General features: G+C 35.4%; 1 protein-coding gene and 5 pseudogenes across 1 annotated transcript; 5 read left to right on the top strand and 1 right to left on the bottom strand.

Moving 5' to 3' along the window:
• Positions 1-8656: 8656 nt before the first annotated feature.
• Positions 8657-13946, top strand: LOC147392429 (cytochrome P450 CYP72A616-like). Its single transcript, XM_086459580.1, has 5 exons — positions 8657-9047; positions 10604-10824; positions 11062-11306; positions 12849-13236; positions 13344-13946. The coding sequence occupies exons 1-5, from the start codon at positions 8768-8770 to the stop codon at positions 13767-13769; spliced, it is 1560 nt and encodes a 519-aa protein (XP_086315706.1). The 5' UTR covers positions 8657-8767; the 3' UTR covers positions 13770-13946.
• A 16450-nt stretch (positions 13947-30396) lies between these two features.
• LOC147392428 (kunitz trypsin inhibitor 5 pseudogene) lies at positions 30397-31182 on the top strand (annotated as a pseudogene).
• A 3551-nt stretch (positions 31183-34733) lies between these two features.
• On the top strand, positions 34734-35585 carry LOC147392427 (kunitz trypsin inhibitor 5 pseudogene; annotated as a pseudogene).
• Positions 35586-41715: 6130 nt separating this feature from the next.
• LOC147392426 (kunitz trypsin inhibitor 5 pseudogene) lies at positions 41716-42483 on the top strand (annotated as a pseudogene).
• A 4538-nt stretch (positions 42484-47021) lies between these two features.
• Positions 47022-47773, bottom strand: LOC147392425 (kunitz trypsin inhibitor 5 pseudogene; annotated as a pseudogene).
• On the top strand, positions 47753-49319 carry LOC147392424 (kunitz trypsin inhibitor 5 pseudogene; annotated as a pseudogene).
• The last annotated feature ends 9586 nt before the right edge of the window (positions 49320-58905 follow it).

The following is a 58905-nucleotide window of genomic DNA, read 5'->3' as shown; positions in this document are numbered from 1 at the left end:
AACAAAAGTTATTTGACTTTTAACTCCTGCAAAGTTTGACCCATGATCAATCAAATTACTGCATAGTGCATTGCCAAATGCATTGCCAAGCTGTAGATTAGGCCGAGTTTTGGGCCCATTGATCAAATTACTAGTATTTCTTATCTAGACACCAATAATGGGAATCATCATTTATTTAGTTGTTGGATTTGATGATTTTGTATCTTGAGAACAGGAGTGATGGTGGGTTCCTAGTCCAGCATGAAAATATTTCGATCCAATGGTTAGAATGATTTGTTTGGTCTAGGCCCAAATAATTGATAATCTAGGATCGTCAGAATATTGTATGGATAATGATCAGTCAAATTTTGCAGACTTTTTACATGGGCTTATCTTAAGTCCGTGGTCGAAACTCGAAAGTCTACTTCATAACGTGCTTGTCATAATTTTTTTAGACTTTTCCTTGTACAAAATTGAATTTTTATCAAAATTTTCAAATTATTAAAAAAGACTAATGATTTTGTAATTTAACCTGACAGCGCGACTCAAAAACTCACCGATGTGTCATATGCAAAGAATCATAGATTCTTTTGTTCGGGATACACAACTTCACCCTCAGGATAAACAAATGTAGATGGCAGGTTGGTTGTGTATCCTGAGGGAAAAAATTTACGATTCTTTGTCGATGCCACACCGGTGAGTTTTTGAGTCACTCTGTCAAGTTGAGTTACAAAATCAGCACTCATTAAGAAATGGGAAATGTTGGAGTGCCTAAGTTTCACACTGCACGTCAAAGTGGTGCATGGATCTTTAGATGCTTTCCTAGAGATATGAGGAAAAAATAATCTAGGGTTGTGTTTGCACCTCCACGACAGTGCAGTGTGAAACGAAGTGTATGTACATTTGTCATTTCAAATGTACGAAAAATAAACAAAGAGTCGTCCTGGGGTGATACAAAGGTGACAAAATGATGTGGTGTCGTGCATGTTACCGTATATGCTTTTCCCCGAGATACGAGTAAAAAGCATCTACAGTAATGTGCGCACCACATCATCATTTTTTTTTTTCACCTTTGTGTCTCCGTCTGTGTCATTCCAGCATTTTCCAAAAACAAAAGTTATTTGACTTTTAACTCCTGCAAAGTTTGACCTATGATCAAATGAAACAATTTGGCTTCTTCAAACCAATATTATAAATAGGAGTGAGGTTCCATTCATTTTTTCTTCGTCACCAATATTATGAATGATTAAAAGCTTGTTTTTTGCCCTACTGTGTGTGACACCTGCAGATCCTTCTGCGGGTATATTGGTATTTATATTGAGAATGTTAAACTTTGAAAGAAAAAAAGCAAACTCTCAGCTACCCTATGATGAGTGTAATACACTACTAGTCAGGGAGAATCTTCTGTGTAAGTTTTATTTTATATAGTAATGACAATAAAGATGGTTGAGTATGTTAAACTTTGAAAGAAAAAAGATTGGAGGAACCATTGTTATTTGTGTTAAATAATCTATTTTTTGCCTACTTCTTTTTCAATGATAGAAAATGGAAAAATAAATAAAAATGCTGATTGTTTTATGAGATTGCGGGAACCATAATAGGGTTTAGGTAGGAAATAGTGAAAAGAAATTATAATCAGAAGAAAATCCTAATCAGATATTATGGAAACAATTCTATGATGGCTCAATGGAGTAATCAGAGCATTGTTTGATCTCCAACATGGGCATAGTAGGGATGCTAAAAGGTGGTGCTAAGGAAACTCAATCTCCAAATTAATAAGCCAATTGTGTAGAAGAACCATCAGAGGCGTAAGAGTGTGTAGAAGAGGCCACAAGAGCTTCAGGTAAGGAGAGAATCAAAGAACTATGGTGGAAGGTGGTTGGGTGCATGGCTGACGTGGCCAGTGCACAGAACCACACATCTTTTTCCTATGTATCCCGATGAAAATGATCTAAGATTTTGTGCCTTTGCCATGTCAGCCGTGTACCAATACCGTTTGCATTCATTGTGACTCAATTGCAAAAGAATAATATGAATGCACACGATTTTGGTACGTGTTGGACACACGGCTGACATGGCAATTGTACAGTGATCAGATCCCATAAGTCATTTTGAGACTATAATTACACAAAGATTACTCACTTGACTGTTATTTTTTCTCAAATATTTTAAATTATTGATAATTAAAGAAATTTTTATTGATTACATGTAAAAAAGCCAAATTCGGAGACAAATAGGATGAAAATAATTTTCATTACAATGCTTTAGCCAAGATGGGTCATCCACCCAAATCGCAGAGCAAAAATCCGTCACATCAGCACATCGCGGTGACCTTGTGGTGCAGCATGGTGATCCTAAAGAGATTGGTCTCGAGATTCATAATGAAGCTTCTAGACCTTTTGGTCTTTGCATTAATGGATCTTTCTCGAAGAAAATAGGGCGGATATGACCCGAAAATCCTAGAGAAACTCTATAAATAAGAAGAGTTGTTAGTTTGTTAGGGAGACCAAAAGGTGGGGGGAAACTCCAAGGCTTGGAGAATGAGGCTCTTCTTGTCCCTTCTCCTCTCTCTTCTTTGTTCTTTTTTTAGTTTTAGTTTAGTCTAGGTTTTTAATTTGAAGTTTTATAATAAAGGAGATTCAAGCTGATTTTTGGAATTAAAGAGCAACAAGGAACTCCCACTTTTTTTCTCTACTTTACTCTTTTTTATTTTACTTTATTGTAATTTGTTCTTCAGGATGGTCGACTAAACTTTCCATAGAAAGGTCAATGAAGCCGGAGCGAGTTTATCTTAATCATATCTAATCAATTTTATTGCCTCTGTTTTTATTGCATTCTTGTGAAAGCTTATGTGATTGGCATTATCAGACAACATATTTAATATTCTAAATCTGATGATTCATGTTTAGATGAGATCAAGCTTAGTCATATTTTACTCTGAACATTGAGTAAAAATTCGAAGGATTCACATGTATTTGATTTACACAAAGAATTTAATTGATTGACTTTCCGATCCACGAACAAGAGCTTTGTTGCGTGGATTGAGATAAAAATAGAATGGTGTAGACATTGAGATAACTTGCAATAGTGGATTTGGCCCCTTTAAGCTCTACATTGCATTTCAATCATTGTTTTAATTTCATTCATTCTTAGTTGTAATCTTTCCAAAAGCTATTTTAATTTAGTTATTAAAATCTGCATTAGTTTTAAGTTGATAGAAGTTTCAAATCAGTCGTTGCCCCTGTGGATCGACTTTTGCTTCCCAAAGTTTTAATTTGTCTAATTTTATATCTGTAATTTGCATCGAATATATAGAACCGCACATCTTTTTTCCTATGTATCCCCATGAAAAAGATCTATGGTTGTGTGCCCTTGTCATGTCAACCGCGTACAAAAAATCACGTGCATTCATCATGACTCATTGCAAAATAATAGTCCGGATAGTGAAAAAAAAATGAGCAATGATTTCTGGACCACAACGTAAAAAAAACCTATATTTAATGGCCTTGGGCCATCGAATTTCGAAAAATTCGACAGACCAAGGCATTGAATTTTTCATTGTCAAATTTATTTTTCGTTGGATCAAAACCATCAAATTAATGGAGGATGGGAGAAATTTGATGGCTCTAAGATGTTGAATTAGGGAACATAAAAAACTTCAACGGCCATGGCCCATCGAAATTCAATTTGTAAAATTTTGGGCTTTGACCCATCGAATTTTCTTATAAAATTTTTCAATTTTCACGTAGTGGACTCTCCATGATCTTTTTCCCTCATGATACACGATTACACATATGTATGCAAATGTGCATCCCGAGGCATAAAATCTACAGTTCTAGCACATGTCACGTTAGGAGAATATTTTGAGTATGCCACGTGGGGGAGTTAGATTATCACGACTCAAAATTTTTTTTTTAATAATGATAAACTGACACCCATGACGTGGTATACAGCCTTGACGTGGCATGTGGTAGAACCATAACTTTCCTCGGAATGCACAACTACACATATTTATGGGGATGTGCAATTATGCTTCTCGAAAAAAATCTATGGTTCTGGAACATAGCACGTTAGGGGTGTATGCTGGGGGGGGGGGGGGGGGGAGCATCAGAAAATCACGACTCAAAAAAATTTGCTCACAGAACTCACCAAAATCTGGATCCACTACTCACATGAAAACGCATGTATTGAATAGTATGCCTAATTTACAAAATACCCTTGTTGGTTACAAAACTATCTTTCATCTACTTTTAACGTGGCATGCACTGAAGAGTCTATGAGGAAAAAATATTCCCAAATCATATAAACTCAGGGTGGAGGATCGAAACCCTTTTCACACACCTCACACATGCTACATAAGCCACAATTCAAGGAAAGAGTCATGATAATATGACTCACCAGGTAGCATACTCAGATGACTCCATGACGTGAGCAGTTCATGTACCATAGATCTGAACACCTCGAGATACCCAATTGCACTTCCCTATAAAAAGTGTATCCCAAGGGAACTATGTGTCCTGAAGCGTATACATCTACGATTCTTGAACTTGTCCACATCATGGAGTCATTTGAGTATGCCACCTGGCTAGTCGTATTAATAGGACTATTTAAGGAGATTTTGAAAGGAGAGATTTTAGGCATTAATCCCTTCGATTGTGCCTTAGGTAGCATGTGTTTTGATGTGGGGGGAAGTTTTCAACCCTCTACCATGGGTGTATGCCTTCTGGATTCGCAAAATAAATTATATAAAAAAATGGAGAGTCCGGATCATATGTAACCATTGTGGAGGATTGAAACCCTCCTCTCACACATCAACATGTACCACTTAAGCAACAATCCAAGGAAAATTTGAAAAAGAGAGATTTTAGGCATAAATTCATTGGATTGTGACTTACTGGCATGTCTTTAGGTGTAGGATGTGATTTTCAATCATCCATACTCGTGCATACGATCTGGATTCTTCACAATATATCATACCTCTAATGAGTGAAAAAAAAAACTTGTAAAATTTCATAAAATTTGACGAACTGTGACATCAAAATTTTCATTGTCGAATTTTTTCTTCCGACGGGTCGAAACCGTCAAATTAATGGAGGATAGGAGAAATTCGACAGCTCCAAGTCATCCAATCTAAGGAACATCACAAATTACGATGGTCATAGAATGTCGAATTTTCTAGTTTTCACATAGTATGGCTCAAGAATAAGACACTTAAGGCAAAACTACCCCCCACCCCCACTAGAGAAGGCCCCAAAATGCCAAAACATTAAATAGAAGTTCTCAATTAAAAAAGAGATATTCTATTGTCACACTAACTTTTGCTAAAGCCACTCTAATTCAGCTTCGCTTCTTTCAGTCTCATGATCAACTTGCAAACTTATTTACAAAGCCATTTGTTGCAGAGGCCTTTCAAGGCGTCACTAGCAAGTTAGTTGTAGTTGACATCACCAACCTCACTCTAACTTGAGGGAGAGTATTAGGACTCTATAAAGCTCAATTGACTAGGTCAACTCAACTCTTACAATTTCTCCATTTAATTGAGAAACTTATTCCTTAATTTTTTTCCTTTTTTGATAAAATCCTAATTTTAGTTAGAAATCTATGGTTAGTTATTATCTTCCATAAGGAAAAGATTTATTCAGATCTTCCATTGTTGTTAACATTGTAAATATAAATAAGGTACTACTCATTCATCTTCGTAAGAGAAGAAGATTAAAATCTATGTGTGTTTCATTTTTTTTACAAAACATTATAACACTCATATGAACAATTTCAGTATATATAGTTGTTTACAATCATGATTAGGCTTATAAAAAACCTAAACCCAAAAAATAGAAATCTAGAAAGAATAATAAAAAAATTAAAAAAGAGCTTCTATTGGTACCCCAACTTTTACTTATTCTCAATCATTTAGTTATTTTCTTAATTGGGTGAATCTCCATTTCGTGTTGAATATGACGAAATTCCAAGTTCGGTACACTATTCATTTTTATTCCCAAAACATGCATTCATCAGTTTTATAACCTATGAACTTGAGTTCGTCACTTTTAATATCTACGAATTTGTAGATATACCCAAAAATTCATTGATTATAAAAGTGACAAATTCACTTGAAATGCATGTTTTGGGAACTAAAGTGTACCAAAACCGGAATTTGCACATAACTTGCAAATATTTTGAGAAAAATCCCTATTTTCTTTAATGTTAGTTAGGATGTGATAAATAAAAGTGGGATGCCAATAGCAGCTCTTAAAACAACAATACAAAACAAAGGATTTCTATAAATGAAAGATATCTTGAGCTAACAACTTCAGTTTTAATTTATAATCTAAAACTAGTCTTTCTTTAGTGTTTAATGTTTTTTTCAGTAAAAGAATTTCTTTTCTACTATTCTCTACATTTAACTTTTTTTTTTTTCTTGCAATATTTGTGGTATAATCTTTTCTTTTTAGGAGAATTTTAATATTTTCGCAGGGTATGGAACCTTTTCTCCAGAGACGTATCTTCATAGTAAATGCTGAGAATAAAACAATCTCAAGTTGCAAATTGTGGGAAGCCGTGAAGGGCTGGAAAGATGTATGTAGGCTTGAGCTTGACTGTTTTGGTCCAAACCCAACAACACTATCAAAGTTGATTGTATGATTGACCCTAGGATTCAACTTGGTAAATAATCTGTATGGACATTTTTCTAAATTATCGGTCAGACCCGGTTCAACCGTTGGTCCGGTTATAGACACTGATCCCAACCCCAAGTAATATCGCATTATACGTCATACCTTGGAGAACAAGTAAAACACAGAGGATGGAGGTTGTTTCCATGAAGATAAGAAGAGAGAGAGAGACTTACATCACTGCATACGTATCCCGTCTTTGTCAAGATAACGACCTCCCGTGACCTTTGTCTTTTGTTTATTTTAGGGTAATTTATAAATACCCCTGAGAAATTGGTGATATTAGGTTTTGCCCCTTCAAACTCCAAGATTAAACCAACCACTTACCTGTTTGCTATCAATTCACTAATAGAGACTCTGAGATCTACTTTGGGTTTGGGATGAGATGCACATTTACCACATTTTTATCTCATTAACTTTTTTTTAAACTCTTTTTTTTTTTATTATTTAATGTAGTCTCATTAAAATTTTAACTTTTTTTTTTTTTTTTCAATGTAGGGGTCTAAAACGGTGTCCCGTCCCTAACCAAGGTACGATGGCACCCCATTTTACAGCACATAGCGCTTTTGGTGACCCATTGATTGTATGAATTATATGTAGTCCATCCCTTGTGAATCTACACACAAGATCAATTGATGATGTGCATCCATTGATTATAGCATTATATTAAGAATGATTTCTAATTATTGATTTAAACTCTTTTTCAAGAGCTTGGAATTAGTGGATACAAGTTATTGAACACTATGATTTTTGGTATGTAGGTTCACCAAGGGATGGACCACATATCCACATGGTCAGTGGATCCCAAAAATGCCACGTGGCATAAAATGATGTATCACCTAAACTTAATTAAGGACATGACACCATTTTGGATACCTACTCTTTTTTATGATAGAAAAAAGATAGAATGAGAATAAAATAGTAAGAAAATAATCTTGAGGGATTGACTCAATGGAAATTTCGGACTACTAAGCGGCTAATACCCGTAGGACATGAGTTTGATACTCAGTATGGGCATTAATTCCTCAGGAGACATCCGTGAAGGTACACCTTCACTTACTGTTAAGTAAACATATGTAATAAAAATAAGAAAACGAATCGAAAAACAAACATAAGATACAATCACACATAACAAAAAAAATAATACAAAGATTTTACGTCTAAATTGAGATGCATCCATGGATCACACCAATTTCACTATAAAAAGAAAATTCACAATTACAAATTACATCTTTTCACCAAAAAATAAGAAATATAAATACCTCAGGAAACTTAACTAGGATTTTACATAATATAAATATCCCAAGAAACCTAATAACGTGAAGGTGTTGCTTCATTTACAGTACCTCCTTGTAGATCAGTACTATCAAACTCTACAAACCACAATACTTACCTGGTGTGTGATATGAGGGTATTGCACATATCTCGAGACTAGTCCTTGGACAAGGACTTGATCTCTAGATTGGGCTAACCCGAGATATGAACTAGAATCGCTATCTACAAGGACAGCCGGTAATTAAAAATAAATAAAATAAATAAATAAATAAATAAATAATAAAACGGCATTAATTAATTCAACACCGAGTCTTATTGGGGATGTAAGTGCGATTACAAGCACGTCGAAGTTTCTTCTTACATAAGTTTAGAATATTCAACATTTGAGGCTATATAGGTGGTGGTGATGTGTCTTTATCATTTAGAATAATCAACTTTGAGGGTGTAGGGCCATCGTGAAAGATGTCAGCACCAATAACTATGTAGCCACATTCAATAACTCAAAGTGCAACTCAATCCTATTTAGAAAACTCCGTCCTATTAACGTTTGAGATGGAAGGCATTCCCTCGAGATCCGAAATTAATTTATAACTTTTGTTTTCTTCCATCTGAGTCATTAGTTGGACACATGCGTTTGACCTTATCAAAACGATTTTCGGTACAAATTTCGTTGATCCACGTGTCACCTCTTTGGTCCATTTAAGGAGTGTAATTCCATTGCAAATTCCCCCTAAATTGCATCACCACCCAGTGGGCTTATCTTCTCTCTCTCTTACTCTCGTGCTTCTGTTTGTCTGTACGGAGCTGTTTCTCTGTTTCTCCTACAAAATAGAGGAGAAAAAATGGGAAAGTATTCGGTGGTTTCGGTAGCAGTTTTTACTGTTGTAGTTATATTGATTATATGGGCTTGGAGAGCGTTGTGTTGGATATGGTGGAAGCCCATGAAGTTGGAGAGAGAACTAAGGCAGCAAGGCATCAGAGGACCTACTTACAGGTTGTTCAATGGGAACCTGAAAGAGGAAGTAAGCATGATGAAGGAAGCACAATCCAAGCCCATCAGCCTTTCTCACAATATAACACCACGTGTCCTCCCTTTCATGCGCCAAACTGTCAAGAATTATGGTATCTTTTATGAAACGAAAATCCTGGAATGACACAGGGCATTTACTGTGATTCTTACAATGCTGACGTGGGATGCTCACATAACCATAGATGTGTTTCCTTGCAATACGAATAAAAATCATCTATGGTTATGTATGCATCTCCACGTCAGAATTGTGAGAATCACAGTAAATTCTGTGTCACTGAAATTTTTGGATTTAATTTATTACTTTTATTAATTAATTAATTTCTTTTATAAACTTCTTTAAAGAAAATTATAACTTGTCTTTTAGTAAAAAATTACGACTTTTACATAAATATGTTGAAAAGATCTAGCCTTACTGTATTGGTCAGACTAGAATTTTTACTACGAGCCAGTTTTCCCTCCCACAGCTCTAACTTTTGATAAGGTTATATCCTGATCATGTTAGTTAGGTTTAGTGGTAAGAGCTTGAGGTCCCAAATGGCCGTGCATTTAAAACTTAGCGGCCGGCTTCTTACTTAAAAGGTGGTAGGGCTGGTGGGTCTCCTACACATACCTCATGGATTTCGTCTTGATGGATGTGATCCATGGGCCTATGGACTGGATGAAAGACTTAGATACCGCCCCAGGGCCCTCTGCCAATAGGGATACCGCTGTAGCAAAAAAAAAAAAAAAAACTATGGTTGCACAATAACACTAATAACCTTAGGTTCTGTCTTTTAATGATAATTAAGGTAGGGATATTTTGGTGTTTGGATATTTAATGTATTTAAATAATTCTAAAAAAAATATTGGCATCCTTTTAATAAGTATAATTATAATCCGACACTGTTTTTCAGACGCCCCCTTACGCTCCCTGACATGGCAATTACATAATCATGACCCTTTTAGTAAACACAATATTTAATTTCTAAAAGAATCAAAATACCTTACCTTTATTCGTAAAACACAAAACAAATAATGGTATTGTTGGAAGAGAAATATTGGAGGTTTTTAATGTCCCGATGAAGCATTGGTTGTTAGCATTTCATATACGTATATATATATGTGTGTGTGTTTGTACAGTTTAAGGTTAGTGTTGATTAAGATAATTAATCAAATTTGGTTAGTTATTTACTATCCATGGAAAACTAATGATTTCTTTATGAGTTAGGATCCCAAAAGATGTCCTATTCCTATGATAAAGATAAGGTGTTTACATGACACAATTTTTGTTGGGGTTTAAAACACCTAGGGCTCTTAGCCATGCATGCATCCCAATGTGTTTGAATTCCAATAAAAATGTGTCATGTAGACACCTAATGTTGTTGTAGGAACGGGACACTGTTCTAGATTGCGATTCTTTCTTTATATCCAGTGGCAGATTTAGAGTGGGGGCACTTGCCCCCACAAGAATTTTCAAAGTCTATGAATTAGTGAGCTATTGCAACGAATTTTAGTGGCAGATAATAAAAAATGGATCATTATTGCCCTCACAATTTTATTTTTTCCAATTATTATTTTTCACTCTTAGTTGCCCCAACATGGGCAAAATCCTGGCTCCGCCCCGGTTTATACCATCCCCATAACACGTAAGTTTTGTTGTTAAATGCAGGTAAGATATGTGTAACTTGGTTTGGAGCAATTCCCAATGTGAATATAATGGACCCAGATCTCATAAGGGATATTCTGTCTAACAAGTTTGGTCACTTCATCCAGCCTGAATCGAACCCGCTTGTAGACTTGTTAGCAACTGGGCTATTTAATTACGAGGGCGAGAAATGGGCCAAACATAGACGGATTATCAATCCAGCTTTCCGCCTAGAGAAGTTGAAGGTTGGCCTCGTTTATAATCTTTCTCTCAAATATATTGATGCAAGAAACCTTTAATTTTTTTTTCCCAAATGTGACCTATATTTTTCATGAAGAAAAATGAAATAGATAAAGAAGGTATCGCTCAGTATACAAACATAATTGAATTAAAAGTATGAGGTTGACAATGACATAATAATATTGTAATTTTAATTGTTAGCATGACCCGTATTATAATTTTTGTTGTTGTTGTTGTTATAGAGGATGTTACCTGCATTTGAAATGAGTTGTAGCGAGTTGGTCAGTAGATGGAAGAAGTTGGTTACATCAGAGGGATCCTATGAACTGGATGTGTGGACGGAACTCCAATACTTAACTGGGGATGTCATATCCCGAGCAGCATTTGGTAGCAGTTATGAAGAAGGGAGACAAATATTCCAACTCCAAAATGAACAATCAAAGCTTGCTATGCAGGTTATCGAGTCCGTATACATCCCTGGTTTCAGGTATGCTTGTAGATTTTTAATTGTATTTAGACTTCTTTTTTTATGTGGCGTGGGGGCAACTTATTCCATGACTTATAGATGAATTAGAGTGCTGATAATACGACTTTTGGTGGACGGAGTAGACGCACTTGGAAGCACATAACTTAATAAAATAAAATAGAGAAAAAGAGAATTTCTCTCTCCGGCCGATAGTGAAAAAAACCGAAACTTTTAGATCTGATCACCTTGTGTCATTCAAAATTATGATAACTTAATAAAATAAAATAAAATAGAGAAAAAGAGAATTTCTCTCTGGCAGATAGTTAAAAAAACCAAAACTTTCAGATCTGATCACCTTGTGTCATTCAAAATTATGATATGATGGAATGGGGTTGTAGAGGAAAAAATTATATGAAATTTAAAAATAAATAAATAAAAATAATAAATAAAAAACAGTTATTTTTCACCGTTGAATTTTATTTTTAAATGTGGGTGCTCGATAGTTATCCGTTTTATACACCATGGATCAAGCTTGAAAAACAATTGTTTTTAATTTTTTTTTAATTTTTAATTTCTTTTAATATGAATACTTGCATGAAATTTAGATGTCTATCTTGTTGGATTGTCAATGTGATAATCAATGTGGGCCCAACGGTCCTTTTTAAGATTTGAAATCTAAAAAAATAAATATGTGGGCAGAGAACGGGCAAGAGAGAAATTTTCTCTGTTTTTTTTTTTTTAAAATAAATTATGTACTTACACATCAGCGTGCATCAAGTTCGTTATATGATCAGCACTCAATGAATTAACTTATATATATAGGAACGGATCAAGGGACATGAAAGAACATATGCAAAATCAATGTAACATTAATAAATTTTCAAAATATGAGTTAGAAGTTTGGGATTGAGCTGACTTTTTGTGAGGATGATCTCTATGATGGGAAGATCATCCGGAAAAAAATCAGTCCAATCTGAAACTTCTAACCCCATTAAAAGTGATTTAGAATGTGGATAGACGATTTTTTACTAATTTTTGCCAATCACTTTTGATGGATTTAGAAGTTTCAGGTTCAACTGATTTTTTGTGAAGATGATCTTCTCATCATAGTGACCATCATCGCAAAAAATCAGTTCAATCCAAAACCTCTAACCCATATTTTGAAAAACCATTGTTTTACATATGTTTTTACATATGGCCCATGTTAACAAATTGAGCATAACAGAAATGAGGATGTTCGATGAGGATGTTGGAATTCACTGATGATGAGTACAAAAACTTAGAAATATAAAATTAGAAATGAATAAGTTCAAGAAAATAAAAGAGTAGCTCTAATGTATAGGTGATACATTAAGACAAAGATGGAGGGTTATGTCAAAATTTCAGCGAAGACTGAAGTTTGAAAACAAAGGGGTATCTCTATATTTGCAATAAAAATGGAGGTATATGTCAAAATTTCTAATACTTCAGTGGGAGCTATAGCCCTCACTTGCCCTTACGTAGCTCCGCCAATCATACTTCCTTTGGCTTCTTACTTTTTCATCAAAATTATTACATGTGCAGGTTTCTTCCCACAAAGAGAAACAATAAAATGAAGGAAAACTACAGAGAAGTGCAAGCTCTCTTGAGGGGTATGATCAATGAGAGGGAGAAAGCAATAAAAAACGGAATGGCAAATAATGATGATTTATTGGGTTTGCTAATGGAATCTAATAGTAAAGAGATTCAAGAACATGGAAAATCTAAGAATGTTGGAATGAGTATCGATGACGTTATAGAGGAATGCAAGCTATTTTACATAGCAGGGCAAGAGACGACTTCAACTTTGCTTGTGTGGACAATGGTGGTGTTGAGTATGCATTCTGATTGGCAAACACGTGCAAGGGAGGAGATCTTGAAAATCTTTGGGAAAAGAAAACCAGATTTTGAAGGGTTGAACAACTTAAAAATTGTGAGTATTGGGTTATAATACTTCGCATTGTTATATTGTTTGCGTAAAATCATGATATTTGATGTAGATCGAAAAATTCTCATATATTCCTAAAAAATTCATTGTAGGTAACGATGATTTTGAATGAGGTTCTTCGATTATATCCACCGGTGGTTATGGTCAGACGACGTACTTACAAGCCAATGAAACTAGGAGAGGTAACTTTGCCATCAGGAGTGATGATAACAATGCCAACACTCCTCGTTCATCACGATCGTGAGCTTTGGGGCGAGGATGCAGAAGAATTCAATCCACAGAGATTCTCCGAAGGGATTTCAAAAGCAACAAAGAATCAAATCTCATTCTTCCCATTTGGTTGGGGTCCACGAATTTGTATCGGGCAGAACTTTGCAATGGTAGAGGCAAAGATGGCTCTGGCCATGATTCTACAGCATTTCTCATTCGAGCTCTCGGCCACTTATGCCCATGCTCCTCACTCTTTTATAACTCTTCGACCTCAATATGGTGCTCAAATCATACTACATAAACTCTGATGGCTCTTTCACAATCACTTCTATGAATAATGGAAGGGATGCCATATTTAATGTTGGAATCATCCACTAAGGAACTTTATATGTGCAACTATTATTTCTCGTTTTAGAACTTATTTTCCTTGTCTTGAACAAATATTTTGATGAACAAAGATCAGCCATAAGTGAAAGATATCCTAAGCTAATAACTTTAGTCAAACTAAGAGTAAAATCTTATACTAAAGATTAGCCATTTTTATGAATGCAATATTGTTCTTATTTTTACTTATATAATACCTCTCTAAAAATATATTTTTAAATTTAAATGAAACCCTGAAAATTGTGAAACAAACCCAAGCTTCTCACTCATCATGCTTTTAAAATTATCATTTTTTTTTAAATTTTCTATCTAATTTATTAATCCTGATCCTATTAAAGTTGTATATTATGTTTGTGCCTTGTATTCTGGATGATGATATTGCAGTAATCTTTTTCAGAATTTTGTGACTTTTGTCCTAAAGGAAATTTCGTATTTGCATAGGTTATATGTTTATAGCAAACTCCTTTTAGGGATTTTTAGTTTTTTTTTAGAGAAAGTGATATTGACTTCAGAGGATAGGGACGTCTACTTGTCGATGCTTTGATGTCCTAAGGGACTCCAAAATTAGTCTTTTGAGAAATTAAACTGATTCTTCTATAGCTGATGTTATCGATATTTATTGAATATTTAGAGCCATCAAATTTCTCCCATCCTCCATTAGAAATTAGTCTTGTGTCTCGAGTCCTCTTTCCAAATTGGTATGATCCATCAGAAATCGTTTTAATTTGAGTTAGATGGTTTTTCGATTGGGTACCAATCGAATATATCCACATTGTAAATAGTTAGGCGAGTACAGTTGAGGTGGTCTTGTCAAGTAAGTTGGGCGAACTGAATCCTTGAGAGTTACTGGACTTCATTTCAATCCCCGGCCTCAAGGTCATTGTTTGGGCCATAGACCATGGGCCAACTCACAGGTCCCAAAATCCTAGGTGTGACATTTCTAGTCTATTCATTCATCGGTCTCAACATTTTCATCTCCGCTACATCCAATCTATTGGAAGGCCAGATGACCATTGGCTCCACGATTTCACCATGGTAGACAAAAGTGAGCAGAAATGGGTTTCTTCTTGGGCCAAATGGTCATGGATCCAAATTCATGGGGTTCAGCAATTGGGTTGGCCCAAATCTTTAGAACACATGTCCATGGGCTGAACAATTCAGAAACAACACAATAGTATTTTCTTATGCCTACCCCCAAATTGATCACCTACTAAAAATTCTAGAATCTTTTCTTTAAACTCACCAATCAGATATATTTTTCTTGTGTGGATCCACACTTGCACATTAAAAATAAAAACGAAGTTATGTTTCAAAACATCAAATCAAATAGAAAATTAACTTGAATGTTTAAGATTCAAGAATGAGAAAGCATTCAATATTTCGCGAGAGGTCAAGTTGAGTTAACTCAATGGCTTATAAGTTAGCTTGGATGAACCATATTATATTAATAATTAAATATTTTTAATTATTTAAAATTAAAATTGGAGACTTACCTACTTTGCTAAGATAGGATAAGATCTATTTCCACTCTAATTTTATAAGATAAGATAAGATACAATGTCCGAGAATCTAAGTTCGTTGATTTTTTCAAATTTGTGATCAAATTTTGGTATAGGCTTGTCAATGCACCTCATCAGACCTGCAATCTGATGTATTCCAATCAAATAATTTCAAGAGGACGTAAAAAATGGTTCTTGTTTAAGAGCCAAAGCCAACTCTTAGTCCCCTCATTATATGTATCTCTTTATGGGTAACACGCTAGTGTGAATCTTCTATATTACTTTGTATGAATGTTATTATATGTATCAATGGTAATGAAGATGCTTGTACTATCTCTTTTTTCTTGTTTTATTGGTAAGCTGGGTTTTTAGAGGACCCCCCCCCCCCCCCCCCCTCCCCCCCCCCTCTCAATCATCCACGGAATATAATTGCATGTTACATCGTCAAGAATGATTCTCATGAACTCTTGAGGCATGGCACCTTCAATGATAGAAAATGAAAAATTTGGTGATTCTTGTTTGATATTTACAAGAACTCATATAGAGTTAATGCAAAGAACAATAGAATAATTTTAACTATAAGGAAATCCTATCCTAACTAGTAAAAGTCTTTATATTAGTCTTATAGAGAACATGATCCTGTGTATAAATATCATTATTCTTATTACAATGTACCTTAACCAATAGATTAATATGAAAAGTTCTAACTTGACTATGTTAGTCAGGTCAGAAGCCTTACTAGACTTATATTGGCAGGAAATTAAATTGATTATAGCGGACTAACTATAGTTGGTTTTCTCTTTGAATGGTGATAATATGACTACCCCACGTGGCATACTCAATTGACTCCCTGACGTGAAAAGTTTGTGAACTGTGGATCCATGCTCCTCAGTATGGACAACTGCACTTCCCCATTAAATAGTTTATCCAGAGGGAACCGTGAGCCTAAAGAGTACAGATCTATGGTTCTCAAACTTGTCACATCAGGAGAGTCAATTGAGTATGCCACATGGGGTAGTTAAATTATCACAACCCTTTCCCTTCCCGTGGTTTTCTCAGGAATAAAAGTGAACATTTATCAAAATTAACCACTCAATTTACGAAAAATGACAACATCGTCCTTATACAATAAAAATACAAAATAACACAAAAAAAAATTCACAAATATATGGTCATAACCGAGTGATGTTTTGCTCACAGCCCAACACCCATTTGACATATGGCACAAGTGGTAGAAGAAATAAGAGAGAAAATTTCTCTATTGCCCACGGTGGGAAAACAAAATTTCTTAATTAGATCACCTTGTGGCATTCAAAAACATGATCTAATACCAAAATTTGTAGGGGACAAAATTCTATGAATTTTAGAAAAAATTTATTTTAAAAAAATAGTTATTTTTCACCGTTGAATTTTAATATTTGGGTGCTCACTAGCCATCCATTTTCAACACCTTGGAACAAGCTCAAAAAACTTTGTTCTTTTGAATTGTTTTTTTTTTTTACCATGAGTTTTTTAATGAAATCTAGAAGGCTAAGGTGGTGTTTGTTTCCGCTTTCAAACGCAGATTTCAGTGCGTTTGCGCTGAAAATCTGCGGTTCGGTCTAAAATCACCGTTTGTTACAAGAAGCTGCGTCTAAAAACTGCGTTTTTAAACGCAAATACGAGAAGCCGTTAAAACCCGCTTTTTTTTTCGCGTTTGCGGGTGAAGCTAAACACCGAAAAACGGTTCAATTGAAATGTCCGTTTTACCCCTGTCTCTTCGTCTCTATTCTCTCCATCGACAGAACAGAACTCTCTCTCGCACACCTCTCTCTCTCTCTCCCTCACAGATCTCTCTCTCTCTCTCTCTCTCTCTCCGCTTCTCTATCGACACAAATAGCACACAGATGCGCACAGCTGTTCGTCTCTATTGTGCTTGGAAATTCATCTCTCGTCTCCCTCTCTTCTTCTCTCCATCTTTCTATGTTCTGCACCATATCTCATTATCTCTCTCTCATCTCCACTTGAGTTCATCCATCTCTCTCTCTATATATATCTTTCCATCTCATGAACTAAATCTTTCTCACCTCAATCCTTTCTTATCTCTCTCTCTCGCGCGCCATGGATCTGGATCTGTGGATTTCAGAGGTTTAAGAAGGTCAGTATTTGATGGAAGATGAGCTTCAACTTCTTTGCGAATAGGTAAGATTTCGAGCTCTGATAATTTTCATACCTCCATTCTTCCGTGATTTCGGGTTCACCTACAACTGCGATGGTCACAGTTTCAATGATCTTGTTGAAAATAGTTTTAGTAAGTTTTTCTACAGATTTTGATTTGTTTTCTTTGTCAGATTCATGGATTTGGTTGTTTTTTATCACGATTTCGGTATTTTATCAAGATTCGGCAGATGATGCTAAATTGGGTTGGAAAGAATTGGGTTTCAATTTTATAATTTCGATTCATGGTGAGGGTCTTGCTGAATTTTCTTTGATAGAGTAGAATTTAGGTTTTTGGGTTCATTCTAGATTCTTGGTGGTGTTGATGTTTGAAGTCACAATTGTTCTAACACAATATTGTTGTAGTTGTAGTTGGTTTTTTAAAAATAAAAATAAATATATCAATCATGTTCTTTGTTTGGCAATAATTCTGTTCGTAGTGAAGGTTTTGTTAAATTTGTGTTGAATTTTATTTGATGGAGTAAAATTTGAGTTTGGGTTCAATTCAAATTCTAGGTGGTTCTGGTGTTTTAAATAAAATAAACAATTTTTTTTTATTCAATCGTGTTCTTTGTTTGGGAATAATTATGTTCATAGTGAAGATCATTTTAGATTTTCTTTGATAGAGTAAAATTTGGGTTTGAGTTCAATCCAAATTCTTGGTAGCGCTGTTGTTTTGAATAAAAGAAACAATTTTTTTTTTAACACAACTTTGTGGATACACGGGCAAGTAAGATACGAGGTATGCTTGTAAGGGGGGCTGCTTGTGTTGCTTTTATTCAAGGAAGATTTTGTCTCTCTTTTGCTTAGTGTCAAGGCATAGTAAAGGGTGATCACATAGCATATTATTTTTATTAGTTGTGTTCTTTAACTTTTTATGTCATTCCCAACGAAATCGTTAAAATCAAATGCGTTGAGTGTCGACTACGACTGCTATTAAAGAAGATGGAGAGAGTTGGTGACCAACGAAATCGTTAAAATCAAGGACAAAAAACACATGTTTTCTCTTCGAGGATTGTATTCCAAAGGCACTCTAATCGTTTCTACTTCTCCAATTTTCCATTTTAGTTTCTGGATCTTGGTAGAGTTTTTTATTTTGATATGTTTAAGACTTTAATCTCGTTTTGCATCAACTTTAGTAGTTTTTTTCAGTTGAAATTTGATTAAATCTCTTGGTTAGTTTCAGATTAATTTCATTTGAGTTATTTTGATCCATGAACTAGTAGTTTATCGATTTCTTTCGCAATTTTTGATCTTGAATTCGACTCTTGGACTCTGGATCTCTCTGTTTTATCTTTTTCAGCAAATTTAGATGACATAGTTAACTTTTGATCTGATATTTTAGAAAAATATTGAATATTCTATTGTGTTTTGTTCATTTTTGCCTCTGTTACTAAGGGATCCATGTGCATAGTGCTGAATTACTCTGTTTTGTAGCTAAATCTCTGTGTGTTTTTGTTTTTGTTTTTTTTTTTGTCTTTAAATTTAGATTTACAAGGATATTTTTGTTCTTGTCTGATTCACCAAGACTGTCCAATGAATCGACTAAATAGAAACTTTCTAAACTTATTTGACTAAAAGTTGGCCTGTGTTAAGACTTATTTGACTTTATAATAAGAATTTCATATGAGGCGGGTGAGTTGACATATTTATCTCCTCGGCCAATGCTTCAAATTGAAGTATCTGGTTTGGAAGGTGCTTTTATGCATGAATGGTATGCTTTCCCTAATTAAGAATGATTGACAATGCATAAGTGCTTGTGTTCTTCCATTTTGTGTTAATGTGAGTTAGAAAATTTGTACACATTACCACATTAAACAAGCTTTGTCTATTGGCTGTTTATGAGATTTACTTGGGGACAAGCTTTTGAGTTCTAGATTTCATTAGAATTAATAAATAAATATATAAAAAAAATCTGCACATTGCATTTTTACGGTTTATTAACACATCCTTGTGGTTTGCAAGTGACGCAATAAGGATACTTAAGGATGGAGGGGTAGTCATGCGTTTTGTTATTGGTCGGAGGTCTTCCAGAGCACTTAAAATTTGTGTTTCCTTTATACTAAGTTGTCATTTCCTATTTCCATTTTTGTTATTGGTTGGATTGCGTATTATGCAGGTATTTTGTTTATCAGAAAAATTTTATATGTCCATTTTTAAGAGGAGATGCTGTCGAAATTTCTATAGAATTATAAACTTTTTAAAATTAAAATAAATATTTTTATAAATTTTTAATATAAATTTATTTTATATATATATATATATATATATATATATATATATATATATATATATATATATAATGTAATTATATATTTATAAAGGTATTCTGATAATTTTTTATGCATTTTGAGTGTTCTATCAACCTTAAGGGTATTCTGGTCATTTTACCCTAAACAGCAGATTCTAGAAGCTGTATCAAACAATAATTACCAGATTCTGGTCAACAGCACAGCACTATTACGAAGCTGTAACAAACAAGTTTTTCAGTGTTTCAGCTTTTGACAGCAGATTCTGACAGCAGATTTTGACAGCAGAAGCTGACAGCAGATTCAGGCAGCTGAATCAAACGGGACCTAAGTTGTTCGATTTCCACTATAATAATCCATGTGGGCCCAGCGACTCTTTTCAAAATTTGAAATCTTTAAATTAAAATTTTTAGGCAGAGGATGTGCAAGCAAAAGGGAAATTTTCTCTTTATTACTTATGTCATCCATACCACACCACCATAACTTGACGAAATTTTGGGGTTAAAGGGGTAAAAGAGAGGAAAGATAGTAAGGTTAGATGGGTCTTATTGAAAAATTGGATAAAAGAGGAAAGATAGTAGGGATATTATTGAAAAAGATTGGGGGGGGGGGAGCGGAAAGATAGTAAAGTAGAAGAAGGTGAAGAGAAGTAATAAAGAGGAATAGTGTACCTTTTTTTTTGGGTTAAGTAAGCAAATGTTATTAAAATGTAAGAAAAAAAATACAAGTGAAGACTCCCTAGGGGTTCCTAAATTTAACAAATCACCCATAAACTTATGAGCCCAGAAAGAAAGGGTATTATGAGAATAAAAAAATATTACATTTTGAATGAGTAGCAAACAATGTACGGGCATCAACTACAAAATTTTCTTCTCCAAACAAATACCTAACCTCTGACCTCTCCCATTGCACGTCTCTTAAAATATGAAGACATCAAAATATTAAATTTTGCATCCACCAAGGAATGCTTCCTCCGTTTAAAGCTTCTACCAATAACTTTGATTTTGAATCAGTTAATATTTTTTTACTTTGTAGAGGCATTAAGGATAGGCAAAAGAACAAGAGTAGTGTACCTACTCCACTATAACTTGAGTGGGATGTTTATGCCCCACAACAATGTCAATTTCTCATTTAATGTTATCTAAATTTTTTTTCCTCCTACATTCTCTAGTTCTCCTTTTTAAAGCCATAGTGTGGTGTTGTTATAATCTAGTAACAAAAAAAAATGGTGATATTTTGAAAAAAAAATGTTTTATATGTGTCTAGCATTTCTGACGATTAAAAAATGCAACTTTTTTCCATTATTACGAAAAAATGCCACTTTATTCCCATTTTTCGCTTTTTTTTTTTCGCAGGAAAAAAAAATTAAACACTTTTTTTTTAATGTGAGATTTGTTAGATAATAGAATTTGGTGATTGATAAATGTAAAAATATGAGATTTGATGATAATAATTTGATTTTGTAAATTTTTATTATATATATTTCATAACTTTTAATATATATTTTTTTATTTTTATAATTTTTTTTCAAAGTTTTTCCTTGTTGGTTTAAATTCGTACTCCTACTTTGGTACTATAATTATAATGGGTTAATGGAAAATAATATTTTGTCAAAGATAGAAGCTCACTTTCTCTCAGAAAGACAAAAACTATCCCTCTAAAAAAAAAAAAGCTCTCAAGTCCTCCTCTAGATACAAAGCAAATTTCTTCAGAAATTCAAACTTTGATTAAAGAGAAGATCAAGCATAAATCCCTTGTCCGAAAGTCAAGAAAACCTTCTCAGTCGATAAAGTGTGAAGTCCAGAGAGAAGAAAATCTACAGAAGATCAAACATAAACAAGGTCATCGTCAAAACAACTTTCTCAGTCAATAAAGCACGAAACCTAGAGAGAAGAAAAGCTACATACATCATCTTTTTGTACTTGATAATTAATCAAAATAAAATAATGAGGTTTGTATTCTTTTTTTCATCAAAATAAATAAAATCATTTGCAATCTTATTTCACAAATCTTAAGGTAAATTTCTAAAATTTATTGTCGACTTTAGCTAATATATATTTATTTTCATTTATTTTTATTTTTTTTGCTTACAAATATAGAATTAATACAAAGATTACATTCAATATATCTTGTGAGCTCAACGATTCATTGCCCCAAGAAATTTTTGAATGTTGACCCACAAATCAATGAAAGAAGGGAAAGAGTCGTGATAATCTGACTGCCCCACGTGGCGTACTCAATTGACTATCTGATGTGACAAGTTTGGAAATCGTAGATCTGAGCTCCTCGAGATACATGGTTCTCTCAAGATACACATTTTTATGGGGAAGTGCAACTATGTCTCCTAAGGAGCATAGATCTACAGTTGCCGAAATTGTCATGTCGACATAATCAATTGAGTTTGCCATATGGGGAAGTCAGATTATAATGATTCCAAGGGAAAGTAGCAAAATAGTTGTGTGTAGCCAAAATTATTGGACTTGCCATATTATTATTTATCAAAAGAATCACATACCCATTTTTGCCTTTATTTATTTTTACAAAAATGGGTACCTATTGTACCACCGCATTAGTTATATTAGAGCAACTCCAACAGACTCTTTATACCTGGCATGCTCTTTATTTTAAATAGCCAAGTCACAAAGTTGGGTCCAACAAACTCTTTAGTGACAAATGTTAAAGTAAAGATTGTGGAAATCGAGACAATTGCTCACTAAATGTAGTGATGGGTGTTGACATGTTATTATTAAAAACATAATATAAATTTTTTTTTTTAAAATCCCATCCTTATTAATTTAGTAAGATTTCAAATCCAGATGCCACACGAAGTCATGTTCTACTGTCAGTAAGCTGCGAATGGCGAATCACCAAGCAGTACTAGTGGGGAGGGCTGCGATAGTTCAAGTTGATCATAAGGTCTTCGAGGTTCAGAGATGTAGGGTGAAGAACAACCAAGCAGTCAGGGTGGTGGAGAGAAGAGGTAAAACAAGGTCGGAGCTTGTGTTGTTTGAACAAGAAAGGTTGTGGCTGGCACAGACTCTGGAGGAGGCCAAGAACTGGAGAATAGAAAGATTGTTTTGGAAGAAGTCGACCGTTATGGGACACTGCAAGTTGGCAAGAGGTTACGCAAATGAATACGGTCGATTCCTGAAAATCTCAGAATATTCAGGGTAAGGTTGGTACCATTCACTCTTGATTCCTGAAGGAGACGAAGGTGTAGGTTGGGATAACCTCAGTGAGGCTTTAACTAGAAGTGGAGAAAGTGATGTATGCCCTTGGAGGAGAGAGTTTGGTAGTAGCTCTTTGCCTAATAGGAAAACAATTGCTTTCCAGAAACAACCAACTCTTAGCACTGAGATTGGCAAAATAGAAGATTTCGGTGGATGGAGGTGGGCGATCATTTGTGAAATAGGGGAGAAACAGATTTGCTGGGAAGAGGTGGAGAGGGTGGTCAATTCCATAGTTCCAGATTCTAGAAAACTTGCACTAAAACCATGTGGCTATAACAGGAGATTGTTTGTGTGCCACAGAAGGAAAGATTTTGACGTATTCAAAAATTTAAAACAGATTAAAGTCCAGGATGCTGTAGTTAGCCTGCGAGCATGGTATGCTAACTGTAATGGTATAGTAGAGAGTTGGAAACAGGTTGGGACTTGGGTGGACATTGTTGGGCTGCCGTTTCATAGGTGGGAAACGAAGACGTTCGATCTCATCGAGGAAATGCTAGGCGGTCTCTTGGAAGTTAAGGAGTGTACTCGCGCCCTAGTAGACCTAACCGTAGCTACCATCAAAGTAAGACAGAGGGCTCTAGACCTCCCTAGATGGATCAAGATTCCAGCAAGGAATGAAACGGTGACAGTGGGTATCAATTTGGCCGGAGTTAGGGAGAATGGACTGGAGAAGAGGAGGCTTGACGTTAGTAAAGATGGTGTGGGATTAGCAAGTCAAAAGGTGTCAGATTGTTTTAATGCACCTTCTAATAACAATACTGCCATAATGACTAAACCAGATGGATATAGACCAGGCCTATCAGATCCTAGGAAGGGCAAGATGGCTGCACTTGAGTGTGGGTCAAGCAAGTGCACTGTCTCAAATGAGCTATGTGTTAAGTTGATAGAGATAACAGAGGGCAGCAATGTAGGCGGAGCTTCGACTGAGTCGAGCCAGCTGGTGTGCCAACTCTTAGAACCGGCGCAAGCTGATATGAATAGCGCCCAGCCTCTTTGTGCGTTGGATGGAGTAATTGGGCCAAACAGCCCATAGACATCTAGAATTAATGCTCAGGCCGAGAGTGAGGAGGGGCATATTGTTGGTTCAGGCGGTACCTCAGACTTGTGGATTGAACAGGCCTTACGGCCCGTGGACGGTTCAGTTGGGCCTGGCAGTCTATTGATGTTTGGCACTATAGATCAGGCTATATGCATTATGGGCAACCTTCATGGCCCACCACTTTCAACAGATAACATCCAGCCCGGTCATGAAGCAAGTCAATGGCCCACTCAAGCAGGCCCAACGATAGTAGTAGGGAATCCTAGGCCCTGCTGTGAGACGGCCCAAATGCCCACTTTAGTAGGACCAACGCATTTAGAGGTATGTTCTCAACCCGCTCTTGTCTTAGCCCAAGTAGTTGGTCCAGTTGATTGTTTGATTACAGGAGCCAACTATACAGACATAACAGAGAGGAATCTGGCAAGTAATAATGCCTGTGTGTTGGAAGGGAAAGATTCCTTGAGCTTTGTATTTCTCGAAAGGGAACTTATTCAGGATATGATGAAGCTGGACGCTGTCGGGGCTGGGGATCGGGATAAGGTGGCTTGTCAGGAGGGAAATGCAGAGTTAATATCAACTTCTAAGGAAACTATGACATTGATACTAGAGGAGACAACGGGGTATAACCGGATACTTAGAGGCGGAACTCAGTCAGAAAGGACTGAGGAATTGCAACAGGAAATAGTAAATGACTGGAGGTGGGGAGAATAGCGTGCTTTGGCTCAGGGAGGATTTTTACAGCTTCTACAGACTGTTGAAGGATTGCATTCTAGGAGAGATGATCACGGTAGTGGGGAGTTGGCTCTTGGAGGAGAACACTTTGAAAATGTCACAGAAGATGATTTACAAGTGGAAACGGAAACGAGTAACACCCCCTTAATCATGGTAGAGGGAGCGGAGAACTCAAGGTGTTGGGGAAGGAATAAATCAAAGAATCAGATAGTAGAAGTCCTAGCTGACTGGATTATACAGAACTTGAGTGAGATCAGTTGGGCTGCTGGAATTTCTAATGAAGAACACACAAGAGGAGCTGGTATTTTGTTTGAACTGGCACTCAAGAAACGGGATGAGATTGGTGACTACTACGAGACAGTGATCAGAGAGGATGATCCGTTGGATATGGAACAAGCTAGTATACGGGATGAGGTGGAAGTAATTCTTAGTACAGAGGAAGAGCATGAAGAGATTAGACAGCAAGGGTGCCTGAGTAAAGGGAAAGGAGTAGAGTTGGTAGACGATAATAAGGTGAAGAAGTTAAGAGTCAGATTAGTTAAAGAAGTACAGGAACTACACAGGTCAGGGGGTATGTTCAAAACTGGTCCGTCCTTGGTCCTAAGAAGTGGGAGAAAACTTAAAGTTACTAATGACGATTAGATTCCTTTCTTGGAATGTACGCGGCCTCAACAACAGGGCCAAAAGGGCTTCGGTCAAGGCAATAATCAAGGCACACAAACCACACATCTTAATACTACAAGAGACTAAATTGAACCAAGTGGATAGGGAGGTAGTGCGCGATATTTGGGGAGGGAAAAACTTGGGCTGGAAGCACATTACAGCAAATGGGACAGCAGGGGGTGTTTGGGTGGTATGGGGCAAGAGGTTGATCGAGATAGATGATTATTTAGTGGGAGCTTTTTCCGTTTCTATATTGTGCCGATGTATTGGTAAGAAGGATAGTTAGGTATTCTCGGGAGTGTACGGTCCTACTAGAGAATGGGAGCATAAGCAGTTTTGGGAAGAGTTGGACGACGTGGGCAGTTGTTGGAATCGTCCGTGGTATTTGGGAGGAGACTTTAACGTCATTAGATTTACTTGTGATAAATAAAGATGATCAAGGATAACAACAGGGAGGAGGAATTTTGGTGACTTCGTGATCCGAAATAACTTAATGGACATCCCACTCCAAGGTAAAAGCTTCACTTGGTCTAACCAACAAGCGATACCCACCCTTAATAGATTGGATAGATTTTTGGTCTCAGATGACTGGACATCGCTGTTTTGCCAAGTCTCTCAGACGGCTATCTCAAACCCGATATCTGATCATTGTCCTATTCAGTTGGTAACAGGGCCATTCAATAGGGGTCCCATCCCGTACCATTTTGAGTTGATGTGGTTGAAACACCACAACTTTAACGAGTTGATAATCGATTGGTGGAGGAGATTTTCTTTTGCAGGAACAGTAGGAGAGGTGTTTAGGAAAAAATTGAAGGCTTTAAAGATGGCATTGAAAGAATGGAACAAGGAAGCTTTTGGTAGGGTGGATGTGCAAAGAAATGATATCCTTTTGAGAATCGAAGACCTGGATCGGAAAGAAGAAATGATTCCAATTTCGTTAGGCGATAGGTCAACAAGAATGAATCTTCGTGAGAAATATCAACAGGTGGCTCTCTTGGAAGAGATCAGTTGGAAGCAAAAATCAAGGATTAGGTGGCTTAAAGAAGGGGACGGTAACACGAAAATTTTCCATTGTATAGAAAATGCCCGAGACAGAAGCAAACATATCACGAGATTGTGCATGAATGGGGAGTGGTTGGAAGGGGAAGAGGCAGTTGCCAAGGGGATCGTAGATTTTTACTTGAAATTATATACCAATGGTACTGGTGAGAGACCGAAACCTGATTTGTTGCAGTTTGATAGAATCTCTGAATCACAACGCGGATGGTTGGAAAGACCCGTTGTAGAAGATGAGGTGTGGGAAGTTATCTCCAACATGAAGAGTGATAAATCTCCAGGTCCAGAAGGATTTCCCGTGGAGTTTTACAAAACTTGTTGGGAGGTTATCAATGGCGACTTCACCGCCTTAATCGATGAATTCTTTAGAGAGGGCATATTGGATCGCGACTCTAATTGTACTTTTATCCCTCTAATTCCAAAGGTGGCGGGGACGGAGGATATTAAAGACCTTAGGCCCATCAGTTTGGTGAATACTAGCTACAAAATTATCATGAGCATCCTTGCCAAAAGATTGAAAGGGGTCATCCAAGGGCTGATAGGGTGCAACCAGAGTACTTTTGTTAAAGACAAACAGATTCTGAAGGGAGTCCTAATCGCAAACGAGTGCATTGATTCTATACTGAAATCTGGCGAGGCGGGGGTGGTGTGCAAAATAAACTTTGAGAAGGCTTATGATCACGTAAATTGGCAATTTCTAGATTATATGCTGGGGAGGATGAGATTTGGTAGGAAATGGATCACTTGGATTATGGCGTGTGTAACTTCTCCAACTTACTCGGTATTGGTAAACGGAACCCCTCACGGATTCTTTAAGGGTACGAGAGGCCTAAGACAAGGGGATCCAATATCATCTTTCTTATTTATCATAGTAGCAGAAGTATTTGGCAAGATGATGGAAAGAGGGGTTGCCAATGGATCTTTTTCGGGGTTCTCAGCAGAGGTAGGCTTGGTTTCTATTCCTCATCTCCAATTCGCAGATAATAATCTAGTCTTCTTAGATGATTCTATAGACCAAACTAGGAGGTTAGGCGGATTGCTTTGTTATTTCGAAGCGGTGTCAGGCATTTCAGTCAATACGAGGAAAAGTAAGGTCCTTCTGATCGTTTTGACTAGGTGTGTAAGTCTCTTGGCAGCTTCATTGGGTTGGCAGGTGGGAAGCTTACCTTCTACCTACTGTGGGAATGCCTCTGGGGGCTCCTTATAAGAGGATGGCGATTTGGGACCCGATAGTGGAGAGAATAGAAAGGAAACTAGCTATGTGGCAAGCCAATTATCTTTCAAAAGGAGGAAAGTTGACTTTGATAAAGAGTATCCTTTTTAGCATTCCGATATATTTTCTCTCTTTCCTCATAATGCCTCGAAGAGTAGAACTAAGGTTAGACAAGTTGTTCCGTAACTTTTTATGGCATGACCAAGTTGGGAATAGAAAACATCATCTTGTCAATTGGAAATAGGTTTGTTCTTTTAAGAAGCAGGAAGGCCTCGGTGTTAGGAGGTTCGGGGAGATGACGTGGCCTTAAAAGGGAAGTGGTTGTGGAAGTTTGGGAATGATGGGGACAACTTTTGGAAACAAGTCATAGAAAGCAAGTACAAGTCGAGCCGGATGGGATGGGAGAGTGGATCAACAAGACAACCATATGGGTGCGGGCTATGGAAGGGTATCATGAAGATCATCCCCTTGTTCAAGATGAGAATAAAGTTCAAGGTGGGCAAAGGCAACCGTGTAAGGTTTTGGAAGGACACTTGGTATGGCAACCAACCGTTAATGGAGGTTTTCTCAACCTTGTATTCTATATCCTCGAAGAAAGGGCAAGTAATCACATCCGTCCGACGAATTATGAGGGGAGAATGCACATGGGATCTTGGATTTCAAAGAGACATAAATGAGCTAGAACTACAAGAAGTTGGAAGATTAGTGGGAGGCGCTTCTAGTATCGAGCAATGCACGGGAAGGGAAGATGAGAAAATATGGTCGGAAAGTAAGGACGGAAGGTTTACGATACGCTCATTCTACCAATCCTTGTACAATAATGGGGATTCTTTATTTCCTCATGCTTCTATTTGGGGACCAAAAGTGCCAAGCAAAATCGCCTTCTTCACGTGGACAATGGCTTTAGGTAGAATTCAAACTACGAACTTGTTGATACGGCGTGGTTGGTGCGGGGCAAGTTGTTGTGTGTTATGTATGGATAATGGATAATCATCGGATCATCTTCTAATCCATTGCAAGTTCTCGCATGGCATTTGGGGTCACTTTTTGAAGTTATACGGGGTATCAACTTGCTTACCGAGTTCAATTAAGGACATCTTCATGGGTTTGGCATCAATTGGTCACCCGTTTGGTGGGACAAAAAGGTTGTTGTGGAATATTACACCCTTTGCAATCTGCTGGGGGGTTTGGTTTGAAAGGAATAGACGCATTTTTGAAGGGAAACAGAAGGATTGTCTAGAAACAATTATGTCCATCTTGGGTCTTATATTTTGTTGGTCCAAAGTGTATAAGGAGCTTAGGGGTCTATTTTTTGAGGATTTCGTGTATAAGTGGGATAGGATATGTTGTTCTAATCGTGAGTAGTGCTGTTTGTAAGGCCTCTTCAGGTTGGTCATCTCGACCGATTTTGGGTTTGTTACTGGAATACAATACTATTTATCAAAAAAAAAAAAAAAAAAAAATCTTCCTAAGGGTCGTTGGGTCCTCATGGATTATCACATTGACAATCAACTACATCATCCTTCTATATTTTAATGAAAAATTCTTATTCACAAAAAAAATATTATAATTTTTTTAATTTTTTATCTTGATCCAAGATGTTGAAATGGACGGCTACCAAACTCTCAAAACTTACATTTATTAAATCAACAGTAAAAAATAAATTTTTTTCCCCAAAATTCTTAGAATTTCATTCGTTAAAATCTTGTGGCATCGGATCATGTTTTTGGATTCAAAAATGTGAGATTATAACTCTTATTAAGTTTTAAGTCAATTTTGAATTAATAAAAGATTTGTTGAGTCTATTGGAGCACCCAACAAATTTTTGACTAGTTAAACTAACATTTGTCAGATTTTGATATAATGCGCTTTTTATTGTAAAGAGCAATGTTGGGGATGCTCTTACAATTTTAGCCATCTTGTGAACCTCAATTAAAAGACCATGTTTTTTTTTTTTTTTTTTGTGAAATTATCAAAAACCAGAGCTATATCTAGGGATTATTTGGCTTAAATAAAAGAATTTTTGTTCAAGAGATTTTAGAGTAAAAAAGAAAATAGAGATCATAGACATTATTGCATAAACTCATGAGATAGGTATTCTTAACAAGAGAATCCTATTCTCATAGATCATGAGATAAAACTTTCCTATTTTATAAATATATGCCAAATGTGATTCAGTCCATCTTGTGTAGATTTATTAATCAATATAAATCTATAATCTTATAAGGGATGCAGTTCAGCCATCATTCTGATTAGATTCCACCATTTGAAATCAACTCTTTACTATGTGTTTTTTTTTAATAGTTATTTAACTGTTATTTTCCTTTCTTATTTTTATATTAAACACCCAAACTATGAGAAATTTTTTAAGTATCATATTGATATTGGCGTATATATGAAACACCATTAGAAACAAAATTATACTTCTCAATAGTCAATAGTGATCAAGTGGTTCACGTCTATGTAGCAGAATTGTACGATCTTTTGCTGATCTGCCACGTGGGTTTTAGGTACCACTCGGATGGTAATTGGTCACATGGGCTTATCCATAATCAGTTATCCCAAATCCACTTTTACATGCAAACAAATGTCCAATAAGATAAGCATTTTTTTCTTCGTGTTTGTGTATATATATATCTACGTGTCATACAGACTCTATAAATAGGAGACATTCCCTTCATTTATTCTTCATTACTACTCTGCAACAACACATTAGTTACAATGAATACTTCTTTTCTTCTTCATATTCTTCCTCTTTTGATCTTCACTTTTAATATCAAATTGCCGTTGGTGTTAGCTGATTCTGCACCTGAAGCAGTGCGCGACATATCGGGCAACAAGGTCAGATCAGGTCAAGAATACTATATCCTGCCTGTCATTCGTGGGAGTGGTGGTGGGTTGACCCTAGCAAGCCCCAGGAATGGTTCCTGTCCATTGGATGTTGTCCAAGATCGATATGAGGTATCGTATGGTCTCCCATTAATATTCACTCCTGTGGACCCAAAGAAAGGGATCGTTCGTGTTACCACCGATCTCAACATCAAGTTCAACGCTTCAACAATTTGTATACAATCAACGGTGTGGAAGCTTGCACTAGATGAATCAACAGGACAGAGGTTCGTGACAACAGGTGGAGTTGAAGGGAATCCAGGTCGTTCGACATTGACCAATTGGTTTAAGATTGAGAGATATGGGGATGATTACAAGCTTGTTTATTGCCCTACTGTGTGTAACATCTGCAGACCCTTCTGTGGGGATATTGGTATTTATATTGAGAATGGAGTGAGACGTTTGGCTCTGAGTGATAAACCATTTATGGTTATGTTTAAGAATCAAAGCAAACTCTCAGCCACCCTATGATGAGTGTAATACACTACTAGTCAGTGAGAATCTTCTGTGTAAGTTTTATTTTATATATTAATAATAATTAATAAAGATGGTTGAGTAGGTTAAACTTTGAAAGAAAAAAGATTGGAGGAACTATAGTTATTTATGTTCAATAAACTATTTTTTGTCTGCTTCTTTTTCTATGATAGAAAATGGAAACAATGGTGATTGTTTTATAAGATTTCCGGCACCTTAATTGTGGAAAGAAATTATAATCTTTAATTACTCTATTATAAATAGAAAGGGAGCGGATCCTCTGCAGCACAACTTCCCTGTAGTCCTATGTAGTGTGATCCAACGGTTGGAAGAGTGCCACATCAATGAGGTACTTAAAGCCCACTGTTTGAAATTGGGAGTTCATTTGACCATCCATTTTAAAATCTTTTTATCTGACCCAAAAAAAAAGAAATTCATTTTAATTTTTTTAAATCAAATCTTAGACATGTACTCTGCCGCATGAGATACTGGATGGGTTGGAGGGTAAACCCAAGCTCAACCCTAGTAGCAGAATGCCAGAACCCTCAACTTGAGCACAACTCAACCCGTCCATCGGACCTATGCTCAATCCAAGCTTTGATATTAGAAAATCGAGTTGAGTTCAAGTTAACCCAAGTTTAAGTAATGTTTAGAGGTTTGGTCAAGTTGGGCTCATTGAATATTTTAAAAATAGATATACATAATCAAAGACAAAACTACTGGTGAACAAAATTGTATACAACCTTCAAATCCATCGTTGAGAGAATATTTAGACAAACCATACTAAACCAAAGTTCACATTAATATTAACTAATTGTTCACAAGTCATAATAATTAGATGGAATAAAAAGTTAAATAAAAAATATTTAATTAATATAATAATAAAAATATTTATTTCTTGTTATATGACATCGGGTTTTTAGGTTGAATCAGATTGTTCGTACCCACAACCCGAGCTCAACTTGAATGGAAATCGGGTCGAGATATTCTGACCCAGGCTCAACTCATTTTCAACCTAACTTGCCCCAAGCTCACTCATCTATAGGGTTGAGTCCAGGTTAAGTTTGGGCCAATCTACCTAGGTTGCAGCCCTGCCTTGAGATGTTATTTTTCCTCAACATGAATCTTTCTCACTTGTGGAGATCGCGTTACAAAGTGCTACAAAGAAGTTGCGCTACAGAGGATCCGTTCCCAACGAGAAAAGGTTGAATAAGGAGTATTTTTTGCTCGCAGCCTAATAGTTGTTTGACATGTGGCGCAAATAACATAACCAAAAGGAGAGGAAACGATGATTTTTTTTTTCTTCGCATACAAATATAAAATTAAGGACTTTTAGCATAAAAATTCCATAAGTTTATGGAAATGTTAAAATAAGGCCACATTTTTTAAATTCTCAAAATAGAGTTATTTGCTATAGTAGCTCATGTTTTTGGACAGAAATCCCCTCACCTATATTTTCTCTAATAAATCCTTGAAAAATAAACTTTTAAATTGTAATTTCGTTATTATCATACTGAGAGAATGGTGGCCTTGCAATTAGGGCTAGCAAGGAAGCAGATCATATGTAGCCATTTTTTATTTTGTAGTTCCCTGCAGCACTTTCTCTATTAGTCAAGAGAATGCCACATCAGAGAAAATTAACATAACAAACCCTGGTCTTAATGGTCTAGATCTAATTTAATGAAGAAAAAAAGTGTCTTTTTCTCATGATACAACACCTTGAAAATGGAGGGTCACTAAAACCCCAATTTTCAACCCATTTTCAGCTGTGTAGGTTTAATGTGAGGTTGAAGTGGCACACTATTAACCGTCCAAAAGCGCTATAGAAAAAATGAGCTACAAAGGATCCAATGAGTTGGGTGTGGGTAGAAAAAATCATAGATCTGTATCTTTATCCAACTCTATATCCAGATAGCTTTATCCTATTTGTCACCAAATTTAGGTAAAGATATAGATATTCTTTTATTTTTTTATTTTTGCTAAGCTATAGATATTTGATTAATTATCCAATTTTTTAAATGATACCCGTGTCGTACCCAAATTTCAAGGGGATATTGAAGTTAAATATATAAACCTCACTGTGAAATTATTGTATTGAAGTTGAGTGAATGGATATTTGAATTGGATATATAAGATGCATATCCGACCCTAAAAAATTGGGATAAAATAATAATGAATAATTTTACCTTAAATCTTAATCGGGTAAAAAATTGTACCCATACCCGAATAACTTGGGTCGGATAGATGAGTCAGGTAAACAAATATTATCCCACCCACTGCCAGCCCTACTTATTATTCAACATAAATTTTTTTGTTTAAATTGCAAATGTTCTCTGGCTTCTGATCTCTACATTTAAGCTAACATCCACAACTTTATTTAGAATGACCTTAGATCTTAACATGATGAAATATACTTGTATTTATAAAAGAAATTAATTAGAAATATTAATGAAGCCATGTGAATTTCTCATTTAGTGTTTTCTAAAATCTAACTTCTTCTCTTACATTATCTCCCTCGCGTTTATCTTATATTAAATCCCTATTTCCTCTCTAATTTCTCGTACTTTGAATCCTTTAATTCCACTCAATTCTATCCTAGTTTCATCGAATTGGACTATTTCATCATGAAATAATTTGTATTGACCTGTTCATGACAATCTAGAATCATTATATATGATATTGAAAAGACATTTTTTTTTTGGATAAAATTCTGGTGTTTGGTTGGGAGATTCATTTGTTCTCCAACAAGCACCTTTCTATAAAGACGTGTCCGATATCCCAAACGGTATGGCTAAGAATGAACAAACATCTAGAGACCAATGATTCAAAATGATAAGGAAACTTCCTACCTTTAATAGCATTAACCACTGGAAGAGAGTTTGACTCAATTTGAAGCTTGACGACAGCTAGAGGAATGAGAAGTAACCCGTGAAGAAGGGCACTAAACGCCACCTTTAAGGACATGATCAGTCAAATTTTACTGACTTGTCTCGTGGATTTATCATAAATCTGTAGTCAAAAATCTTCTTCATCATGTGCTTGTCATAAATCCGGGAGTGAATCCTCTGTAGTGGTTTTTTCCTACAGTTCCTTGCAATGATTTTGATACAGTATTGAATCGATCACTTTAAAACTCAATAGCACTCAATTCCTCTGGTTTTCAAATCATAGATCAGATTTCTTTTTTTTAAATCCACAAAAAGATTTTTTAAAACCACAATCAAATGTTTTGAAATTGAACGGACATTGAACTCTTAAATTTAAAGAGTTTAGATTTAGCGTTTTGTTGATTTGGCGATATCACAACCGCTCAAAATCCCGGGAACATGAAGTTGACTCGTATAAATTTGAAGTTTCTGATAAAAAATTTAAGTTTAAAAAGAAAAGAAGAAGGAAGAAACTAGAGAGAGAAGACTTCAATGGCATTAATTTCTTCATTAATTTGGGTGATTTCATCACATGGGCTTTTATATACATATCTAATGTACGCATAATATGTCAAACAATAAAACTTATTTGACTTTGACTCTTTCAAAAGTTTGACTTAGGGGTCAACTGAAACAATTTTAAAATAAAAATAAGAAACTTATCTCCTTCAACCCAATAATATGTATCATGTAGGCTCTATAAATAGGATTGAGGCTCCATTCCTCTTCTCATCACCACTCATAAGTCATAACAACACATAAGTTACAATGAAAACTTCTTCACTTCTTCTTCTACTACCCTTGCTAATATTCGGTTTTACTATCAATTCGTCATTGGTGTTAGTCGATGCTGTGCATGGATTTGAAGTCGTACGTGATGTATCGGGTGCCAAGGTCCAATCAGGTCATAAGTACTATATACTGCCTCTCAATCGTGGAACTGGTGGTGGACTAACCCTAGAAAGTACCCCCAAAGGCTCATGCCCATTGAACGTTGTCCAAGAAAAAAATGAGGTCTCAAATGGTCTGCCATTGATATTCACTCCTGTGAAAAAGGAAGGGCTCGTTCGTATTTCCACCGATCTCAACATCAAGTTCTCCACTGCAACGATCTGTGTGCAATCAACAGTGTGGAAGCTTGTGCTCGATGAATCCATAGGAAAAAGATTCGTAACAACAGGTGGGGTTGAAGGGAAACCAGGTGCTTCATCTTTAAGCAACTGGTTCAAGATTGAGAAATATGAGAATGGTTACGCTCTTCGTTTTTGCCCTACTGTGTGTAACACCTGCAGACCCGTGTGCGGGCACATTGGTATTTATATTAAGAATGGGATGAGACGTTTGGCTATGAGTGATAAACCATTTAAGGTCATGTTTGAGAAGGTATAAAATATGGTTTTTGTTTAAGAATCAAAGCCAACTCTCAGCCACCCTATGATGAGTCTAATTAATACACTACTAGCCAGTGAGAATTTTCTATATGTAAGTTATATTTTATATAATAATGATAATCAATAAAGATGGTTGAGTTTGTTAAACTTTGAAAGAAAAGAGATTGGAGGAACTATAGTAATTTATGTTCAATAATTTATTTTTTTGCTGCTGCTTATTCATATTCAATGGTAGAAAAAGGAAACAATGATGATTGATGTATGAGATAGCTAGGAAATAGTGGAAAGAAATTATTATCTTTACTATTACAATGAGAGAAGGTGGGGTAGAAGTCGTTCGACATCAAAATTTTAAGCTCATAAATGCCTCCACTTGTGAATGTGTCTTTGAAAGATAAACAGTCCAAAGCCTATAGTTATCCATTTTCAATAATATATTTTGTGGCCTTTTCTCCTTCAATGATAGAAAATGAAATTTCTGGTTTTCTTTCTTTTCTTTTCTTTTCTTTTCTTTTTCATTTTTTTTTTTTTTAATTTTTTTTTTATGGATTGATAAGCCTGTTTAATGAGATCATGAGTAACTCAATAATGGCTGGAATTGAACCTATGTCTATGTTATCATTAACCATAAAGTTAAGCAACTAAGCTAGCTGGACCCTTCAAATGAATGTGAAATTCCCGATGCTCGTACAAGATTATAAGCATGGTCACAAAATCTGGAAAAATACCCTGGATTTTTCAAAATATTCGTAAAATTCTCATATTAGAACAAGCCAGATTAAATTGGCAAATTAATCATTGATTTTCTGATTAATCATAGAATATTATAAAAATTTTGTCCTTCACTCTCAAAATTTTATTTTCTTCAACATTCAATTCTCAAGAACAAGATAAGGTTTTTAGGGAGGTTGGAAATGATGATTTCCCAATGCATTAACATTATTAGAATGTTTTTCTAGATTTTTTATAAGAGTTTCCAAATTTATCTGAATTAATCCCAATTGAATTCCCTCGAATATGTAGTTATCATATCTGAACTTTGTTACAATGATTATGAGAATCCAAGCAAGGTTTATTTCAGGAATAGGAAATAGAAATTCTAACTTATAAAATATAATTGAAGCTAATCTTTGTCCAAATCTTCACATGAACATGTCCCTGGCTGTAAATCAATAGATGTCTTATTATAATATATCTTACCTGTGGGTATCGAAATTTTAAAAGCGACCTTGCAACTCTTTAAATTATTGGGAAGTTCATACAAATCAAAGTTGGGTTCACATAAATTCGGATCTATTGATCAAGATGGACCTCATATGATTTGACTTTGGGCTGTTGTAAATAAAGCTCGTGACCTAAACAAAATCAAGTAATCCATATATTAAATATTGGGCCTTACATCCCAAATAAATGAGTTTGGCCTAATATCAATTAATAGAATCCTTGAAATTGGATTTAGATAAGTTTAGTCTTTAAACAAATCAATCAAATCTCTTTAACTTTAGGTATAATCTAAGTTAAATTATCTTTAAATCTATAAATACAAGAGCAAAGTTCTTTAGAAATTCGGATTTCGATTAAAGAGAATATCAAGTATAAAACCCTTCTCTAAAAGTCAAGAAAATCTTCTCAACCGATAAAGCATGAAACTCGGAGAGAAGAAAATCTATAGAAGATCAAGTACAAACAAAATCATCATCAAAGCAACTTTCTCAACCGATAAAATGTAAAGTTCGGAGAGAAGAAAATCCACATACATAATCTTTTTTTACTTGATTGTTGATCAAAGGAAAATACTGAGATTTGTACACTCCTTTTCATCAAAATAAAAAAAATCATTTGCAATCTTATTTCATGAATCTTAAGGTAAATTTGTAAAATTTATTGTTGACATTACCTAATATATATTTATTTTCATTTATTTTTATTTTTTCTTACAAATAAAGAATTAATACAAAGATTACATTCAGTATTTCTTGTGATCTCAACAATTCATTGCCACAAGAAATTCTTGAATGTTAACCCGCAAATCAATGAAATAAGGGAATGAGTCATGATAATCTGACTACCCCACGTGGCATACTCAATCGACTAGTTGATGTGACAAGTTTAGAAATTGTAGATCTGAGCTTCTCAGGATACATGATTCCCTTAAGATACACATTTTTATGGGGAAGTGCAGCCGTGTATCCTAAGGAGCACAAATCTACAATTGCCGACATTGTCACGTCAACGTAGTCAATTGAGTTTGCCACGTGGGGTAGTCAAATTATCATCCGCTCCGCTCTTGTATCAAAAATAATCGATTTTCAATAAAATTCATTGATGGGTTTAAAAAGTCTAATTTGCCAACACGTGGCATGTTGATCAACCAAATGATTACAAAATCAAAAAAATAAACAAACTAAAAATGTGAGACTTGGGATGCCTACCACTTCCTCTACCATTTACCGTCCCACTACCAAATCCAAAATACCATAAACCCACCTAAGGCCCACAAACCCTCAACTCTCCAAAATCTATCTTTCACCTCCTCCCTAACTTAAAATTCAATCCCATATCACCTAAAACCTTACAACCTACCCACCTTTAAAAATCCAATCCAAAATAACGCAAACCAATTCATAAAACCCCTAACATTTGCTAAAACCCAAGCTCAATACCCCTAAGTCCAAACCCATATCCAATTTATATCCAACCCACAACCCTAACCCACTAATCACTACTCACATCAACCAATAACCCTCTTATCATCAAAAGATGACACATGTCATCATCACCTTTCTCTTCCCTCATCTAATCACCTACCCCCATCACCTTTCTTTAAACAATTCATCTACCATCTCACCTCTTTCCAAAAATTACCTCAACCCATACCCTATCCTAACCTAACCTATCACTCTTCTCTAACACAATCAACCACCCATATCACAGCCCATACCTCTACACCCTAACCCATCACCTTTCCTTAAAATATTCCACCAATTCACATCACAACCCATACACCCTAACCCATCACATTTCCTTAAAATATTCCACCAACTCACATCACAACCCATACATCCTAACCTATCACCTTTCCTTAAAACACACCACCAACTCACATCACAACCCACACCTCCCTCATCATTTCTTACAAAAATCTATTCTCCTAAACCTAACCAGCACTCCTCTTCTTCAATCAAACACCTACCCTCACTAATCAATTCATCTAATTAACCCATCTCTCTTTCTTTTTAACACTTGTCATCATCTCATTAATCTTTTCCAAAATCCAAACACCTAACCCCTTACATCCTCTTACATAAACCATTCTCTTAAATTTAAACACCTCACTTCCTCAACTAACCTAACACTCAATCAAACACCTAACTCCTTACACCACCATTTTCCATCACTCATCTCATCTCACCAAACACTTTACCCAAATGGTTTGGGTAAGATCCAAATCATTTGGATAAAAATACCACCCATTTCTTCCATTACATAATTACCCTCCTATCAACTCAAGATTACATATCCCTCACATTCAATCCCTAACCATTCTACTTTTACTCAATCCTTCACCCCATTATACCCCTAAAATATTCTCCAAACATCTATAAATACCCCCCTCCCCTTCCAAGAATGGTGACCAAGTCTCATTAAAAAAATTGATTCTCTAATCATGTCTTCTCTATTCTCACATCAATATTCTAAAAAGAAAAATACACTCTCACATTTTACTAAGGACCTTAGAAGACATTGAAGAAGAAGAAAAAAAGAAAGATTGAAGCTTCAAGGTGAGTCAAAGCAAACCCCTCCTTTCCTTCTCTACCATCTCCATTCCCCTCTTCTACTATCCCCCTCATTTATTTATTTATTTTAGAATGCCTCTAAGATGTAATGCTCCCCTTCCTTATCTCCAATAGATTGAATTTCAATCTGATTGAAAGTATACGGGTTGTAATCATTTTTTAAAACAAAATCGATTTTTCATCCTAAAACTGTTTTGAGGCAAATCGAAATTCGGATTCTTCTCAACCCATGAGAATGGATCCGAAACCTTAGCCAACATTTTTCCAAATATCGATTATGTCTAAGGTTTATGCTCTTTAGGATCATCTCCTTCGATGAGATGATCCCTACAAGTTATATCCCAAAACAAATCCCTACTTAAGGTACAAATGCAGAACACGTGGCACTTTATTTTTCGCATTTTTTTTTATCAAAATGATCGAGTTGTGTTGAGGTTACCGTCACTTGACGAGGAGAAAAGAGTGCCTAACACCTTCCCTTTTTTCCAATCGAGCCGCTTACCCTGATCTTGAGGTTGATCGATACTTTATCCATCGAGAGTCACTACGTGCCAAAAATGACGTTTTTCTAAAAATGGATATCGAGTGACCATTCACACCCACTTACAATATGAATGGTGGCGACTCCAATTCTTAGTAGACATGGTACTCATAATCGAGGATCACGTATCTACAAAAATATTATACAATTCCCATTTATTCAATCCGAGAATCAACTAGCTAATATACTTACAAATGCAGTTTCAAGGAAGGTGTTTCATGGTATAATTGAGAAGTTGGGCATCATAGACATCTATGCACCAACTTGAGGGGTGTGTGCGCATGAGTTGTACGTAATTATTCCTAGAAATCTGATTAGTTGACCAATCTTGTATATAAATATAGAAACAATTTGTTTCCTTAATTTTAGGATGTAATTGTATCTATATATTGCCTCTGTTTTGGAAAAGAATAGACATTGAAAATAATTTTGCAAAAACTCTATTGACTGACAGGTATGATCCATCAGAAATTGTTTTAATTTGAGTTAGATGGTTTTTCGATTGGTACCCAATCGAATGTGTTCACATTGTAAATAGTTCGGTGAGTTCAGTTGAGGTGGTCTTATCGAGTAAGTTGGGCAATGGACCATGGGCCACTCACGGGTCCCAAAATCCTAGGTGTGACATTTCTATTCTTTCCATTCATCTTTCTCAACATTTTCATCTCCACTACATCCAATCTTATGGAAGGCTAGATGTCCATGGGTTCCACGATTTCACCATGGTAGCTAAAAGTGAGCTGAAGGGTTTCTTCTCGGGCCAAATGGCCATGGATCAAAATACATGGGTTCAGCAATTGGGTTGGCCCAAATCTTTAGAACACATGCCTATGGGCTCAACAATTCAGAAACAACACTATAGTATTTTCGTATGCCTTCCCTCAAACTGATCACCTACTAAAAATTCTTGAATCTATTCTTTAAACTCACCAATCAAATATATTTTTCTTGTGTGGCTCCACACTTGCACATTAAAAATTAAAAAGAAGTTATGTTTCAAAACATCAAATCAAATCGAAAATTAACTTATTTGATGTTCTATATCAATGTTTTAAGATTCAAGAATGAGAAAGCACTCGATATTTCGTGAGAGATCAAGTTGAGTTAACTCAATGGCTTATAAGTTAGCCCGGATGAATCATATTATATTAATAATTAAATATTTTTAACTATTCAAAATTAAAATTGGAGACTTACCTACTTTTATACGCAAACAATGTACGAAAGAATAATGACTTTGACTAGTAAAAATCTAGAAATTTCATGATCTCACGGTTTACAGCAAATCCGTGGTCAAACTATATTTCCATTCGTTATAAGATAAGATAAGAAATAATTTCCAAGAATCTAAGTTCGTTGATTTTTCTCCATTCAAATTTCAAATCTGTGATCAAATTTTACAAGTTAAAACTTAAGAAAGAAAAGAGAAGGAAATGGTATAGAGGACTGTCAATGCATCTCATCAGACCTGTAATCCAATGTATTCCCACCCAATAACTTCAAGTCTGGATGAAGGATTTGGATTCCAATAAGGATCCAAACCGATAAGTTTTCGTTCCAATATATCAACGGATAGTTCTAGATCAACCATGTCGTGATCCAATAAAATGTATGAAAATATCTTGTTTAAATATATTAACACCCAATCCGATGGAGTCTGTCCAATACTTGGATCATTTTCAGATCCGATCCAATCTTAATTGAATCCATACCAAGTTGAACTGATCCGATCGATCCATTGCCAGCCCTAATTCGCCACATGGGCTTATCCATTTCTAGTACACTCTAATACGCAAACAATGTGTAATAAGATAAGGTTATTTGACTTTTGACTCCTTAAATGGTGACTCGAATATTACAATATGAAAGTGCATAAAAGAAGAGTAAACTTGTCGTGTTGAACCCAATAATGTGTCATGCAAAGTTGCAAACTCTATAAATAGGAGACGTTCCCTTCATTTCTTCTTCATCATCACTCATCATTTCTTCATCACTCACATCACAAAATAAGTTACAATGAAATCTTCTTCCATTTATCTTCTTCTTCTTCCATTGCTATTCACCTTTACGATCAAATCGTCCCTAGTGTTCGCAGATAATGCACCTGAAGCAGTGCGTGACACATCGGGCAATGAGGTCCGATCAGGTCTAGAGTATTATATACTACCTGTCACTCGTGGAAGAAGTGGTGGGTTAACCCGAGCATCCAACAGGAATGGCTCATGTCCATTTGATGTAGTCCAAGATCAAAACCAGGCATCGAACGGGCTCCCATTGACATTCACTCCAGTGGAGCCAAAGAAAGGGATCATTCGTGTTACCACCGATCTCAACATTAAGTTCACCGCTGCGACGATCTGTCCGCAATCAACGGAGTGGCAGCTTGCTGATTTTGATGAATCAATCAGGCAGTCATTGGTGACAACTGGTGGTGTTGAAGGAAACCCAGGTTGTTCAACTTTGAGCAATTGGTTTAAGATTGAGAAATACGAGGATGCTTACAAGCTTGTTTTTTGTCCTAGTGTGTGTGACACCACCTTTCAAGTCCTCTGTACGGACATTGGTATTTATATTGATAATGGAGTGAGACGTTTGGCTACAAGTGATCAACCACTTAAGGTTATGTTTAAGAGGGCGTAAAAAGTGGTTCTTGTTTAATAGCCAAAGCCAACTTTAAGTCCCCTCATTATATGTATGTCTTTTTTGTGTAACACACTAGTATGAATCTTCTATGTTACTTTGTATGAATGTTATTATATATATATCAATAATAATAAACATGATTGTACAATCTCCTTTTTTTTTCCTTTCGGTAAGCTGAGTTTTAAGAAGACCCCCTCCCCCCTTGTTTATTAATCATCCTTGGATACGATTACATGTTACATCATCAAGAATGATTCTCATGAACTCTTTCGGGCATGATACCTTCAATGATAGAGAATGAAAATTTTGGTGATTTGTGTTTGAAATTTACAACAACCCACATAGAGTTTATGCAAAGAACAATTGAATAATTTTAACTATAAGGAAATCCTATCCTAACTAGTAAAAACTCCATCGAATCATTCTAGTATTGTCTTTAAACTAGTCTTATAGAGAACATGATCCTGTGTATAAATATCATTATTCTTATTACAATGTACCTTACCTAATAGATTAATATGAAAAGTTCTAACTTGACTATGTTAGCAGTCAGGTCAGAAGCCTTACTAGACTTATATTGGCAGGAAATTAAGCCGATTATAGTGGATTAACTATAGCTGGTTTTTTTTTTCTTTGAATGGTGATAATCTGACTACCCCACGTGGCATACTCAATCGACTCCCCTGACATGTAAGTTTGTGGACCGTAGATCCATGCCCCTCGGTATACACAACTGCATTTCCCCATTAAAAAGTGTATCTAGGGGGAATCGTGAGCCCGAGGAGTACAAATCTATGGTTCTCAAACTTGTCATGTCAAGAGAATCGATTGAGTATGCCACCTGGGGTAGTCAGATTACCACAACCCTTTCCCTTCCGGTGGTTTTCTCAGGAATAAAAGTGAACATTTATCAAAAATAACCGCTCAATTTACGGAAAATGACAACAACATCCTTATACAATAAAAATACAAAATAACACAAAAGAATTCACAACTACATGGTCATAAGCGAGTGATTTTTAGCCTACAGCCCAACACTCCATTTGACATATGGCACAAATGGCAAAAGAAATTAATAAGAGAGAAATTTATCTTCTTCCCATAATGGAAAAACAAAATTTCATGATTAGATCACCTTGTGGCATTCAAAAACATGATCCAATACCAAAATTTGTAGGGGACAAAATTCTAGGAATTTTATAAAAAATTTATTTTAAAAGAATAGCTATTTTCACCATTGAATTTATATTTTAAATTTAGGTGCTCACTAGCCATCCATTTTCAACACCTTGGAACAAACTCGCAAAACTTTGTTCTTTTAAATTGTTTTTTTATCATGAGTGTTTTAATGAAATCTAGAAGGTTGAGTTGTCGATTTCCACTATGATGATACATGTGGGCCCCAAAACCCTTTTCAAAATTTGAAATCTTAAAATTAAAATTTTTGGGCAAATGATGTGCAACCAAGAGAGAAATTTTATCTTTATTACTTACATCATCCATACCATATGTCAATCGATTGTTGGGCTGTGAGCAAATTTACTCACAGCACCATAATTCGATGAAATTTTGGGGTTAAAGGGGTAAAAGAGAGGAAAGATAGTAAGGTTAGACACATATTATTGAAAAATTGGGTAAAAGAGGAAAGATAATAAGTATATTATTTAAAAAAGAGGGGGGAGGAAAGGAAAAACAGTAAAGTAGAAGGGGGCGAAGAGAAAAAAGATAATAAAGAGGATTAGTGTACCTTCTTTTTGGGTTAAGTAAGCAAATGTTATTAAAATGTAAGAAAAAAAATACAAGTCAAGACCGCCTAGGGGTTCCTATATTTAACCAATCACCCATAAACTTATGAGCCCAAAAAGGAAGGGTATTCTGAGAATAAAAAAATATTACATTTTGAATGAGTAGCAAACAATGTACAGGCATCAACAAAAAAATTTTCTACTCTGAACAAATACCTAACCTCTAACCTCTCCCATTGCACGTCTCTTAAAATATGAAGACATCAAACTATTAAATTTTCTATCCGCCAAGGAACGCTTCATCTGTTTAGAACTTCCACCAATAAATTTGATTCTAGATCAATTAATATATTTTTTTTTTTACTTTGTAGAAGCATTAAAGATAGACCAAGGAACAAGAATAGTGTACCTACTCCAATATAATTGGAGTGGGATGTTTTACCCCACAACAGTGTCAATTTCTCATTTAACGTTTTCTAAAAAAAAATCTCCTACATTCTCTAATTCTTCATGTACCCAACCTTACGTTAAATCCTTATTTCTTCTCTGAATCCATTAGTCCCATTCAACTCAATCCTAGTTTCATCAAATTGGAGTAGTACTTCATCACTCGACATTATTGGATCGACGACAAGCTGCAAACCTATAAGATTTGTCAACGCTATTAATGTTCTATTACATTTTGATGCATTGTTGGTCATTTTTTTTTAAAGCCATAGTGTGGTGTTGTTATAATCTAGTAACAAAAAAACGGTGATATTTTGAGAAAAAGTGTTTTAAATGCGTCTTGCCTCTTTGATGATTAAAAAATCAATTTTTTTTTTCTGTTGTGTCAAAAAAAAAATATATGCATTTTATTCCCATTTTTTCACATTTTATTTTTTCGCAGGAAAAAAAAATTTTGATCACTTTTTTTTTTAATTTCTTATGTGGGATTTGTTACATAATTGAATTTGGAGATTCATAAATGTGAAAATATGAGATTAGATGATAATAACTTGATTTTGTAAATTTTCATTATATATATTTATACATCATAACTTTTAATATATTTTTTTTATTTTTTTATTTTTTTTTTCCAAAGTTTTCCTTTGTCGGTTTAAATTCATTCTCCTACTTTGGTACTATGATTATAATGGGTCAATGGAAAATAACATTTTGTCAATCAAATTTAACATTTTCACCGGTATGGATTGCGTTGCATTCACCAGTCACAGATCACTGCATGGTGCATTTCCAAGCTGTAGATTTGGCCGAGTTTTGGTCCCATCGATCAAATTACTGGTATTTCTTATCTAGACACCAATAATGGGAATCATCATTTATTTAGTTGTTGGATTTGATGATTTTGTATCTTAAGAAAGAGGAGTGATGGTGGGTTCCTAGTCCATCATGAAAATATTTCGATCCAATGGTTAGAAATGATTTGTTTGGTCTAGGTCCAAATAATTGACAATCTAGAATCGTCAGAATATCATATGTCTCATGATCAGTCAAATTTTGCTGACTTGCTACGTGGGCTTATCATAAATCCGTGGTCGATGAATATAAATTTTTAGATTTTGACTTATACAAAATTGAATTTTTATCAAAATTTTCAAGTTGTTAAAAAAGACTAATGATTTTGTAACTTGACCTGACATGACTCAAAAACTCACCGTGCCTTGCGCAAAGAACTGTAGATTCTTTTGTTCAGGATACACATCTGCACCCTCGGGATACACAAATGCAGATGGTAAGTTGGTCAGGTTGGTTGTGTATCCCGAGGGAAAGAATCTACGGTTCTTTACCCATGCCACGTTATGAGTTTCTGAGTCACTTTGTCAAGTTAAGTTAAAAAATCAGAACTCATTAAGAAATGGGAAATGTTGGAGTGCCTACGTTTCACACTGCGCGTCAAAGTGGTGCACGGATCTATAGATGCTTTCCTAGAGATATGAGGAAAAAAGCATCTATGATTGTGATTGCACCTCCACGACAGCTAATTCCTAATACAATCTCTCTCTCTCTCTCTCTCTCTCTCTCTCTGTCTCTCTCACTCTTACTATATATGTAAGAGAGAGAGAGAGAGAGTTTCTTAGATTGTATTCTCTGTTACTTGTGTGCAGCAGTTGTTCTCCTACAACACAAGAAAGATCATGATATTGAGAAGAAGCCCAAAAGGACTTGATAAATTTGTAAGATCTTTCTTTCTTCTTTAGCTTACTTCTTATTAGGGAGCCTCGTAAATTAACTAGATTCTTGCATTTTCTTTATTACTGCTGTAGAATTAAGACAAATGAGTTCTCAAGAATTCCTTGGAATAAATTGATGACTGAGTTAAGGGAGCCACTCGATAATGCAACATCGTGAAACAATGAGTCTGGGATGGGCCAGACTTCAAGCCCATGGTTCATTTAAAACTTTAAAAGTCAAAGGCCTTGTGTTCTTGCTTACTGTTTGGTTATGGGCCTTTATAACAATTTTAGGCCCGCCTCACAATGACTCCAAGCTGGGTCGTGCTGGCCTCGAGCCTACATTTTCAGATGGGTCAGGCTTCAGGCCCATAGTCTTTTCTACACAAATGATGTTCATATGGGAAACCTAAGTTTTTGGACTGGCCCTTACACCCCTACATATTTCGTCAAACAACAAGCGTGTTTTATTTTGTTCACCTTTTGGTTTTTGAGGATTAAATATGATAGAAGTAACACTCTTACAACAATTCAGTGGGGCATATATATACTATAATTTCATTCAATTATTCTCTATATATACCCTGCTAATTGGGTTCTACTAACCTCATACAACAATCAACAAAGTTTTCAGTTTCTATCAATAAAGAAGAAATAAAAATTAGATTATTGAAAACAAATAATTATAACAACTCCTGCAATTGTTTATTCTCCAAAGTTTAATTAATATATTCAAACCCTCTTTATTATCATTATTATATTAAATAAAGCTTATACATCATAGGGGTTTTGATACTAAAATAAGAACCATCGCTTACACCTTCTTAAACACAACCTTAAAAGGTTGATCACTTAAAGCCAAACGTCTCTCTCCACCTCCAATATAAATACCAATGTTACCACACTGGGGTCTGCAGATGTCACACACAGTAGGGCAATAATAAAGTTTGTAAGCATCCTCATATCTATCAATCTTAAACCAATTGCTCAAAGTTGAACGACCTGGATTCCCTTCAACCCCACCCGTTGTCACGAACCTTTGCCCTGTGGATTCATCGTTATTGCTAAGCTGCCACACCGTTGATTGCGCGCACCTTGTCAAAGCAGAGAACTTGATGTTGAGATCGGTGCTAACATCAACACTGTCTTCCGTTGGGTCCACAGGAGTGAATATCAATGGAAGACCATTTGATACCTCGTTTTGATCTTGGACAACATCCAATGGACAAGAGCCATTCCTTGTGCTTGCTACGGTCACTCCTCCACCACTTCCACGAATGACGGGCAGTATATAGTACTCTTGACCTGATTTAACGTCGTTGCCCGATGTATCATGAACGTCTTCAAAGTCATCATCATCTAATAACACCCGTGATGCTTTGATTGTAACGGTAGAGATCAAAAGAGGAAGAAGAAGAAGAAGAAGGGAAGATGTCTTCATCGTAACTAATGTATGAGTTGTTACAGAGTAGTTATGAAGAAGAAATGAAGGAACGTCTCCTATTTATAGCGTTTGCATGACACGTATCGTGTACAAAGTACAAACAGAAAAAATTTATGTTGAAGGAGACACTTTTCTTTGCCATCTTATTTGACAATTGTAACATTTGATCATTAAGTCAAAATTTTGAAGAAGTCAAAAGTCAAATAACTTATTTTATTGTGCTTATAATTAAATAGTGTTAAGGTCTCAAGTTTTCGTTAACTTATTTGAAGTTCTAGATGTATGTTTAAGATTCAAAAATCAGAAAGCACCTGATATGTCCAGAGATATCAAGTTGAGTTAACTCAATGGCTTATAAGTTAGCTCGGATGAATCATATTATATTAATAATTAAATATTTTTAATTATTTAAAATCAAAATTGGAGGCTTACCTACTTTGATATGAAAACAATGTACGAAAGAATAATGACTATGACTAGTAAAAATCTAGAAATTTCATGTTCCCGCGGTTTATGAGATAAGATAAGAAGTAATGTCCAAGAATCTAAGTTCGTTGATTTTTCTTCATTCAAATATCATATTTGAAATATTACAAATTTCACATTCGGTCCTATATATCATCGGATAGTTCTAGATCAACCATGTAATGATCCGATAAAATGTATTAAAATATCTTGTTTCAATATATGAACACCCAATCTCATAGAATCTGTCCAATACTGATTGGATCATTTTCAGATCCGATCCAATTAAGATTGGATTGATACCAAGTTGACCTGATCCGATCCATCCATTGACAGCCCTAATTCGTCACATGGGCTTATCCATTTCTAGTACACTCTAATACGCAAACAATGTGTAATAAGATAAGGTTATTTGACTTTGACTCCTTCAAATGGTGACTCATAAGTCATTATCAAATATTATGACACTTGTCGTGTTGAACCCAATAACGTTTCAGGCAAAGTTGCAAACTCGACGTTCCCTTCATTTCTTCATCATCATCACTTATCATTTCTTCATCATCATCATCACTCATATCACATAATAAGTTACAATGAAGTCTTCTTCCATTGCTACTCTTAACTTTTACGATCAAATTGTCCCCAGTATTAGCTGATAATGCACCTGAAGTAGTGCATGACACATCGTACTATATACTACCTATCACTCATGGAAGAAGTGGTGGGTTAACCCTAGCACCCAACAGGAATGGCTCATGTCCATTTGATGTAATCCAAGATCAAAACAATGCATCGAACGGGCTCCCATTGACATTCGCTCCAGTGGACCCAAAGAAAGGGATCATTCATGTTACCACCGATCTCAATATCAAGTTCTCCGCTGCAACGATCTATTCGCAATCAATGGTGTGGCAGCTTGCTGATTTTGATGAATCAATCAGACAGTTATTGGTGAAAACGGGTGGTATTGAAGGCAACCCAGGTTGTTCAACTTTGAGCAATTGGTTTAAGATTCAGAACTACAAGGATGCTTACATGCTTGTTTTTTGTCCTAGTTTGTGTGACACCACCTTTCAAGTCCTTTGTGAGACGTTTGGCTACAAGTGATCAACCACTTAAGGTTACATTTAAGAGGGGCGTAAAAGGTGGTTTTTGTTTAAGAGCCAAAGCCAACTCTTAGTCCCCTCATTATATGTATGTCTTTATGTGTAACACAATAGTGTGAATCTTCTATGTTACTTTGTATGTATGTTATTATATGTATCAATGATAATAAAGATGATTGTGCTATCACCTTTGTTTTTTTTATCGTAACCTGGGTTTTAATAGGACCTTCCTCCCCCCTTAATTATTAATCATCCTCAGATATAATTACATGTTACATCTTCAAGAATGATTCTCATGAACTCTTTGAGGCATGACACCTTTAATGATAGAAAATGAAAATTTTAGTGACTTAAGGAAATCCTATCCTAACTAGTAAAAACTTCATCGAATCATGTTAGTATTATCTTTATACTAGTCTTATAGAGAACATGATCCTTTGTATAAATCTCATTATTCTTATTACAATTTACCTTAACTAATAGATTAATATGAAAAGTTCTAACTTGAATATGTTAGTTAGGTCAGAAGCCTTACTAGACTTATGTTGGCTGGAAAGTAAACTGATTATAGTGGATTAACCATAGCTGGTTTTCTCTTTGAATGGTGGTAATACTACGTGAAAAACTTAAAATTTGACAGAAAAATTCGTGTGGCTTAAATCGAAGAATTTTAAGAAGTTTAATTTGTTAGCTTCAACTTGTGAAATTGGATTTTTATTTTTTAAAAATAAATAAAAAACAGAGTCTATCTGAACAAAACATGAGGGAAGAAGTAACAACAGTATATAATTTCTCTCATTTGCTTTGTCTACTTTCTTATCTCTCTCTCTCTTCTCAATCTCCATCTAATATCTCTCGAACTTTGGAGATCTCACGTCTCTTGATCTCTCGCGTTCGCCCGATCTCACATCTGTCGCGATCTCTCACGATCTTACAATCTCCCGATATCTAGCGATCTCGCAATCTCTCGATCTAACATCAATCTCTTGATCTCTTGTGATATTGCAATCTCTTAATCTCACATCTTTCGATTGTTTCACTGGTAATCTCTCTCTCTCTCTCTCTCTCTCTCTCTCTCTCTCTCAAAGTTGAAAATGACAGAGTTTTAATGATCTCTGTATATCGATCTCACATCTCTCTCTCAATCTCTCAAAGTTAAAAATGGAGTTTGAAGGGTCTCTAAAGTTCTTAGAACTCAAATTGAAGATTTCATAACTTTGAGTTTTGCTTTGCCGAATGAGGTATAATCCCCTTAAACCCTAGATATGTTTTCTGATTTATATCCAATTCATCTCATCAATTGATCATCAACCAATTCATAACATGTATTGGTAATATGTTCTTCACAAGGAAAAATGTTGTTCTGAAATGCCCATGTTATTCTCTCAACTCAAATTATATGATAGGTGGAGGCCTTTAATAAGAATTCCCTTACACTGGATGATAGATGTGATCCCAAGTTTTCTTAGATATGTAATTTCAGTTTTAAGAAATTGGAGTGCCTAGGGCATCTAATTGTGAAATAGCTTACTAGAGGAATCCCAATCAATGTAAATTAATGGTTAGAATGTGCAAACTATGTGTACCTTGTCCAATTTTGCTGAATAGTTTCACCTCGATGGCTTAATTAGAGCCTAAACATCCAATTAGCTATACTAGACTTCTGTTGATACTACTGGATCCCATGAATTGGACTTTTAATCACAATTAATTATTTCAGAAAATACAAATTTAGCAATTTTCAATATGGACATAGCTTGTACTACGCTCACTTGAAATATAAGATGGAGTATTCCAAGCCATGGGTGATCTTGATTATCAAAGTAGATTACAATACATCAATAGAATTTGCAACCACAAAGCAACTCCCAAATGTTGAGATTTCCCATTTTTCATGTGTGCTAAACCCACACTTGTAAATATTAGTATGTTTGAATCATCTGATCATGAGATAATTTATTTAGCTAGTCTTTCTTAATGAACAAAAAATATAATCAACAATAAGGACAAGAAGATCATGTCAAGGCAATGTTTTCCAAGGTGTTGGAGGCTTACACCTTTGAGACTCACCTCAGGGAAGGGCTCTCCAAAACACATTGGGCTTACGCCTTAAGGCTTTACCTAGTAAAACATCTCAATTCACCACTTAGATTTTAAAATAATAAGTGGTGTGCCCTGTTAATTACTCGAATGTATTTGATTCTTTCCTCCACCTTGTGCAGTGCGCCTTTGTTATCTTTCATTTGTTCAAGAAAGACGAAAAGATTGATCCCCAGCAAGCCCTTTACTTTAATTACAACAAGCAGGTATGCTCCCCTTAAATTGATTTTCATTATTTTTGGTTGATTATGCATTTTTATGTGTTTGTTTATTTGATGAAATTGAAGTTTTCATAGTGTGAATTGTTAGGGAAATTGAGTTTATTTGTTTTTTTGCATTTAATAGTCTTTAATTTCTAATTTAGTTAGTAGAAATGGAATTACTAGTTTTTCTTATTTGATGAATGTTACAATTACCAAGTCCCACTTTAGAACATTTGAATTTTCTTGTGAGAACCATCAATGATTTGTTCATATCTACCAAGCTGAAAACCAAACTCGACATAGGTCGATTATTTACATTTTGATCTTTGAATTATTATTGTTAGGAAAAAAAGTAGGTATTTCGTGGAAAATCTAGAGGTGGTAAAGAACTGGAAATAGAAGTAAAAAACCTTCACGATCCAAGATTAAATTTAGGGAGGAATTAGAGCATCTATATTCATATTGGGTATGGTGCATTTTGCAAATATATGGACCTGTTTGGAAAAATAAGCAAATATATACTGAAAAAACAATTGAAATAGAAATTCTTTTACAAAAGAATTTGATGCACAACAACATATATACAGCTGAGATGGGAGTAAAACCAGAGCTTTCCTAAGGATTGATAATTAACCTAGGTATTTGTTTCATTAGGGACATCCTAAGGAATATCCTCCCTTCTAAGTCATTCATTTGATAGCGATCTTCTAAAGAGGTTTGAGGCTAATGTTTATCATTAGTCTTTCAACCTTGTTTATTGTTGGAAGCTTGAGGCAGAACATTAATGGGAGTTAAGATTAGAAATTTTCTAGGGATTTGTACTAATTTCCTAGAAACTTGTTTCTAAGAAATGCTGGGAATATCCATGTATTTAATGTCATGCCTCAAATGTCAATTGAGGCTAGCATTTCCTTTATGAAAAATGTTAAACTTGAAATAACACTTGAAGTAGCATTTGAGTGTGCAGAAATCTATATATGCTTTTTCTCAAGATACATATGTTATACACTTGAAGACAATCAAAGGTTGAGTGTTGTTTTGAGTCACAATAGCAAGGCTTTTCCTCTATAGATTTGTTTTTTAATTGCATCTTTTATAAAAAGGCTTTTATAATCTCAACCCACAATTGTCGATTTAATTCTTTTCTGAAATAAAAGATCATTGTCAGAATTTATTGCATGCACAGTGGAATTATTCTGGGAATTATATGAACATATTGAGGTGCTTTTGTCACATTTCTTTACCAAATGGAGATGTTGTTTTCACTTTTTGTGCGCTTGGAGTTGATTCCTCATAGAATTTAACTTTAGGGAATTTTGGATTACATAAGCATGCTCAGTTGAGCAATCTAAAGAGTGAGTGATACAAGTTTATTCCTAAGTTCTTATTTTCTTATGTAAGATGTGTTCTCAATTGATGACTGTAGTGGGCTTCTTGAAAGCACTGGCAAACCAATAGTTCCAGCATTGTCCCAGGTCTGTTGTTAATAAGTAACTTCTGATTTTTTTTATTTTTCATACCATTTAGATGCTTAAGTCAAAAAAGACAGGTGTTTAAGTTGAAAAAGTGGTCCAGATCATTGTATCTTTTATGATTATTGGAAGATAACATGGCATGTTGGGTCACGACTTCTGCCTATGTTTGTATGTATCTTCTTACTAGAAGTGTCTTGCCTAGTTGCAAAAGGATCACTTTTTTCTTTGAAGTAATAACTATTTTTCTTCTCCGTTGAATGTTTGAATTTGTATGGTTCTTATGGTTCTTAACATTTACCTTTCTAGTTCACATACTTCTTAGTTAATGGCCAAAATTGCTGATTTTATTCTAGTTTGGCTTCCTATTCCTACTGTTTCTCTTCTGCTACCCCTTGCACTCACTACTAGGACTATTGCTAAGTTCTTCTACAGATGCCCCGATAATGCTTTCAGGTTCTTGTTTATTTCTTTAAAATAAAATTATTAAATTATAATTAAATGTTTTCTATAAGAGTTATGTATTTACTTATGTGCATTTTGTTAGATTAAAATCCAAATCTAACATATTGATTCTCAAATAAATGCGGAAATAAATCAAGAGAATCAAAACTGAAAATGCCCAAAATTTGTATAAATACCTCCCGCCATTGATTTCACCCTCTTACGCTGAAGATCCGTCGATCTCGATTTGGTACTTCCAAAACTCTGATTCACTCCTTAGATGGTGTAAAAATGAAGGAGATTGAGAGAGTGAGTAGTTTTGGGGACCAAACGGTTCCTTTTATAACCAAACTTGGTCGAGGCTTCCATCAAGCACTCGACCACGTTTTGGTTTGTTGCCACAAACCAGATCTGAAGTGGGTCACGTTTCTTAACTATAAGAAACGTGTTGAGACGAAGTGGACCACTATAAGGGATCCGAAAAAATAGGGTTGTAAATGTGTGCGAAAAATAAGGGACAGTAGAGAATCGGGGATAACATTCTCCCACTTGGTCCACAATACAAATGTCTCATCTTAAACCCATCGATGATCTGTATTAAGTAATAAATACACGAATCATAGCGATAAGTCCTCTAAAGACGAGTATTACCTTCCATGTATTACAATGTATTTATTTCTTAATATTACACTTTATGTGGTAACATTTCTTAATGAATAAACCCTATGTTTATTCTGGTCCTACACAAATGAAGTTTCTCAAAATAAATTAAGGTGCACATAAATATGAGAAACATTACAATTAGAAGAGTTTCATTAAATAACATTGTTTATACAATGAAAAACTACATAATGGAACTAAGTCCCATATTCACTACATGATCCTTGAATTTCAATGGTGGCATGCCTTTAGTCAAAGGATCAGCGATCATCAATTCAGTGCTAACGTGCTCAATGACCACTTTCTTTTCTTTGACACGTTCCCTTACAGCTAAATACTTAATGTCGATATGTTTACTTCGACTTCCACTTTTGTTGTTTTTAGCCATGAAAACAGCAGCTGAATTGTCGCAATACATTCTTAATGGCCTAGAGATAGAATCCATAATTCTAAGCCCACATATGAAACTCTTAAGCCATACACCATGCGAAGTAGCCTCAAAACAAGAAACGAACTCGGCTTCCATAGTGGAAGTGGCAGTCAAGGTCTGCTTGGCACTTCTCCATGATACAGCTCCACCAGCCATCATAAAAATGTAACCTGATGTTGATTTACGTGAATCAACACAGCCAGCAAAGTCCGAATCTGAGTAACCAATAACTTCCAGATTGTCCGTCCGTCTATACATAAGCATGTAATCCTTAGTTCCTTGAAGATACCTCATCACTTTCTTTGCAGCTCTCCAGTGGTCTAAACCTGGATTACTCTGATATCGTCCCAACATCCCCACAACAAATGCAATGTCAGGTCTTGTGCAGACCTGAGCATACATTAGGCTTCCGACAGCAGAAGCATATGGAATGTTTTTCATTTGTTCCCTCTCAAGATCGTTCTTCGGGCATTGGTTCAAATTGAACTTATCACCCTTCACAATGGGAGCAACACTTGGTGAACAATCCTTCATCCGAAATCTCTCTAAAACCTTATTGATATAGGTTTCCTGCGACAGACCCAAGATACCTCGAAATCTGTCTCTATGGATCTTAATGCCAATGACATAAGACGCCTCACCCATATCCTTCATATCAAAGTTTTTAGAGAGGAATTGTTTCACCTCATGCAGCAAACCCTTATCATTGGTTGCTAGCAAAATATCATCCACATATAAAACAAGAAATCACAAATTTTACTCCCACTGACCTTCTGGTATATACATTGATCCATAATATTTTCTACAAAACCAAATGAAGAAATTACATTATGGAATTTTAAATACCATTGACGGGATGCTTGTTTTAAACCGTATATGGATTTCTTAAGCTTGCAAACCAATTGCTCACCATCACTAGAGGGGAATCCTTCAGGTTGTTTCATGTAAACCTCCTCCTCTAGATCTCCATTAAGAAATGCCGTTTTCACATCCATTTGTTGCAATTCTAAGTCAAAATGGGCTACTAATGCCAAAATAGCACGCAAGGAATCTTTCTTAGATACAGGAGAAAAAGTCTCCGTATAATCGATTCCTTCCTTCTGAGTGAATCCCTTAGCAACGAGTCTTGCCTTGTATCTCTCAATGTTGCCTAATGAGTCTTTCTTTGTCTTAAAGACCCATTTACAACCAATGGCTTTTGCACTATTAGGCAACTCAACAAGGTTCCAAACTCCGTTACTCTTCATAGAATTCATCTCTTCCTCCATGGCATTGTACCATAATTCTGATTCTTTACAACTCATGGCTTGCGAAAAAGATTCAGGATCATTTTCGGCTCCAATGTTGTAGTCAGATTCTTGCAGATACACAACATAATCACCAGAAATTGCTGACTTCTTAGTTCTAGCAGATCTTCTTAATGTCGCACCATCATTTCCTCGGAAGTATGAGGTTCAACTCGTTGTTCAGAAGTTTCAGGCAACTCTTGAACAACCTGATCTACCGGAATGTTGTCAACAGCTTGTGGAACTTCAATGATTGATTGTTCAACACCAGTTTGTACTTGAGGGGCGTTGTGAACAATAACCAATCTATCACCTGAAGTGGAAGGTTGAGACTCTGAATGATCATTCTCAGAACCAATAGTCCTGATTTGATCGCTCCCACTGATCAAGTCATTTTCAAGAAACTTTGCATTTCTTGATTCCACAATCCCAGTACTGTAAGATGGACAAAAAAATCTGTAACCTTTAGACCTTTCAGCATATCCAATGAAATACCCACTAATGGTCCTTGGGTCCAGTTTCTTTTCTTGTGGATTATAAATTCTTACTTCAGACGGACATCCCCAAACGCGCATATGTCGCAAACTCGGTTTCCAACCTTTCCATAATTCAAATGGTGTTTTAGAAACAGCCTTGGTTGGAACTCGGTTTAATATATACACTGCCGTCTTAAGTGCTTCAGCCCACAAGGAATTAGAAAGATTAGAGTTGCTTAGCATACTCCGCACCATGTCCAATAATGTTCGATTTCTTCTTTCTGCTACACCATTCTGATCCGGTGAACCAGGCATGGTGTATTGGGCAACAATCCCATGCTCTTGAAGAAACTTTGCAAATGGCCCAGGTGCTTGTCCATTCTCTGTGTATCTACCATAATATTCTCCACCTCTATCTGATCTCACGATCTTAATTTGTTTGCCGCATTGTTTCTCTACTTCAGCCTTAAAGATTTTAAAGGCATCTAATGCTTCGTTCTTGTTATGAAGCATGTAGAGATACATGTATCGTGAATAATCATCTATGAAGGAGATGAAGTATTTTTGACCATGTGAATCCATGTCTGGACTACATATATCAGTATGTATGATTTCTAATATGGCCGAACTCCTATTAGCACCTTTCTTTGACTTGTTGGTCTGCTTTCCCTTTATGCAGTTCACACAAGTCTCAAAATCAGTAAAATCTAGAGTACTAAGTACCCCATCATTTACTAATCTTTTAATCCTCTCTATAGAGATATGACCTAATCTCCGGTGCCATAATGTAGAGGAATCCTCATTAACAACACATCTTTTAGTGCCAGTTTGAACATGCATAGCATTATAAGTGGTATTGTTTTGTAAATTAATGCAGTAAAGACCATCAGACAAAATACCATTCCCAACACAATCAGATTTATAAAATAAATCAAATGATATTTCTGAAAAGTGAAAGGAATATCCAAAAGGTACAAGTCTTGAAACTGAAATCAAGTTTCTAGAAAAACTTGGAACATAAAAGGTCTTTTCTAATTCTAAAACAAAACCACTACTTAAAGTTAAACAGCATGTCCCTACAGCCTCCACATGTGAGCCCATCTTGTTTCCGGATAAGATGCTTTGCTCACTTCCCACTGGCTTCCTTAGGTTTTGTAAACCCTGCAAGGAATTCGAAATGTGGATTGTTGATCCAGAATCAATCCACCATGTGTTAATATTTACATTAACCATATTAGATTCATAACAAACAAATGAGATTGAATTACCTTTATCCTCAAGCCATTTCTTAAATTTGGCGCATTCCTTCTTCACGTGTCCCGTCTTTTTACAGAAGAAACACTTGGAATTTTTCTTGATATCAGCTTGGGGAGGTATTTTACCTTTCCCTTTCTGATTAGCCTGAAATTTGCCCTTTCCTCGCGTAGCCAGCATTGCACTCTCACCCAGTTCCATCATTAGCCTTCCTTCCTCTTGAACACACATGGTCATGAGTTCATTAATTGACCATTTGTCTTTATGTGTGTTGTAAGAGATTTTGAAGGGCCCGTATTGATGCGGAAGGGTATTCAAAATGTAGTGCACCAGAAAGGACTCCGACATTTCAACCTCGAGATTCTTTAATTGAGCCGCAATATCCCTCATATGCATGATGTGCTCACGCACACCTTTGACATTTGTGAGCCTTAGGGATGAGAACTTCATGATTAGGGTACTTGCGAGAGCCTTTTCTGAAGTGACGAATTGATCATCAATGGCTTTCAGCAAGTCCTGGACATTATCATGCTGATCTACAGAACCACGAATACCAGCAGAGATTTTTGTCTTAATGAACATTACGCTGAGGCGATTAGATCGCTCCCATTTTTCATAAAGCGTAATGTCCGCTGTAGAGCTGGTATCGGAAATTGCAGGTGGTTCGTCTTTCCTAATAGCATAATCAATGTCCATCCATCCTAAATGAAGGAGAATTCTCTCTTTCCATACTTTATAGTTATCACCCTTTAATTCGGGAATATCACATCGGATATCAGAAAAATTCGCAGTTTGTGAAGCTGCATAAATTAAAAATTACATGTTTATGTTAAAATTGAGACCTAAATTATTTCATGTTTTACCAATGTAAATCATGCTTAAAAATTTGAGTCTAATGATTAAAAATTACCTGTGGGCTAAATTTTTAATTCAAAAGATTCAATCATTCTTTATGATAGAATAAATCAAATTATTCACTTAATTCGTAATTATACAAGATATATATTCTATCTTAGATTAAATTTTATGATAAAACTACCAAATTATTAATTCATAATTCCTGTGGGTAAGTTATGAATAATTTGATATTTTATCCTAATTAATTATATAAATATAATAAAATTTCCTGTGGGATAAAATTTATTATATTAAGTATAATTAATTACAATTAATGTCTAAATAAACTTTATGTGATCCTAATTAATTATAGTTTTGTTTAATTAAAGATGCTGTGGCTATTCTCTAATTAACTAAAATTATAT

Source organism: Akebia trifoliata, chromosome 11, assembly GCF_017979445.1.
Source record: "Akebia trifoliata isolate Shusen 1 chromosome 11, ASM1797944v1, whole genome shotgun sequence".
NCBI classification, from domain to species: Eukaryota; Viridiplantae; Streptophyta; class Magnoliopsida; order Ranunculales; family Lardizabalaceae; genus Akebia; species Akebia trifoliata.
Note: the sequence above shows the minus strand (reverse complement) of the source record. Positions and strands in the feature narration are given on the sequence as shown.

Coding starts and splice junctions, on each gene's coding strand:
- LOC147392429 (XM_086459580.1), top strand. CDS start 8,768: ATGGGAAAGTATTCGGTGGTTTCGGTAGCAGTTTTTACTGTTGTAGTT. Junction 9,048..10,603: donor CCAAACTGTCAAGAATTATG/GTATCTTTTATG, acceptor TGTTAAATGCAG/GTAAGATATGTGTAACTTGG. Junction 11,307..12,848: donor GTATACATCCCTGGTTTCAG/GTATGCTTGTAG, acceptor TTACATGTGCAG/GTTTCTTCCCACAAAGAGAA.